This window comes from Calliopsis andreniformis, chromosome 6, assembly GCF_051401765.1.
Source record: "Calliopsis andreniformis isolate RMS-2024a chromosome 6, iyCalAndr_principal, whole genome shotgun sequence".
Classification (NCBI taxonomy): Eukaryota; Metazoa; Arthropoda; class Insecta; order Hymenoptera; family Andrenidae; genus Calliopsis; species Calliopsis andreniformis.
The window spans coordinates 21,624,057-21,695,393 of NC_135067.1; the positions used below are offsets into that span (position 1 = coordinate 21,624,057).

The following is a 71,337-nucleotide window of genomic DNA, read 5'->3' on the forward strand; positions in this document are numbered from 1 at the left end:
GATGTCATTCTGCTTCGCTAATCGGACGCAGGAAGCCACGCCGGACCGTGGCGTCGATTGCGCTCGCGCGCTCCTGCGCCAGCGTGACACACCGAGATTGCTCTTGTGACAGTGTGTGGGTGCGTGTGCACGCGGACCGAGCTGACGAGCTGCCACCGCGAGACCTTCGAACCGGGACACTCGTCGCGACCAACTATCCACTCTCCGAACTGTTTCGGTTTTTACGTTGGACCGATCCGACTGACTGCCATCGACGTCTGTCATCGTCGACATCATTCAGGCCTCGCGACTCCGTTTTTCACTAGATTATCATTCGAGACCTCCACGGTGCTAGCTCTACTGTGCCCTGTAGCCACGCGGAGAGGGTGCCTTTCTTCGGTAAGAGTCAGGAACGCCAAGGGGTAGAAGAAGATTCGGCGATAAGAGTAGGCAGGGCTGGGGTGAGATTCGAGCATCGGTTGGAGGCACGGCAAGTATCCGTCGGATGCGAAAGCAGGAAGAGAAACGACTCGAACATAGGGTCGGCGTAACGGCAGAAGTGGAGGCAGAGGGGGAGGAGGGGGAGGAGGAGGAGCTGGTGCCCGGTGTGTGGAGGGGGTGGAGGTGATCGTCTGGTGATGATGATCGGTGGCGGCGTCGCGACCCCTCCTGGTACTGCCAAGTCGGCGGCTGCGATCGACAGCGAAATGGTGCAGGTCGACGGCATTGGCAGTGGTAGTGTCAGTGGCAGTGCTAGTGGTAGTGGTAGCCCTGCGACAGGCGCGACTACTGCGCGTCTCACCGCCAGCAATAACGCCAGCAACAATAATAACGGGGACGTTGCGAACAATAATAACAATAACAACAATAATAACGAGGTACACCAAGTGGTGAACTGCAGCACCGGCTCCACGACGACCGCCGACAAGTTCTGCTGCCACGACGACGATGCGCCCGTCAGCACTGGCGTCGCCAGACCCTGGGAGCCACCCTCGCCGACCTTCTCGCAGACCAGGTCGCATCTCCTCCAGGTCCATCCACCGCATCCTCATCAGCATCCAGCTGCGCACCATCATCAACAGATGACCGTGCCGCCAGTGTCTTTGATCGACGGTAAGTTCACTTCCACATCTGTCTCCCTTTGCCGCCTGTTTTCGTCTTCTACATATTGCCTATCCTTTTCTTAGATTTCCAGCAATCTTTGCGTATCATGGTCTAAGTAGTCTCTAGATCTAATAACGACTGCGTCAAAGTTCAAAATGTTAATCTCTTGTTCCCCTTAAGTCCATCGTGTAACTTGGTTGAAGGATAGATACAGAAGAAACGGGTAGCTTTAGATAAACGTCTGTCAGTGTCGCTGCCGCGAGATAAAAGGCGCTCTCAATCGAGTTTCGCGATTAACCGACAGTGACGTTGCTCGAAACGAAAGCAGAGGAAACAAAGACGAGGCAATTATGCCAGGGATCGGTGACACGTCGATCGGTCGACTATCGCGTCTCCTGCTCTCTTCATTAGCGAAACTGCGTGTCCCTTCGCGATTAATGGATTCTCGTGGAACACTTGTATACACTGTCGCGATAATCGAGAGCGAGGGGTAATCGATGAAACACCCGCGTCAGGCTTTGGTTTCCCATTCGGCCTAAAAGTTTCCATGAAACGCAAACAAACCGCGACGAACTGGTTTTTAGAGCCCGGCAAAATGGCTACAATTAAATTTAATTGGAGAGCCGCGTTTCGCGCCACAATCGACAAGGCGGTTCGCGTTTTTGTACGCTTCCATCCGCTTGTACTTTGTAAGCTGTCGTTCCCTTGAGACGCGACCGTGCGTTGCGCAAAAAACGGTAGAACTGATTGCACGTTGTCGATTGTTTCTTTCGCGTGCAACGCCGTTTGATCCGTTTTTTCTTTGAATATTAACGCGACGACTCCTAACGATGAAATGGTGATTTTTATTCTTTTTACTCCTGCCGCGATTAAAGAAAAGGTAAGATAAATCGCGTTAAATGAGCGTAACAACGCCGTTTCATGGTTCTCCAGGTGTAGAAGTGAGCGTCAACTGGTTTGGGTAGGCAGACGGACTTAAGGGATGATACGATCTTCCCCTGTCCTCGATCGTATCTCCTTCGGGGCCCTTTACAGCGTTAATGCGCGAGAAATCACGAGTAATTCTGCGTTAAACTTATACTCGTCACGCGTCAATTAAGTGCCCGCGAAAGCACACGCACACTCCGGGTATAACGCGTCTCCTCGTGTTCCCTTGAAACAGCCGAGATAGTGGGTCCAGGACGAGTATATTCTCGGAGATAAAGATCGTGCGGGACACGACTGACGACAGTGTCGTCGCGATAGTTAAGTCATCGAGTCGCAGGAAACTCAGGCATCGACGAAAATTGCCTCGGGTGCATGCTCCGACATTTCCACGACGTGAAACGCATGCAACGCGTGCAACGCGTGCAACGCGTGCAACGAGGCTGGAACGAGCGACGAGCGGAGCAGCGCGATATAAATGGGAGAGATAGAATTTTCGTTCGGCTGATACGTGGGCCATTCCCGATGTTCACCGTGCGTTATCGTCGCTGGACCGAGTCGTTTTCACCTGGACGAACGTTAATTGAGGCGAGTCGAAACGTCAAACTCTCGTCATAAGGTGTATGGTGCGCGTGAACGCCCACGGAGTCGTTTTAGCGGCGATACACCCTGTGTCCCGATGCAGAACGTGACAACGGGACGAAACAGGACGAAACAGGACTCTAAACAGACCGTCGACCCTCCCACGGACGCCCAGAGAATCCGCTGATAAGGGCCCGTGGCGAGCAATCAACGGCCCAAGAATGCCCATCGAGTAGATGCCCGTAACGCGTCCAACTACTGGTATATTCAGAGATCCTTTACGTGGTTTACACTTGCCAGATGAAACGGCGCTCAGCTACCAGCCATACTCGTTCAGAACCGGTTTCAATGCGTCGCCAACAGTACGTCTTTTCGCGACGAGCTGCTACTCTCGTTGAACCTTTCAATATCTGTCTGTACTATTTGGCACGCTCGACTTCTGTTCTCCACGGAGTCCTCCGCCATATCACCTCGATATGGGTCCCGAGGACTCGGTTTAATGTCCTCCTCGTCCTCTAATGTAAGGCCCTGTTTAAGAGGAATTGATCTGTGGTTAGGATGACGTCTTCGTGGAAGCTTGGCCATACTTAGAATCATTCTAAGTAGCTGCTAGAGCAAAATACGAGTGCTCAATATTAGATATACTACGCACCTTAAGATGTAACCAGCGAATAATAAACAATTTTTAATAAATTCGTCACAAGACCTTAAAAAGATATCTCGCTATTTTCTTCTCCTACATATAACACTAATTACACACTTAAACCTCTGGTCTATTTAATGGAAACACCTTGTATCTAGTTTTAACTCACCAATATCTTGTCTAACCAATTCCATCTTTCCGATTCCACTCGACTACTCCGCTATATTAAAACATTCGAGGCAAGACGCAAGACGATCCAAAGAGAGCACACAATAGAGAGCTCATAACCACAGGAAGGGTGAGAAGGACACGTAGTTTATGCACGACAGATAAGGACCGACAGGTCTTATGAAATGATCGGATATTCGCCGCCTCTATCCGGCAGATTTTACTGCCACACCCAGCAGGTATTTCGAGACAGGTATCGCGGGACGGTACAGAGTAGGCAGGTATCTTCATCCGTGTGCCACGGGAGCCACTTTGTTTCCCCTTGGCTGGTGTCTCTTTGAATCGGCGTGTTCTCTATTGTAGCGAGACGAGACACGAGGAGTTGTGGAGCGTCGGCCACTAATTAGAATCTTCGCAGTGGCTGGCAACCGGCGATACATCAGCTTGTTAAACGGGGATAACAGTCGCGTGGATACACGAGCGCGTAAATATTACGCGACGCCGTGGAACCGTTTAAGCTAATTAAACGGGGCCAATATTTAACGAAAGTATGCGCAGCTAATTGGATTTCGTGTCCATTCGTCTCGAGCCGCGCGATTTATTCCCAGCTACTCGAGAATAACCTAAGTATCTCGTTTCTATCCCGGCTGAATTTATAGCCACACCCTGCTCGCGCGTTTCGAGACAGGTACCGGATCGTCCTGCTCGCTGCAGCTCGATTCCACCGTTCACTGGATTTTCGGCCGCTCGAGGACGGAGGTGCTCGTGCCATTGATCGACGGCAACGATCCTGCAGGCAACGAGCAATACTCCTTTATCATCGCGAGATCTCGTTCGACTGGGGATCCGAGCGATTTTCATTCACCGATCGACCGATCCACGCAGCCAAGGTGGAATCGCGTTTCCAGCCTTTTTTATACCGATTATCTGTATCTATTGCCTCGCGCCAACGATCGGTCTTTTCCACGGGGCGATTTCGAGTATACGAAAGAATATAGAGCCCGATGGTAGGAACTCGTTCAGAACCGGTTCTAGGGGCTCGCGTCGATGCAACGACACGGCGCATTTCTTTCTGTGCATCGGCTACTTTCGTTTTCACGACATCCCCGATAGCTTTGACACGAAACGAGCGCGGAATGCGCGTCGACGCGCCTTCCAGAACAGGCAGAACGCGTAGGCTTCGGCTGGCCTCGCGAAACGATCCAACGGATGCCTCTCATCTGCGGCAAAGTGCTCGCTCGGACGACCCGCGTCCCTCCTCTCGTATCTCTGCTCGCCTGAAATTGTGCCCGACATGTTCGAGTAGCCATACGCAGCTTCCAAAAGGAAATCGTCTCCCCTCGTGTCTCCGCGTGTGAAAATACGCCGCGAGGAATAATTAAGCGATTACCTAGTCAGATAACGCTGTCTCGTTGATAATATGATCCTCGACAGCCTGTACAGGATGTCGACGAAGCGTAGGTACAAATGTCGTTAAGTGCGTAGAACTTATGGGCGGAAATAAAAAACGAAGCTTAATTACCATAGGTTATCGGAAATTAATTATTCTTCGGATAATTAGGTTTTCTTGGTAACGAGCTTGTCTTCAGCTGCGTGATGCAAGATGACAGTAAAATGTGACGTTTGAGTTTAAGCGAACGGAGGGAATCGTGTCTGATTATGCTGGCCGGTACTCGGATCGGGTGAAGTTAATTTTATTCGTAACAGGACTTATCATTAAGATACTCTGAATTGCTCATTTTGTTATAGTATCAGAACTCTCTGCATTTCTCTTCGTTAGTTTCCATAATTAGTCGTTATACGATGTTTCCTCCTTCATGGATACTGCTTTGAAATAACACAAATTTGGATTTCAACCATTGATTATAGAAGGTAGGACTTCGAATATTGAAATACTTACAAGAAGCTGATCCATAAAATGCCTGAAATTGGTTCTAAAATCCTACTAAACTGGCTCGAAACGAGTCGGGGAGTGGTCATTAAAAGAAACCAGTGTCTAATAAAACATTCACAATTTCGGAGAAAGAAAACGATTAACAATGTCCCTCGAGCCACTGAAACACACTTATCTAAACGACATAGCCGTAGTCAGCTCGTTTTACACACCAACTGTCCAACAGAATCGAAGGCAAAACAAAAGAACGTATGTACACCCCGTTGTATTAAGAATGAACACACATGAGTAGGGCAGTGCTCGCGTTATATCCAGAAGGCTGTCGTTAAAATCACGAGCGTGTAGATAAACGGCGAGAGTCGAATCTAAGTCAGGCAAGACTGACGATTTATTTCTCAATCCGTGAACGTCGCGATAAATCTCGAGGAGTCTGTAACGGGCTTAGTTACTTTGTCCAATAACAGCGTCGTGTATCGAGAAAGAGAAACGACTGTGCGGCAAGTAACGAGCGGCGGGGAGCCGCGTAAAATCCATCCGGATCGACGATTGGCAATTCGGTCAGGCCATAAAAGACTAATTAATTAAACGGTCGCTATGTAAAGGAGTGGACGCGTACGCGCGTTCACGGCGCTCGTAACCAGTCGAAACAACGCGTTACAAATGAGCAGGGGCCGGCCGTTTCTATTTACTCCGTTCGGAATTTAATTTCCCGTTCACGGGTCCGTGGAACGACGATCGTCGTCGATCCGGTCGCGCCTGGATCACGCTCGCGGCACGATCGCGGCACGATCGCGGCACGATCGCTCGCCGCGTACGGTTCTTTAATATCGTCGTTCGATCGTAAATTATCGTCGTCGCGGGATCGTACGAAACGTCGTTAAGATTATCCGGCCGTAAAATCATGGACTGTCCGGGAACCGGACGCTAATTACAATTATTCGAGGTGGAAATTAATTCGCGATACACGGCCGCGTACGAGCCTGGTCGCGTGATTATTTCGCGCAATTACGAATTCACGGCCGCTATGAAAAGCTGCTCGTCGCGAAAGAGAAAAAGAAGAGCCGATCGTCCCGTGAACGCGACCTGTTGCCTGACACCCTTTTCGATCGGCTCCTCTCGTGTCTAACCCCCTACCTCGGCCCGCTTCTTCCCACCCCTTCGAGGAGAGATACGATCGGTGTTCGAGACTTAAAAGTAAGGCTCGAAAAATGGATCGCTCCCAATACAGCGTGACCCGTTCGATCGTAAATCGTGCCTCGGCTCTCTCGGCTCTCCCAGCCGAGTGGCACGAAACGAAAACGTCGCCGAGATTAGCAGCCTATAAAATCACGAGGAAGTCGCGAACCGCTCCGAACTGTCCTTCGAGGAATTACGAGGGCCTCCGCACCTCTGCCTGATTAATCGCCGCGATTTCAACCGGCAGATTCCCTGTCCCCTGCCCCCTCCCCACCGACCGACTCCCAAAGATCGCATCGACGAGATCCCGCGACGCCACGCTGCTTCGAGTAATTTAAATTAATTCGCCCGATTACCGCGGCACGTCCGCGCGACTGCTCCTCGACACGCTCATTATGCCCCATATTGTTAACGAACCGTTCGACCAATCCCCCACGATTTTATTCGGGAATTCACCACAAATAGACCTTGCTCAGGAACCGATTAGAGATTTCAATTTGCCCGCCTGCGGTGCGCGATGAAAAACCCTGGAGACCGTGGAATCTCTTATCCAGCGATCAAAGGGGCTTGGTCCTTCGGGAGCAACTTCTCGAGAGATCGAGACGACCTGATTATGGTACAAGGACAAAGGCACAGGAGTAATTGGTTCCGTTGTTGCGCTTTCAGGTGTGAGCTTGCAAAATTGCACCGCGGGTCCATTCGCGAGCGGCAACGGAGGTGGAGCAAGCCGTCAACGACTGCTGGAGCTGTCGCATGGGTTGGGAGCTCTCAGGCACTACAACGACCTGGCCAATCATGTGCTGTCGTTGAACCAGCAAGGCGCAGTCGTCACAAAACTTTTGGGTAAGTTATACGTACTTTCAAGTATGTACTAAAAATCCTGCGCAGTACTGAGTAGCGAAATATACTGCGTGGTACCGTTGGGAACAGATAAGTTTGTACCTGAGAAATAGCAGAAAGTGAGGAAGAGACTTCTTCCTTAGCTTCGATTGCAGAAAATACTCAACCGTAATAGTTTCTTCGAGTGATATTAGATAACAATTCAGCTGACAGATGATATAGTTCCTATCTGGTATCTAAGCAGAGGAAACAGATTGAAGCTAATCTGCTCCCAATTGTATCTCGCTCGTGCTCCTTTCGCAAAGTGTTTCTGCAAAAGCTGTTTCTGTATTGGATAATGATCTCCCCGTCGATGTCTCATCGCGAGACGACCGTCCGCGTGACTAGGTACACGTGAACCGATGCGTGACGTCGATCCACAACCGCCTCGCTTCCTCGGCAAACTCCAAGAAAGGTTGACTGTGCATTCGCTTAATAATAGACGTTGAAAATCCTCGTGCATTCGAACAGCGATCGTTTTAAGATCGAAGCCAGCGAAGCAAGCCGACATGCGCGAAATCAGTCACTCGGCCGTTCGTGCTCTCCTCGAAACTAAACAGAGTCGACTCGAAATGGAAGAGCAAACAGTGGACGGTGGTAGTCGAGGCTCGCGGCTATCGATTGCTATTATTTCCCTGGACGTCGAGCAATTATTTGCCGGTAATTGCCTCTGTGCCCCTTCGTTAGACGCGAGGATAGCATCTGACGCTCCGCAACACGGAAGCAACCTATTCGCTCGCGATCTCTTCTAAATGTCTACAAAACAACAAAATTACCGTATTCCCTGAAATCTCGGGCCCATTATTCTTGCCAGCGACGCAAAAAAAAGTCCTCGACCCGTGGAATTCGTGTAATTCCGCCCTTCGGAGATAGGAATCGTTTGCCCGATCGACACGGCCACGTTTCGAGCGTAATAACGCGAGCGAACCGGAAGCTAGGCTGCTGACACGGGCATGACGCGAAATGAAATCGCGGCGAACAGTGCCGTTCGCTGCCAGAGGCACCGACGTCCGAGTTACAGAGCTGAGATATCGGTTAGCCGACGCTGTCAATCACGCTCGCGAGTTAAAAGACTAGACAAACCCGTTTGCGCCACATTTTCTAACGATTTTCGATTCTTCTTGCGCGACATGTGCACACGCGGTGACGTTAATCGCTCGATTTTCACAACGAGTGTAGAAGTATTGGATTGGCTGAATTTTAAAAGAGATAACCATGAAATGGCTCGTATCGGCGCGAGGAAAAGTAAGGTATAACGAGCGTTACGAAGAAATGGCGCTTTTTCGAGCTCGTTAGCCGCTCGGGATTAACCTGTAACAGCTGTTTCTTTTGCACGTTAAAGTCTGCCTCGGCTTGATCCCGTCGTCTTCGAATAATTTGTCAGGAATTGCCCTGATCGTTAAATGCTTGGCCTTCCGTGTTCGCCAGGTGAAACGTATTCTCGAAGAATTTATTGAATGTTCTTGTGGAAAACTTGTAGAACGCAATAACTTTAAGCGGGAGACTCAAGTAGGTAACAATTGCTAGTGAGGACTTGTTCAACGATCATGCTCGGTACTTAAGGCCACTCCTATAAATTATCTAGTTCTAGTTAGCAACTGCTGAATGAAGAACTCTCACAAGTCTTCTCAATCCCTAATCAGTGAGATTGTATCAACTTAAAGCGATAACCAAAGTGGATACATCCATGGAACGCATCTTCCTTTCCAGCGACTTGATATCCACAGCTTCTAGGTACTGGAAAGACCACAATTCTTTGAGACCCTCTACATTTGGTGATATTAGCGACTCTTAGCTGTATCTACCACATTTGACAGAGGAACAGGGCTCCAATCCATCGCGTCTTCGAAAGTCCCTCGGCGAGCAGGGCTCTGTCAACAGCACGCGTGGGTAAATTCAGTTTAGCCTCGCAGGTGCGAAACGATTCACGGAAAATGTGATCGGTGAGCCTCGATGGTTGCGGACAGGAGCCAGGCTCGTTCGAAGAAGAGGAAGAGGAACGCAGAACGTGGCCGAGGGGAGCAATAAAAAATGGAGGCGAGCCACCGAGCATCGGTGGAACGCTGATTTCTCTCTTTCTCGGCTGGCTGCTACCTTGGTCCTCGTTAACTTTACGAGCCGCTCGTAAAAATACCGTTCGGCCTGCTCTCCGGGCTCGTCGGTAATGTCTTCATCTCCACCGGATACGGACTCCTTAGGCGTCTCCAGGTGAATATAATGTACCATAATCGACCGGCCAATTACTTAACAGCGGCAAACAATTAATCCCCTGGCTCCTACGTGGTCCCCAGGCTCCGCCGCGGCCGACCCTCTCGGCTAGCGCTCGAATCTCTCCCTACGATCGTCGAACACGCTCTCCTTAGTCAACGTTCAGCAGTGTGCAAGCTTAGTATACAGACAAACGAAGACAGTCACACCCAAGTGTTTCAAGATCGACACCTGAGAGAAGTCATTTCAGCGCCTCCATCAAAAGCCTGAAGCTCAAATCTGAAAATAGAGATACTGCCGAGTGATTGTATGAGTGCAGCAACAGTGAACAATAAATTGCTCTGAAGTTACGAGAAGAATGCAACGCGGAACAGGCGATATCGTCTAATTTCTCCGGCAGTGTGGTGCCCCGATAATTAATTCGCCCGCTCCACTATCGGTCTTCTTATCCGCGCGCAACAAGATCGATCGGCGCGATCGTCGCCGATGGAAATACCAAGGCTGGCGGAGGAACGCGTGGAACGCGCAGGAACGACCATCGCGGTACACTTTTGCTGATAACGAGGGAACTGCAACGAAAGCCGCTCGCCTCTTCGTGATTATGCTCATTTTCCATTATAAGCCAATGATGGACAGCGTCTCTCTCGACAATGCTTCTGGCCGTGCGCGATACAAATAACCATCCCGCGATTCTGACAGCAACCAGGCCTGACGCTCGTCTCTGGAGCGAGTAGCCAGTAGGCAGAGGAGTCGTGGCTCTTGATGCGGTTTGTTTCATGAAACAGGCCTCTCTCGAAAATTTTCTGTACTCGACGCGCACACGTACAAGTTGAGAGCGAGATGGAGAAAAGGATGGATGAAAAGTAGAGAGAGAGAGAAGCACGTACAAAGAGGAAAAAATGAGACAAGAGGCAAGGAATTTTGCTGGAGGCATGGATACCTATTAGGTGGATACATCGTTTATACTCGGCACGCACTTCACCCGTGGGAGCGCACGCGATATCCTGCCAGCTTTAGCCGTCATTATTCTTATTAATAATAGTACGTAACGACCGATAATTGCTCAAGTCTGCCTGCGCCTCTGGTTTCCATTACCTTGCCGTTTCGAGGACTCTCCCGCGGACGTTTGCAGCCGCGAGAGACATCGCCAACCACCGACCTTTAGCACGACACGATTCTAAGACGCATATTGCGCACGTACCTGGCCTTTATCTGGCTTGCAGCCTCTATTTAGAGAACGCGTTTCGCTATTGTCAGCTACCATCTTTTGCGTGTACGCTGGATAAATGAGTGACAAGAATTTTTTATTTGCTGAGCCCTTCAACTGATACCTGAACCATCTTGTTTGTTCTCGTAAACGACAACTGAGCAGTAATATTAGTCACTTAAAGCTGGTACCTTCTTATAAAGGTATAGAAATGCTATGCTACTTGCAACTGGCAATTTTGTCTGGATCCGAAAGACTACCATCTCCTGTCATGTCCAAGGAAGCGTAAAATGTTGTTTTATTTCGTAATTGAGAATAATCCATTCATGACCGCTGAGAATCCTTTTGCACGTGTGTCAGAACCTTGATATGCCTACTTAGGTACTTTTTACTGAGCAAATGCGAACCAGTTAGTAGAAAAGAAGTAAATAAAGCTCTTTGTTAGTAAAGCTCTCAGTTGCGAATGCAGACTAATTCTCACTGACAGATTCTACCTTTCCATTACGCTGAATCGCTCAATAAACTTGGCAGATTCCGACCTAACGAGTGCTCGAGTATATTGTATGACATTTTATCAGTCCTCGTAATTATGCATTCACGTAACACCTGTGCGTCTCTAAGCGTTTAAACCGTCAGGTTTGCCATAGCCATTGTCGCTAATGATAGCACAGGACGTTCTGTAATTACTCGTGTCTGGCTGCGCCTCCGGTCTGCATTATGCAGTCAGACGCAGTCACTTCGAATGGCAGCTTTCCCCTGGGAACCGCGGCTCGTGGAAGCTAGTTCATACAGCGAAGTAGTAAAATCAATGACGGCACGAGCGGGTTGTAAAAGAAACGACAAAGCTAAGGTTCACTGAAGTTTCCAGCCGATCGCAATTGCAGGTATCGTTGATAGCTGGCATCGAGACCTCTCAAGTAGAACGCACCGACGAATAGTTTATAGTTTTAAGTTTCTACTCATCTTACTACCTTCCATGCGACTTTGTGCGTGAAGACGGAAAATAGAAATGATATGTAGTACGTGTGAATTACTGGTAGCTTATGCCGACCTTCCTGGGACGGTATAGAACCGAAGAACTTTCTTCTCCAACGACAGTCAGTGACTAGCCCTTGTTTTATAATAACTAACAAGAATTTGATTTTACCATTCAGTTGAGCCATCAACACTCTGAAGAAAATGTGCGTAGTAAATTAGTATATTATTTAATAAAATAGTGACAGCTTTTCTGTTTTGGAGTATTTGATTTTTTAAGAATTGCGTAGAGGGCAAAGAAAGAATAGATAACGAGTGGAGAAGCAAAGTTCCATGTATGTCGTGAATGAATTATTGGAGAGAAGAAAAGAAAAGAAAAGAAGTTGGTTAAATTTATGGAAGGTCTTGGCTTTCAACGCTAGCTCCAGAAGCGATTAGCTAATCGGAGCGAGCCCGAGGCGCTGCTCCTGTGACGAATGACTCGAGCAGAGAGGTGAGAAACGTAACGAAGCAGCATGGCAGCCTGTACACGTATCGGAAACGTTACATGGGCGTCTATTCCCCGATCGGCTCATATTAGATATCTCTGATTATCGCAGGCTATCGCATTCCGGTATCGTTTCACGCGCTAAGCTTCTAATGACTGCGTCGTGGGCCCGCCCAGACACGATAGGATTAGTATCCGATATCGAGAACGTATGCTCGCCGAGACTTCAACGAAGGATGAGATGTATCGTGCTGGTACCTCCATTTTGTCAACACGAACCGTGCTCCTCCCTCGAGACCTGTCTTCTTCCCTTGGAGAACAGAGATCCTACTATACGAGCTCTCTTCGACACTTTACGATAGATATCCGTAAGGTGACTGAAGCATTTTGCATTTAAATATCATCGATTCTTGACGAAGGCAGCTCCCTCGATTTCGAAGTGTTCTCGATACAGACGCAGAAGCGATTCGACTCGCGTCCTTCGAACGTATTTATGAACACAGTTCGACTGTGAATATTATGGACACCCTTGGACGTGGTCATTAGTTAGAGATGGCCAATGGTCGCGTGATTTTCCGAAATTATGCGGGTTCGGTTGGTTCTCGGACGCGGCACGAGGCACATAAACGCGGCTTGGAGTTCGCATTTACGAGCGATTTTATCGTGAACCAGGAACATTACCCAAAGTATCGCGTCCTTGAAGCTCGTTCTAACGTGTTCCAGGTACGCTACGACCGCCAGGTTTAATCGGTGGCAGCAAGCCAAAAGTCGCGACGCCAGCCGTCGTCGCTAAAATCGAGCAGTACAAGAGGGAAAACCCGACCATCTTTGCCTGGGAGATTCGGGAGAGGCTCATCTCCGAAGGTGAGTACGTCGTAAAATTAGTAACTTCATCTGAAGTTAGTAGATTTTACATAATGAAACAAAGAATGAGAAGAGTTAGAGGTAGACTTGTAACACTCTGTAAAAATTGAGTATGTTTTCTTCAACGAACACAGCGATTCAGAAAACGTAGAAAGAGAAATCATTTGGAAGTAGCTACTTTTGGTAAAAACAGTGGATACATTGCTGATTTCGTCCACTTGTGATTATCGCAAATTTCTGTGTAGGCTTCTCGTTCAATTATATGCAAAGTAATAGTTATATGAGAGCAGTGTATTTGCAATTGCAAGGTAGAATCAAGAGACTCTTTCACAGCCTTGTCCACCAGCACGATTTAATCTTTTCAAAGTGAACTTCGGTGGCGACCGGATCTCGCCTTATGTTCCTTTGTGCAATCAACGTTTTGTTCCCTTTTGACTTTTAATTATCCCAATTTGTTTCTGTGTACTTCCTAACCTGAGAACTTTCACATTTAAACGCGGACCGATTTACATGAAAATTAAAAGCAGTCGAGAACGCAGAAAGGACCGGAAGAGTATCATGGTCGGCGATTTCAAAAGAACGGAATTCTGGCAACGTTCTCAAGCCATTCATTTACTATGAACAATATGGCAGGCGAAATATGCTTTTAAGGAATTGAAATGGAAATTCCCATTTGTTATATTCTAAGTGGGTGTCACGGAAAAGGTTAATATGTGAAAGATAACAAGAGTGCCACATATTAATCACGAGGAATCACGTACTTGTAATAAATTCTCTTCAATCTACTTTAATATTTCACGTGGAATGAGTGAAGCTTGACTCACCACCACCGATGGCTCCCATAACATCCTAGCACCACTTCGCCACTGAACTCCTTTCAGCTTCACACCTCTCTTTTCTACTCCAACTGCAATCAAAATCAGACACTTCTTTAACAAAGTCTCTTCTCAGTCCTTTAGTACATTCTACCACCAATGCCCTCCAAAAATCTTCACTCATCAATTCCCAACCCAAACGCAGAAGAAAATCAGAACGAAGAGAAGCTACAGAAAGAAGTCGTTCCAGAAGAAGCACCCTCTGCTTTCAGGCGTCTGCAGCAACGCGACAGCCCCTTCTGTCAGCAGCATCAACCGAATTCTGCGGAATCGCGCGGCGGAGCGTGCTGCCGCGGAATTCGCGAGAGCAGCTGGGTACGGACTGTACGCCGCTGGGCCCCATCCGTACTTCAACAGCGCCCATCAGCACCCGACGACGAGTCACCACTTGCCCGCAGGCTGGCCAGCACCTGGGGCGGCGGGTCACCCGTGGATGCTGCCACCGTTGGCTACTGGAATCTCTGGGGCGGCTTCCGCTCTGCTGCTGCCTCCGTCCTTGAGCCCAGGAGCCGCCGCGGCCGCAGCTGCAGCCGCCTCCGCGTCGGCCGCTGGCACCGCGGACCACTCCTTGCACGCCGACGCGATCGCGAGAGGATACTTGCAAGGTGAACACTCAATCCCTCTGCTAACGTGGTACAAGGGACGTCTAGCGTCTTTTCACTGATTTTCAGAGTTTAAGAGTCGTTAAGACTCGACTGTGAGTGTTTAACTTAGGTGCAGATGACCGACACGAAGCCCTGTGATTTTTATTGCTCTTCCATGTTGAAAATACAGGTAACGATGTCACTGAAAGAGCACAGGTACTTAAGGCAAGTTGTGTCGCTCGTCTGTATCAAATCTTAAGGTGGAATTCATACGCATCTGACGCTGCTAGTGGATTTAATAGTCAAGTGCACGTAATGCTTCTCTGAAGTGGCTTTTGAGTACATGCTGTGTCCTTCTGGAAGAAACTTCGCAAATTATCCCTTACATCCTTCGTAGACTGCTTCCCTAGTTGAAACTCACTTGCTCCCGCCTGTATTTCTATCCAGTTAATTCGGCTCCGCATGCAACTCGCGAGTCATGAAACGAGAAAGAGGATGCGTCATCATTTAGTGAGGGGCTATCAAGCCTTAGCGTACGAGTTCCATTAGATTACCGCACAGTCTTCCGTGATTGTCGTGAATAGTCTGAAGCGTAATTGTTTATCGCCACGGCATTATGCGTCACGTTGCACCACGAGCAGCGATTAGCTGCACGCGTTCTTTGCCCGTGTGTTCGAGATGCAACGGGTCGACAAGCGTGAGCAGATACCGCAGCGGAGGAAGGTAGTAGAAAAAGGTGGATATTGGTCTGTACAGACGGTGACGGAGACGATGGGAGCCTGGACGGTTCGGAGCAGCCGAAATTTCGACGAAATCGCACGACGTTCAGCCCGGAACAGCTCGAGGAGCTCGAGAAGGAGTTCGAGAGATCTCACTATCCTTGCGTGTCTACTCGCGAACGGCTAGCCTCGAAGACCTCTCTTTCGGAGGCTCGTGTGCAGGTGAGGATCAATTCCATCCCAAGATATCTTTGTCGGAGGGTTGGCGCGCTGGTTTCGCAGGGCATGTTCTCGATCGTAGTTTTTCTCCCATTCGTTTTTTCCTCTGTTCAGCGTCGCCTTTGCTCGGAGGAACTCGCCAGCGAAATTCCCGAAAAGAGGGCGGCGCGACGCGACGCCGAGGAGAATAGGCCCTGCATCGCGTGCGCGTAACCCCCCGAACCTTAGAACCTTGATCACGAGCCTTCTAACGACCTAACTCGTGACTCTTAGGTTTGGTTTTCCAACAGACGGGCAAAGTGGCGTCGTCATCAGCGCATGAACCTCTTAAAGCGTTCGCCACCGCCACCTCCGCCGCCTCCGCCGCCACCGCCGCAGCAGCAGCAGCCGCAGCCGCAGCCGCAACCGCATTCCGCATCCGGTATGGAAATAAACCGTGCGTCGGGTTGCTCAATCGCCGGAATGGGAGGAGAAAGTAGCGCGTTTAGGGCGGTCGTCACCAATTCCTCGTCCAGAGACACGACAGATAGGAACGACAGGATCGACAGGGTTGAACCTATCGCGAAGCAGCCCGAGAGGAAGCCTAGCGCCTTCAGGATGATCAGTCAGCTGGTCGGGGAGGACACGCCGAGTATATTAAGGCCCTCCAGCCCAGCGTACGAGCAAAGGCACTCGAACGTGGGCCCAGTCGTGGCCTCAGAGCCGACGAACAAAGGAGACTTTGAGCGCACCGAGGATGAGGAAGAGGACGAGGAGATAGACGTGCAAGACTCGGACCAGGACGTTCCCTCGTCGCCTACCGTTGCCTGGCGGGATCACTGGACGGACCAGCAACCCTTGGAGCTGACCAAGCACGATCGCTGAACTCTCGGTTCACTGTGCTTTTCGATGAACAGAATCGTGGACTCTCCATTAAGTGAAATTCGAAGGAACATTGTGCTTCAACGCTGTGCAAGTGTCCGACTCTCGAACGGTGTAGAGTCTCTCGGGCATCGAACTCGGCTCGATCCTGAAATTCGGGAGAGGACTGTAAACCCAACGAACTGAAATCTCATCGAAGGACGACAGCCCTCGTGCCCGTCCGCTTAATGTCTCCTACATATTTCTTATCGACGACAGCTCCCGTCCACAACAACTCTAGCACCTATACAGCTGCATCGCTACGATTACGGTCCCTTTATTACGGTTAAGATTACGCTAAGTGCTACCGAAGATCGTCGCGTGACATTTAAGCGCAATAACATCGCAAGTGTCGCCGCGACGTTCGTTTACTGCTGGCCCGAGCCGCCAGAGGATTTAGATAGGTAATTAATTAGTTGGCCGATGACACGTATCGCGCGGCGATCGTCGGCGCTGCGCATCTATAATTTACTCGCGGCGACGCTTCCGTTTCCTCGGTCGCGGGGCCCGCGAATCCAGCTCGAAGGTCGAGCGCTCGAATCCATTCGGAACTAGTCCTAGCGAATCATTATGCTGCGGATAATGTATTGCCTAGGCACCGCCGTAGATAGACAGTAGAGAGAAGACGATAATCCTGTAACGAACTCTGTTAAAGTGACTTTTATTTAAATGAATTCGTTTGTAAATACCCAGACGGCTTGAAAAATGCTCTTTTACAATCCACTACCATCTGATCACGGTTCCAAACGACTCAATCTTCTATCTGACCCTCCTGTCATGTCCCGATAACCATCCTGCTTCGACTCCCTTCCCGATCTCCGCAGAATCTCGCGAGTCCACGTCCACTGGGGCGATTTTCCCAGAAGTAATTCGTAATTTTGTGGGAAGAGAGGTGGGAACGAGGGGAGGGAGGCTCATCGACGATTAACTCGAATCTACGGTTTCGTCGGGCTCGCAAATAAGGAATCCGCGCGTGAAACTGGTTTCTCGAGCGACACTGCTCGGGCACGGGTGGAATCGGTTGTTGGCGGAGAGCACGAAAACACCGGATCCACCGACATTTCGCATATCGTGGCCCCCGTCACTGGTTAACGCGACTACCAAATTTATAACCGCGCCCGGCCCGACCATGTGCACACGGCGGAGCGGCTGGCCGCGAGGGGAAGGGGGCCGCGCGCAGACAGGCAGGACGAGGAGGCGAGCGTGAAACGAGAAAAACGATTCGGTCGCGTTGTAATTGAAACAAACTTGCCAAATACGTATCTCCCGCATTCCCTTCTCCTCCCGAGGCCTTCGTCGAGTATCAGCCCCGACACTTCGAGCTTATAGTCTACCGTTCCTGATCCAGTAGCGGCCAGTAGTCTGCGATCGACGAGTCGATAGTCTCTCACGGATTTGAATGTTCAATTTCAAGCATCGTCTTGTTGAAACAAAAGCGTCCCCGGAGGGAGGCGACGGGAGAGATTCATCGGATGGAGATTACCGAGGGATCGTATCCTCGGCGGTGAAATCGCCGCACAATAGAGCAGAAAAGAGGAAAGGGGGGCGAGAGGGGGGCGAAAGGGGAGCGAGAGGGGAGCGAGAGGGGGGCTGTATAAAGGGAGTGGATAGGCCGCGCGCGGAGAACGGGACAGAGGAGAGGGATCGACGTTATTGTAATGCGAACAAACTTGCCAAAGGCATTAACACCGGTGGTGGGTGAGGATCGTTCGGCACTCCCACCGTAAAAGAAAGAACAAGGGATCTGAACGAGCAGCCGAGCACACGCGGGAAACGGGGTGGATAAGGGAGAAACCGAGGAAAGGAGGAGGCGAGAGCGGAAGGAGAGAGAGGAAGAGGAGAGGCGAGGGGGGCGAAGCATGGCGAACAGAAGGAGGGATCGTCGGACACAGTCAGGCAGGCAGTCAGCCAGGAGAAACGAGAACGTAACAATTACTATCTGAGACCGATCGGTGCGGTAAGATTAACGATCTTACTCGTACCGGGCACGTCGGGGCCCGTCTCAGCCGCGATTGCTCATGGGAAGAGCGAGGGGCCAACGTTAAAGTCACCTCCTCCTTGGCTCAATGAGATATTGCCTGGCGAGCGTAGCGCACCTTCCCCTGCACGGTAAATCGCGCGCGCTTCCCTTCCTCTTCGTCTTTTTCGCCTTCCACGATACGCCTGTACCTTCTTTTCCCAGAGAAATATCCCCGATAATCCCTACACCCCGTCACGGTCCTTCTCTGACAACGGCGAGCCATCACCTAGAGCAGCCTCTTTTTTCAGGGGATCGAGGCTCGATAACTCGGAGAATACTAGCCTTCACTTACGTTTCCCAGCGACTGTCAGCGGGTTTCAAGTAGCAGGGCGATATCAGGTGAACCAGAACGTATCATCCGTTCTCCTTAAACAGCGATGAGTAATAGATTCCCTCTTCTCCAACCTTCTAAGATCGACTCCTTCCCTCGTATCCCAATTCCAGCATCTCGTCTGAGGGGTCGTTATTCACAGTTTTTACACAGGACTCGAGGAATTACACGGGGGCGGTGTTATCGGAGCGTATTTCCCCGTGAAACCACCCCGATAACGAAGACTTTGAAGATCCCACCGAAAACTCGCTCCTCTGCGTCGCGCGAGCCTCCTAGCACCGAGGAACGAAACGAAGCGGCGAGTGGAGGAGGGGCGAGGTGACGGGAAGGAAAGGGTGGCACGGTCCCCAGCAATAATACGCGAGAAATCGTGAATTAGTGAGCGTCTTTTTGAGCGAGAGAGAGCGAATGGAGGAAAGGAGTGCCCGATGATTTCTCGCCCAATTAGAGTCGACCGGGCTATAAACTTCTCCGCGGATAAGATAGGACCTCGGTTTTCTGTGTTCTGTCCGTGGTGGAACGGGGAGGGAGCACGGTAATGTCCCGCTTCAGCCCGGAAGCCTTCCAGGTCGCATATTGGTCGGGAATCCGTGTTCGAGCGAGAAAAAGACAGGCCCCCCTGTCTGACAGAGAAACGACGAGACGGGGGTGGCAGGGGGGAGAACGAGGGAGAAGAGTGTACCTGAGCATTGGGACGGAGCTAATTGGCTCGTCCACTGACCATTGAAACCGCCGTCCCGGTATCGTCTTCGATCCACGGAGCACATATACGTGCCAACGTTTCAGGACGATCAATTAAACGGAAATGGCCGAGAGATATCCCTCGAGAAACAGACGTTCTCGCACGTCCCGCAGACCCGCTGGTTTCAGCCAGCGCCCGCCACGACCAACACTCCCTCCATGGGACAACGACTTTTTCTTCCTTAGAGATCCGGGGAACGCTCTTTTTCACCCGCGAAAACCGACTCCTCGACGATTTAATTGAACGAATGGGTTCGCTCGGAAGGCGAGGTTCCTTGTCGGGACAGGAGGCACGATTCGAGTCAACACCTCTCCGATGACGATGTTTCGCGTACACTTGAGGAATAAGACACCACTTATAGGTACATAGGTTTCTCTTTTAGATTCATTTCCCAAATCACTGTGATTTACTCGCGTTCGGTGGGTCCTCGGTGGGTCCTCGGGAAGGAAAGAAATTCAGCCCGAGGTACAGTGGATCGATTAGATTTCTGTCGCCGTCGTTTCCAGCGGAAACCGCGAATCGTTGTCTCGGAGTATTCGGTCGATGATGTAGCGTTTCCCGCGGCAAGCATAAAACGAGCGCAATTACCCGTTCGTAAAGCACCCTTCCCCACATAAATTCCGTCCGCATTACCGGCATGTACGATTTTATTTTACGTAATCAGTTGGTCCCCGAGGGAATATGCTCCCAGGACATAACACACATTCTGCCGAGCTCTCTCCCTCTGTCTCTCCCTCTCTCCGTCTCTGTTTCCCTCTTCGTCCCTCCGTGGCGAGGCTCGCGTGCAACCTGCGTGTACGTGGCTCGCTCGGCCCGTGTTTGCGTGTGCACGTAGGGCCGGCGAGCGAAGTAATGGCGCAGAAGCCAACTCCTACTACTCTTGCGGCCTGAAATGAGTCGACTAGGATGGTGTCGACGTGATGTACAGCGACAGGGTTGATAGCGTTACAAGAGCTACTAACCCTCCTCCCTTGCCGACCCCTCTGCCCTGCCCCTCCGCCCCTCTGTTCCCTCCTTCGCAACCACCACCGTCTTCACCTCCGTCTTCACCTCCTCCTTCACCACTTTCGCCTCTTTCTGCTTCTCCGGCTCGACGTGTTCGGACGCATCAGCGTGTAAAGCACGCTCTCCCGGTCAGACCGGACCTCTTCCTCTTCGTCTCCCACCTTCGACCCCTCTCGCCCTTATACCTCCTTCCCTCTCGCTCGATCATGTTCTTGCTCTCTTTCGCTCTTCATTCGACACCTTGGCTTCCCCTTCTCTCCGGCTACCACCCTCTTCTTTATCTCTCACTCTCCTCTCTCCTCTCTGTGTCTTCCCATCTCGCGCACCCGTGTCGTCGTTTACGTAGGTATACGGAGATTTGTATAGGAGCAGAGTCGCGAGCAGAAAGAGCGAGAAAGCTATCGGGGGACCACTAACTTATTATCGGGAACCGCCATTAGCATGTTTATAGAAGCGAGCGGTCGACACGCATGAGGCCCTGCCGCAGCCGGGACTGGGCCGCGGCGTGCCGGTCCAGGCCCGATTCTTTTGTATTTCTGATCAATTAGACGGTGTCCCGTGTCCAGCGGCGGAACACCTTCTGGGGATACGCCTAGCCCTGGAATGTCTCCTTCCCTCGCCTCGGTTTTCGTCCCGCGATCGTTATCGCCTCGATTTCAGCGCCTGGCATACAAATGATTGCGTTATCAGCCGGCACGCTCGAACGTGCTCGGCCAGAAAGCATCGGCAACGGAGTATCGAGACGTGTGGAACATAGTTGTCGCGAAAACCGCTTTGCGCGAAATTGGTGCGAGTTCGTCAACCGAACGCGACTGAAGGCCTTTTCTGCCAGAGATACTAGGAGGCCAGTAACCGATACGCCAACGAGACCCACACTTGCCGAGGATCGAAATGAAATACACGAATCGTTGGGAAAAGGATGGGAAACGGTTGGACGCGTTCTAGATAGTAGAATCGCTTGGAAAGGCCCTAAATTAAAGCGACGGTTACTCAATGGAACAGCCATGGAACCGTTTCTGGCGCACGAATAGGGAATTACGTTTTCGAACGAAACTCTTCGATCCCGTCGGCGATAGTGTCGGTTGCCTAATGACAGCGATACCATCTTCGAGCTAAACCGATTCCCGATAGAATTCCGCTTTTACCTGCCGCTTTTACCCGCTCGATCCTACGCGCGGAATCACGAGTCCCATTCTCGTTCGTGTTCTACGCTCTACAACAGCCCGAGACATTGTTTCACCGAGACGTCTCGTCCTGACGTTTATGAATATGCCCCACGCTTCGCGGACTCGTCGACAAGCAAATTACTTGAAAGTAGCATTCGCAATCTAGTCCCCGTTGCACGGAAGTTTCTCGGTCTCCTGAAACAAGCTCGTTCCGTGCAGATCATTTGCATCGTGACGGAACGATTTTAGCCGCAAACCGTGACTTCGGAGGCATCCAGCGCCGTTCGCAACAAAAGACGAAAAACGCATTGTGCGGCAGAGTTAATTGCCGAGCCTTTTCACAACGCTGCAACAACAGGGACAATACCAATCCCTGTTTAGGATGAATAAAAAATTAGCCAGGGGCTTGAAACAGAACTCAGTTGTAGTTCTTGCTTCTCGAAGAGAATGGTTCAATTAGATAGACTGGGAACGCACAATGAGGCATAGGTGAGCAGAATGCTTCTGAAACGGTGTAGGAAATAGGAAAACTACCTGGAATGGTTTCGAGAAGTAGGCTGAAGTGTGCTAAGTTTGCTATTCAAACCCTACTATACTTCGCTCATTTCATTCTGACCATGGAATAATTTTTCATATAAAAGAAATTTCTGTTTCCATTGACTGAGTCACTAACGTATTTCTGATGAATTTTCCATACTTTCGTACGTCTAATTACGTAGGTATATTCATAAAAATTGTAATACATAAAATGAAGCTACCACATGATAAAATTTCTCGCTGCAAAAAGTTAAAAACTGAATTTAAATAGCTCAGGAAAAGATCATTAAAACCCCACACAAGTAATTAAGGGTAAATACTTTTTATGCGTGAAGAAGAACCAGAAGGAAGTCCAAAGAAAGACAATTATTCTTTTACGGAAATATGCCCTCCTTTCTTCGAAGCAAGGCGTAAAATGAGATCTGATAATTCCTCCAGATCGAGCCGCAATAAGTTCGCTATCATTCACCCTTCCCATTGTCTTTCGCCTACGGTAGGTGGTTTCGAAGCGTCGAGGCAAGGATGTATTCACGAGCGTTCCCGCAATTAGTTCGACATAGTCGCTGCGATCCGAGCGGATACAAATGCTCCTATGCATTATTCGGCGCACGGCCGATGCAAATCGTGGCGATCCCTCACGCGGGGTGTCGCGATTGCACGATGCGATCTACCGCACGGCCTGTCGTCTGATCGATTGCTGTCATATGTACGCGCGCTCGATGGATTACGGCGCGATCGCGTTCGTGACGCGAAACCGAAAATTCTGGGAGCTAGAGCTCGCGCTAGAGCTCGCGCTAGAGCTCGCGCTGGAAGGCGCGTCGGCAGCTCGAAGCTTATCGTGAACCGCGCGACACGGCGCGGCTGCCAAGATCGGTTCGCGCGATTCCCTCGTTCGACGCTCTCGCCCGAATCGCTGTCGTCTCCGTTCAGATTCATCACGCAATCCTTGTCGAAGATCACTATCTGGTGAGCGAGCCGGTGATCTTGGACTACCGTTAATCCCAGGATCGAGGCGTTCGAAGCGCGAGGAAACAAGGGGCCCAGCCCGGCTGGAAATTAAAGCTTTCGACTGGCAAAGACGGAAGAAAGACCCAATTATAGCGAGGCACGCAGTAAAGTGGCTATTAGAGATTGAGACGCGCGTCGGTCGATTTACGAATCCGTCGAGTCATCCGAATTCGATCCCACTGTGCTGAGACCGTCCCTCGGCCAAGAGACTAGAACCTAAGAGACTACAACTATGGGGCAGAGGCGCTACAGGCGATCGACCAGTCGAGATTCTTTCAGTCGAGCAAAGGAAACCGCGATGAAGCAGCGTCGAAATACGATGAGCGAGTGAAGAGCGATCGAGTCGACGCAGATCATCACTGATTCGTATTTACCCTGAGGAAGATCGAGGCGGGACGGATAGGTGAGGAAAGCGCGTCGGAGAGCCGGCTGGCTGATACCCGATGTAAAATCAAAGCAGTGGCTTTTTGCTCGTGTCGGTGGTCGCGGTAGTCGGCATCGCGACGTCGAAGCTGCTCCCGCATCGCGTTCCCCGCCGATCCGCCGATCCGCCTCTCTCTCTCTCTCTGCTCCCTCGCGGAGAGTTGTGTAGTCACCGTGGAGCCATTATCCCACCAGCAAGTGGGTTTATTAGGAACGCAGCGGGGGTGGCCTCCGGGTAAGATCGGCACCAACAGCAACAACACCGTGAATCGGTCAGCCTCGTTACCGCTATCCTCCTCTTTTTTTCTATCCAACCTCCCCTGTCTCACCCTCTGCTCGGTCCATTATTACGAACAATTATTAATGGCCGACGGGCTTTTGCCTCGCCTCGTCAGTCCAGCGATCGAGAGGCCGAAGTGAGAAGCTGTCGGCTGCTACCGGTCAGCCTAGACGCCTCGGCCAATTTGTTCGCCAGCCCGCCGAGACACGGCAGCCTTTAAACTTTCGCAATTCACTGCCGGCTATTTCAGCCTGGATCTACCAGCGCCTCGTTGGACATCCACGCGGGACATTTCCAGGGCGATCCGACTAACGATACGGTCCCGGCCTCTCCTGCGGGCCTATTACCTGCCGGCTCACGATTTTCGGTGGATTCTGACGCTGCGAGGTGAATGACGCCCATGAAAATAGTTTACGACTTGGGGTTATGGGAATGGTCGACTGGGAGCTTCCAAACCGCAAAATCTGATTCGGTATCTATTAGTCTTGTATTTAAATTGGTCTCTTTAGAGAGAGGAGGGTATTAATACACTCTGCTGTTGCTATTTTTTGACGTAGCATGTTCACGTTCACTGTATCGAAAATTCTTAGAATAGGTGCAGAATTCTGTTCGTGTCGATTGATGAAGCAACTCGCTAAATTCCTATCGAACGAAGAAAGTATTTTCGTGTTCGCGCCTAATGCAACGCGGAATGTCGAGACAATCGATCGAGAAGAAAGGAGTTGCTACCGCCAGGCCAGTTGCTACCGCGGTCGTGCTTTCGCCGTGGGGCCAGTCAGCGCGGTGACTATTCAAATATAAGAGATCGATCTTTTGACGCAATCGAACCGGCCGATTCGCGTCACCGTCCAGCGAGCTAACATCGTTACACGGTGTCGTGTCCCCTGAGACGTCCGAGGGGGGGACAAAGGGGCGATTATCGCGTGCTTTTGAAACCGGCCACGTCCACTGAATGGAAACAATCGGTCGACGCTAGCTAAAGTCTCTGTGAGCGTCGCTCCCGGCGAGCCTGATGTTTCAACTTTTCTCTGCCACGCCAGCCGGAATCTTGGACACCGAGTTATATCGACAGGCCGATACGTGTCGACACGAGCGGCGAGCTCGTTGGCGAGCGAGAAGAAACGGTAGCGGCGCGGGAGCACGAAAGCTGAGAGCGGGCAGGGAAAGAGAGGCAGGCCGAGTCAGGCGGAGAAGCAGACAGCGATAGTCGGTGGTTCTGCCGCGGCGCGGACTCGTCGAACGCTCCTCAAGTCTGGTTGATCGTTATTAGTCGGTAGAACATGGACAAGACCGACCAATGCAACACCGAAAACAAGAAGAAGAGGAGCTGAGGACGGAAAGGGAGGCAGAAGCGAGCAGAAAGGCGAGAAACCGAAAGAGAAGACGGAAGAAAAAAAGAGAAGGGCGAGAGGGAGAAGGAACGAGGCTGGGCCGAGGAGGAGAGGAAGGCATTGTTCGATGGTTGGATCCTGTGGAACCCTCCCGCTGCGCAAGTTATTTGCCACGATTCTCCTTCATGATTTTTACTCTAATTTGTAACGACAGGAACGGAGCACGCGAGCCGCATTCCTACTATCTCGATCCTTCTCCCTGCCCTGCCGACGACCGACCCTCCTTCTCCCTCTTCCCTCACTCTGACCGGATCGGGAGCATCGGTTCGAGAACAACCTCTGCCTACTATTCTCGGCCCGTCCATCGGGGGCCCCGGGAACAGCGAAACGGCCCACAATAGCCTCCCTATGATTTCGGTAGCGGTGTTTTTTGTCAGCGGCAAACAAGAGGCTGCCATGGTTAGCCTTGATCGATGGCTGAACTTAGCTGAGTAAGCCTCCGTTTAATTAATTCTTTAATTACTTTCCCCCGGACGGTGGGAAGAGAGGGGTCCATCGAGCCGATTCCAGATCACCGATACGGATATACCCCATCACACGGTAGCGGTCGCCGTGATATGCTATCTCCACGTCTCAGGCTCGCTACCGACTCCTCAGCTCCCTCGAAAATTCTACGTCTACGTGTATCCTGCCAGAACTATGCTCAGCGGCCGACAACAGCCTCCTAAGTATAAAAATGACTGAAACGATGTGCCTTCGGCTAATGAGGAAAGCTATCCTCTCACCCAACGGGTGAGTCATTAGTCTCCGATGTATTAAACAATAATTCCATGTCTATGAAGCAAAATATCGTAAGTCAAATTCTCAAAAGATAGGATCTCGTGCCTGAAGACGTTGCGGCTGAGCAATACCTGTGGACCGAATTAAAATAGTATCTATCACAGGTGATGTAGGTAATAGCAAGGTGACTAAAACCAATGACAATGAGAACGCACGCGTCGCGTATTCGGGTAGCCAGGCTACGCGATATTTACCACAACACGGGGACACCCGTAGCATTCGTTATGCATGGTGTGTTCATCCGTCAAGGTGGTTAGCACGCAGGGGGCCCGTGCGGCGCGAAGAAAAGGGCCACGTCGTAAAATTCGGCAGGGTAGTCGATCATTGTTCTCGAGGCTCGGGCCATTGCACCTCTCCCCTTTCTCCCCATCCCGCTGTCTACCCACCCCTTCCCTCGGGTAGCAGGTCGTTTCTTTCGAGCACGTTTTCACTCGTTCCTTTTAATAGCAGAAATTACTTATTCAGCATCCTCGCGGACAGACCGATCTCGCGAAACGATCCCTGGCAAAGTGGCGGCGAAACGACAGCATTAGCGGACCACTAACGATAATAGAGCGGTGAACGAGGGATTAAGGAATATTGAGTGTCGCAACCGTGGCGCGCACGCAGGATAATAAGTGCGAGAAAAAGCGATCGCGGAGCGATGTTCTGCTGATCCTTCCGGGTAAACGCATTGCATACCATCGCACGCACAGTTCTGCTTTTTATGGCAGACTACCGTGCCTCTGAACGATCGGACCGCTTCCGTTCGCCTTTTCGAGAATGCCCGGATGCAACGCCTTTGGAACGGTACCCTTCGACGTGCAACTGCATCTCCACGATCGGTGCACTGAGTCTTTCGATAATATGCTTCGACTACGATGAAAGTGCTACGACGATTTGCTCGATTAGTAATGAAGTACGACTTGAAGCTCGTGAAAGAACGATAACACAAAGAGTCGATTGAGTTTAGGGAAGACACCTATACAAGATAGTTGACATCAGGATAAACACTATAGCGCAATTGTGCTGTCTGCAATTGAAGGGGTTGTCAAGCAAACGTGGGTTCCACGTTAAACGAGGAATTATTTATGAGGTACAGTTTCCACTTACTCAATGATATCAGTACGGCCCCTTAGTGGAATTATGGGATCACGAAATACGCGTGGTGTATTATTCCACAGAAGGAATCATGAGTTTCTGTGAAAGTGATTACACGTATGTACAACTAATCGTATCGTCAATCGTCTGATATGTAAAATGAGGGTGTCCTCGATGTTTCCCCCTTACTCAAGACCACAGACTTCAGGCACAGTCAACTCTGAAACGATATCGACATATCCCCCAATTCTCCCTGCAGAGCAGGCGCAAAAGAAATACCTCACACCCTGCCTCGTGGAATAACTTCTTATTTATCTGGATGATTACCATTCGCTTGCAGAGTTAACCCAATAAATTCGCGAACAATCTGCATACACCATCTGTTCCGACTACTATCGCCTCCGCTTCAAGGATCGAACTCGATAGAAGATAATGCTGATAGCCGAGCGTAAAAATGCATCCTCAAGGCGAGCTACGGTAACCCCGTAAACAAGACTCGAAATGATCTCGTGGCGAGCGTCGTAAGTATCGTCAGCACAGTCGGGTGACGAGGAGGACACGAGGAGGACACGAGGCGATCAGGTATTCACGCAGGAAGGCTCGCGGCACGGGCTCGGAACCCTAGCTCGCACGGGGCGCGCAATAACGTACCAGCAAACGTGACATTCGTTTCTCTTAATCACGCTGGCTTTCAACAGGCCAACGGGGGCTGGCAAGGAAAATCATCGTGGACTGCGAAGCGCCTGGAAATTCAGCACGAGAGGTGTGCGAGCTGTTCACGTTTACGGCGAGGGCCGCGCGTGTTGGCGCTGGCTCTCGGGGGCTAAGGAGGCGTTAAGAGGGGCAGCGTCGTAAAATAAGTCGGCGACGTGCTAGATACCGGCTCAACGGCGCATCGTAAAATCAGTCGGTGTCGGTGCAACGGCATAATTCTTCGGGCCCGAGCTCGACCCAGCGAGTTTCGCGAGCGTTTAACCACGGAGAGGAACGGTCGCTCCCAGCTCGGATGTGTAATTGTTCCGAGCAGATGTTCCCATTGACGAGGCTGTTGCGGTTCGAGCCGGCGACAAAAGTCGAATATCTTGCGTAAACGCGAAAACCGCGTCCTTTCTGTCGTCCATTTCGATCCAATTCCTCGCTTCCTCGAACGCCGTTTCTCTTCCGCTCGCAATATAATAAAGACACGCATTTCGAAACTGCCCTTTCACTTTCGGCTTAATTTCAACCTTTCGTTTTATCCCTGTGTTGCAAACTTCATCGACGGATAGAGAAGACACGCGATCTCCCGCTCTGAAGCAGAGAGGACACGCGGGGAGGAACGCGGAGTCGTAAAATTAGGCGAGCAACGCGCGATCGGGATAAGGCATTACACGAAGCCTCGTAAAATTAGCTGCTATCGCTCGACAGATAATTTCTTGCCGACGACAAATTGTACGCGATCCAATCAGCGAGCTGCCGCGAGAAACAAGGTAGCCTTTTGAGTATGAAGCGGAGCAACTTCATCAGCTATGCATCTAAAGCTTGAAACGCCTGTCCCTGTTTTTGCCCGGGTCTATCCCCTGCTTCGAGGTTCGGAGAAATCGGCGAGGGAAAGAGACGAGGAGAAGGGAGAGCATCGAGCGTAAAAGTTAATCGAATGTTGAACCGCGGCCGTTTGGCGACTTTAAAGAGCTGCGCTGAGATGAACGGAATGACATTTAAATACGATCGAATTCCAGGGAATCCGGCAGCTCGGGCGTCATAGAGGGCCTGCCAGAAAACGAATCATATTTCACGGTTCCAAAGGAGGGAACGCGACGGGTCCATCGGACCGCGGTAGGAGAGGACGCAGATGTCCGTGAAAAGGTAACGAAGGAAGCGACAGTTTTGATAATCGGTGTGCGCGTTCCGTATAATGCCGACAAGAAGCGTAGCCGCCATCGTGTGCAGAAGATACGACACGACGCTTCTGCCCCCCGACTCGGGCTCATCGTCTCGATCTTCCCTTATCCGAGCGGGATCTAACTTCTATCGGTGGTCATCGCCGCGAGAGCCCACTTGTGTTTTCGAGTCGGCCCTCCCCGCGACGGGAGTGCACGAGCCTCAATGAAACTCCTCCGTTCGAAAGAACGACCGGGAAGAAAGGGATCCAGACGCCCCCGAGAAAATTGAAACGGACTGCTCTGTTGGATCGCCTCCCGAACCAGAGGAATTAAATAGCTACGGCAACGGAGCTCGGCATAGGCTGACAAGCGTCGATCGTCACGCGAGAATCCTTTAGAACAGCAGTTTCAGAAGCGAATCCTTCGGTGAGTAGAACTCGAGTCAGGTATCTATTGAAACACTCATCGGGAGGGCTACTGGAATGCAATCATATATACCAGTGAAAATTTGGACTGTTTTAACGCTGGGAAGACTGGATGTAATGAATCCATCCCCTCTGGTATAGTAGAAACTGGATAAATTATTTACAACAAGATTGCTTTCCTCCGCAGTTCAGTGAAAAGATAATAAAGTGGTGCTCGAAGGAACGAAAGTTGAAGTAACACACGTAAAGTCCATGAATCTTTAATTGAATGTTCTAGTAAATACTTAAATAATTGATTGCGACGGTTCCCTATTCCTTGTAAAGATCTCTTTCATCGTGGAAACAGAATACTGTCTACTTTCCAAATTCTTCCTCACCCCTACCATGAATTTCCCCCCTTTCCTTTTTCCAGAAATAGGAATGTAATGGAGTTAAGGAAGAGCTCGGTCCGCGAAATTTCGAGGCAAATCGGCGGGGCTGCTGGCATGCACGATGACGGGATCGTCGATGCTTGAAAGGAGAAGAGAAGGCAGGCACCGCCGAAGCCGCTTCTCTCCTCTTGCCTCCTTTGCCGGTCGGTGCTCGCCCCATCAGCCTTCAGCGTTCGCGTTCGCTTCGAGCTTGCGTGCCAGTCAGCATTGGCAAGTAATTTCTTGCACGCAATTGCCCGCTACTGGAATTGCCTGGTAGGCGACCTCAGTCCGTCAGTCATTTACTTTTTAAATCGAACCTGCCTACCTACCTCTACCTACCTGGCTGACTGGCTGCCTGACTGGCTGCCTGACTGGCTGCCTGACGGTCTGCCTCGCTCGTACACGCGTGTGCTCGGCCACCGCACGATTTCCCAACGTTAAAGCCAATCTCGTGATAAGCATCTTCCTCTTTCGCCAGCTTTCCTTTGACTCCCCGGAAACGCTCGAACCCCCGCTGGGATCGCGGCGGCTCGAGGGTGGAGGGAAGTCGTGTCAAATGTTCGAGCGCGTCCGCGGATTCGCGCGTTCACGTTGATCACTCGGATCCTATTAGCCAAAGCTGATATCGCGTTACGTGCGGCTGGCACGCGTTAATTGGCGAAACGTTCCGTGCGATTTTCCAGAGGAAAAGCGAGGGAACGGGAGGTGGGTTACGCCGCGCTGCCACCTCTTACTTGTGGCTACGAAAGAAGGAATTATCGAGTGAATCGAAGGTACCAATGACGAATAATTGTACGTTCGGCGGCGGTCGTTGCGTTTGCATTCATGCACGACAAGCCGACTGTCCAGGAAGAGGGAATCGAGGAGCAACACGAGTATATCTTAATCGTCTCTTGTTGTTGGCTTTCTAGACCGAGATCGTGGCGGCCTCGTGGGAACCTTCTATATCTCGCGCACAAAAGAGGATGCTGCCTCGCCCGCGAACATTCCTGACCGTCAACCTCCTCTGACCTCGAATTCAATCGGAACGACCCTGCAGTAAAAAGCAGCGGTCATGAAAATCTTCGTTTCAGTACTTGAAGATGCTCAGAAGACTGATAAGTGCGTGGGTGACGCTCGAGAATCGACGTGGAAGCTCGAGTGCGATTCTATGTCTAATAAATCGATCATCGCCGCCCCAGAAACTCCCAGTCGTGCAGGCCAAATCGTGGATAAAATCTGCGTGTACGTATGAGAAATTGGCCCTACATGATCCGCACTTAAACCGTGTTCGGCGTTCATCCACACCCCCAAGGGAAAACTCAACCCTTCACTGAATACAGGATAGGCGTAACGACCGCTCCAGATCTCCTCCTGTGATACATACACTGGCTCTTTTTGCCCACACGTCAAATCGACGTAACCTGATTTCCCCGCTAATTTGATTTCCCTGGAAATCCTGGGGACCTCGGGGGAACGTTAAATTCTGGGATATCAGATTACGAAGCTGAGCTTTTTAACTGGGGAAGGAGAGAGTGAACCCGTTTAAAAACACTTGCTGAGATTTGATTTACCTTCTTTTATCGTTGAATGAGAATATCCCATTGTATAGGACGTACATAATCCCTAATCCATAAGAAACATTATTGATCATGTGTAATACATTTAATATGGTTTCAGAATAGCGTAAGGAATTCTGTCGAACAGCGATATCAATCGTCAGACTAATTAATCGCCTCAAGAACAAGAAGCTTGGAAGAAGAAGTCGAAAGTTCTTGTAGAACGACAGTGTCCGCTGTTCGAGATGTGATAAGAAGAAAAATGTCTAAGGCAACGCAGTCTCTGGTTAGGGAATCATTTGTCACGGTCTAATGTCTCTGTGAACGAGTTGCTTATCGCGTGACACTACGCCGCGACCATTTTATTGCTTCTGCGTATTTGATCGCGGGATGGCGCCACGAACTGTATCAACAAATTACTTTTTAATAGTAAGTCATGAATTCCACACGCTACTATTCGTAAATGCAAAGCGCGTCTGATTTGTCAAGTAATTAATTTGTAACGTAGATAGTATTCTAAGGAGGAGCAAAGATTGCTTATGTTGACGCGGCATTTTTAGAAGCCCACGTGCAGAGTAGAGTTGTGCTAACAATTTAAAATACTTCATTTTCATAGATATAAAAGGTTATCATGTTGAATGAACGTAGAACTTCTGTTTTCTCGAGTGAAACTATCGATACTGTAGCACTCAGGATTCACAAGTTTTGAAATTATTGTGTCCTCCTTGAAAAGGGAATTAAGGAATATCTTGAAAAATATGAAGGTATGACGAAATTCGTCAAAGACGTCAAAGAATCGCTACTTTGAAACACTTCAGGTTACACTATGGGCAAATGGCACAATTTTAACTAAATAATAAACATTACCAAAACCAGGATGTACCGCAAAAAACAACCTTGAAAGGTTATCATAAGATAAGAACGAAACGGCTCATACAGATATGAATTTTACTAGCGATCGTGACCGTGGATCCATAAAAAGGGAATAAAACATGAGAATCGCGAATAAATTATAGTTGATCAAGGATGCACTGATATGTTTTGCTCTCCAACATGAGGGATATTTCTCTCGATAGAATCCTTTCGAAAAGAAGAAAATACCTTCCCAATAAGAAGAACAATAGAACCATCGCGACAAGTGTCGTATAACTGATAACGTCACGAATGCACTGGAACTGGTCGATAATCGGTAAATCCCCAGCGTGATAAGCATCTCTCGAATCTACGAGAAACGTCGCAGTATCAGCCAGTATCAGTTTTTATTGACATCGATACGGAGGTTGGCTAGCGATAAGGCATTCGGTCAACTCTCGCTAGACAAGGCTGCTCGCGGTCGACACGGTTCCCGCTTCTGTCCATCGTGTTTACGTCGATCAACACGAGCGTGGAGCAATGCGACCGCCACGATCCATCGATTCGACCAGTGGAAATAGGAATGCGACCGGTGGCCAAGTGAAATCTCGACGGTGATAGACCACGTTTTACGACGCGACCGAGGACTCGTAAAAATTCTTGATCCGTAGTGTCATCACGGGTTTAAATACAGTTCGTCATCGATCCGCTTTGCTACTTTGTTTGCTGTGAATCGCGTAACACGGACGCTCGGAGCGACTGGACTCCTTGGAATCGCGATATTTCCATCGAAACTGTTGTCATCAATCGCCACGCGTGACCCCGACTAGTTACGAGATAGAACTCCAATACAGCATGAGACTCTCGTGGATCGTCGCGCTGACAGTGGCGCTTGTTTTGCTTCTGACTGTGGACACGACCGTCGCCGAGTCCTCGCCGAAAGGACAGAAGCGATTCGTACCATTCGAGAACGACAAAGTCGCGGCTGGATCTATTATCAACGTTCCTATCCAATGCCCGCCGGACAGGGTGAAGATAGGAAACCGATGCAGAGCTGTTTTTTAAGTAAGTATCATGCACTTCGTGAATGCATTCTATTTTAAGCTGCATTTGGAGTAAAATAAAGTTTCATGAAAGTAGAGAGATTTTAAAGAAAGATTGTTGTCACGTTTGATGCGTAGTAACAGTTCTGATAACTTGTATGAAATTATCAGTTGCTTAAGTATAATGAAAATATTAAAAATAAAAGACTATGTAAGTTAATGAAATTATAACTCAATTTTCTAATGTTTTTGTTACTTCTGTTCCAGACATGAGTATTCTAATTAATTATTCCTGCTATAGCGATATATCGCTATTAGGGATACCTACGGTTAGTCTTAAAGAACCTACACAAGGTATATACTTCTTCTCGAAGAGCGTCGTCGGTAAAGAAGTTGATGGAATAACTTATCCAATGAGCAAAATAATTTTACAATTATGAGTTCGATGAAAGGTAGATATAAATATAAATTAGGAGTAAACGATTTACACAGAACTGATATAAAACGATAAAAATAAACGCTCCTTATAAGATAACCTTAGATAACAAAAAGACCGATCTGCGCGATAATATCTGTAACAGGAAATTGCTTTATCGTGTGCTCGTAACTTATCGAAAGTTTCAACAAATAAAGAAATGTTTTGAAAATGTAAATAAATGGCCACCTTTATTTTAGTATATTATGCATTCTGTGTACCCCTCTCTGGTATATTTGGAAATAAGTACATGTTAAAAGAAAGTATTGTCATCAGTTAAACATGTTGGGATCTAGCTTGACGTGTACGGATAAGTACGCTACAATAGGTAAATCATTTTTACCAAGAAAACGTGTACGAATTAACCATTAATGAATCACATAAGTTAATTTTAAACCTGTTTTTTATTCAAAGAATTCGACGGTCATTAACCACCTTTTAATCTTAATTGACGTAAAAGTGTTTTACCCAAGTATCAAATCAAAACCGCAGAATGCGTCAGTGAGATATAAATCAAACCGCAAATTAGCGCGAACAAAACAGAAGGGAGAAGGGCAAACACGCTAAAAGGAGGAAACATTGCTGGGGTGTTCATTGTCCTTTGAGTTTTTCGGTGCTCTGCTTCGTGGCAGAGTCTAACAAGAAGCTGCAAAGTTTAATTCGAAATCATTCGCAAGTTTTATGCGCATGATGACACCGCTGCGCTTTCTCATTTTCGCCTTTATTTTGATGGTTCTAATCGCTGGAGGAAATTCGAAGCCCCTGACGTTACCACAAAGAAAACGCTCCTGCCCACCAGGATACAAACCGATTCCGAAACTGGGATGCAAGAAAGTTATAGTGACCTGAAGAAGTCTAATGGTAAACAATTATTGATCGAGAGAAGTCTTGCGTGTTAATTACTTCAAACTTATTCTAATACAGATAACTTATTTCTCGTTACAGTGATCCTTAAATATGGAGCTGTTATAAGCTATTCTTTAAGAGATAATCTAAGAAAGATTCGTCTACTCAATGGAAAAAGCATTAGCTCCCTGATGCCTTTATTTATTGTGTGATTTACCTGTTTATAATTATAGATGTCTAGTGTTTCATAAATGTAAAATAAATTATATTTTGTAGAATGAATTCATGATAGTTTATTTAAATAAACCGCGTATCTTATGCAATGAGCATATCGATCTATCGAAATTGTCATACTGCATGGAAAATGGCTGCCTGCAGGGCTTGAGCTAGTGGCCACAAAATATGTGTCTTTTTCTCGAAAAGCTGATCTAACGTTCTAAAAGAATCTCGTGAAAATATGGAAATAATTGAATACTATTAGCAAATAAGTTTATAAACTGTATCAATGATGTTGATATTTTGCAGGATACATAACCTATTATTATCCTCTTTGAATAGTTTACGTGCGATATATTAAAACAGCCAATGCAGTAACTACTATTTCTCTCTATCAAAATAGTACTCTACAAATGCAGTTTACAATATACTACTTAATGAAATAGAAGACTTTCTAAAAGTTCATTTGAATCACTATTGGACATTAATATATTTCTGCTATATTCTAGAATATGGTACGAAAAATGCAGTGCATAATAGCATACTCTACACTATAATTACACGTAGAGGCTCTGTCATAGTGTTTAGAGAATGTCTACCATTCATAAGAGTATGATTCATGAAATGCTTTATGAAGTTAAGAGTAAAATGAGAGCAACAAGTGTAGAACAGTTTGGAAACAATTGGAATGGCCATTAAACAATTTTCTTGAGGGTACAGCCAATTACAGTACTAATTCCTAGATCTTCATCCATTACTATTAAATCAGAAGTATTGATAAACCAAGAAACCTCACAAAGTAGTCCCTCGCTCACATCCTGAATACTTTCACAATCAGAATTGCACAAGCAGCGTACGTGAACTCACGTCCATCCAACTCGATGGCGTGTCCAACTTTTTCAATAAACTGCCACCTTGAAGTTTAGCCTCATGCAGAGCAATCCGAGACTAGTTTAATTTCCCATGCAAATTGATACACCCACGCCCCGCTGTTAAACCCGTAATCGCGTGCAAAAATCTCCTCAACGAGCATCTAACTCGAGCATTAGAGTACCGACAGATCCAGCAGATCCACCATCCCGTCACTACACACAAAATCGTTGCGCAAGTTCATTATCACCGTCCCATTGTTGTGGCACAATAAACTAAATATTTCGGTGAACAGTAAAGGAAAATTTATCTAGGTGCAAGGTTGATAAGACCAACGCGTTCACACTTTTGTCGTGATAAGGTCGGAATGGCCGCCGCAAAAACGACCGCGACAGTGGTAGCACACGTCGAGTTGTGTATATCTATTGCGATTCGTACGTGAGCCAGGCTCGCGTGTGGTTGCGTGTGTGTGACCAGAAATACGCGTCGGGACGTATTCGCTTCGGCAGTCGATCGCGACGCGAGCAGAGGAACCTGCTCAGGTGTGCGTTCTCGCGCTTTTCCCTGTGCAACAAGTGCAATGCGAACCGCGGAACCGAACGTCTCATAAACACGTGCCATCGACGTTTCCTTCTCGTTCCTGCGAGCCGCTGCTCTCAATACCTGTGCGTACGATCACCCAGGACCACGCCACAGGGCTCGACAACTTTCCACAGTTACTTCTGCATTTCTTTCACGTTACAGTGGATATCGAAGAGGAGTCGACACGCCAACCCTGTTGTGCGAACATGTCGCGCCATTGGCGAATATTCATTCCCACGACCATTGGAGTGATATTAATTGTTGGATTAGCGGTAGCTCAAGACGCCTTCTCCAGCAACCCCAGCAATATCGTATTCCCTGGACCAACCACCTCACGAAATGAAAAATCTGAATCTACCCCGGCGAGCAAGCACGAAAACAGCGAACTGTCGGTAAATCGATGTTGGTTTCGATAACACTGATCCAAATATGTGATAATCTGACGTTCCACAGTCTCTAAAGAACAGGTTCCTTCTCAAGCCCGAATGCCGTAACACTCCCACGTTTTCTCTAGATAAATAGTGTAATTACGTTATACCGTGTCGCGGAGATCGCAAAGAGGCACAATGCGCCGTGACGAAACTCGAAGACCGATCACCGTTCGCGCGCGAAATATTTTTAATTGTTTCGCAACCGTGCTAAAATCGTGCACAATTGCGCGTCCCGAGAAAATCGTCGTATCGTTCGCGTTGGCAAATTACGTAGAAGTCAGTCATCCGTGTCGGTTTTGTCAGTCCCTCCCCACTCGCGAGCAACAACTGAAAAAACAGGTGGCAATTCGCTCTGCGGAGGTAGACACCTATAGGATCAATGAGATCGCGGTTGCTTTTTACGTAGACTTGGATGACGTCGAAGGCCGAATAACACTAATGTCAAGGATGCACCGAGACCGAGGTAGCAACCTCGCTATGCACGATACGATTAAAATGCTCGTCACAGTGTCCAGAGTTTGTTCTATAGGTAATTGATTACACGTCAGTCGGCGTTTGTGCAGATTCTTCGCCGATTACTCCGCGTCCGTTTATTATCGTCGACCCAACTAATCATAAAGATTGCTAATTGGATACTTCAGGAAAAGTAGTATCAATAACGTCGTAAAGAATCGCAAAATGAGTTAGTGAACATGGAGAAGATAGGTTTACGAGAACCGAGCATAGCGATTAAAAGGAGAGAGAAATTGAGGTTACGATTAATAAAACCTGCGTAGCGCGCGAGTTGCAAGGTGAGGCCTATTCACCTGACAAGGTCGGAGCAACCTTTATTTCACTAAGTTTACGTTCCGCCTGTCATAATGCAGTTATCGCTTCTCGAGTACACAGTCACAATGTGGTAACGCGATCGTAGAATCACGGTTGGGCGCCAGCTATTACGCACGACCTTTCAAAGCCGTTGAAATCTCCAGGAACGTGGAGTAACAGTTCTTTGAAAGTACAACGTCTCGGGGAACACATTTCTCGGTTATGCTAATTACAGCGCGAGTAATCTGTCGATTAAAATGCTCAGCGTACCGCTATCGATTTTCCCTGCAACTGTAGAAACATCTCAGCTGACGCTCGGCAGATCTGAACGTTGTTTGTCCAAAGTGGGACGTCAACGATGATGAGGAAACGACTCAATCGGGTTTTATCGAGGAAAGTACATTAACACCGACGACGAGCTTCTTAGAAGTCGATTCGTCGTTTGCTCGTTTTTCGGGTGTCTGTGCAAGATAGTGGCTTGTTGAGAACCTGTTCCAAGTCGAAGGGCGCACGTTTCAGATCCGGAGGAACGAGTCTGCATCGGTCCTGCTGAGTTAGGAGTCTCCTGACAGAAAAACACTTTTAGCGTTCTAAATATAGACTCCACGAAAGTGCAGATTTTTTACGGTTTCCCGGATGGTTGACCTGCAATCTGTTTGATAATCGCTTTAGTCACAAGAGTATCCGCGATCGAAGACGATGACTCACTTCGTCATTTACCGATACCGGGAATACCCTGATAATTATGTGGATAGATGTACCGTTTGAACATGTTTTCGACTAATGATATCTGATCGCGTTCCTCCCGATCGTTTTGCAATTCAGATATCAGCGGAAAACCCAGGCCTCGTTTCCCGAATTTTTTGAAACTTTGAAACGAATGGTACACAACTAAATGCTCGTCTACAGATCCTCGCATAATTGAATAGCTCGCGATATGCATGACAAAACGTTGGAATGCTTAAACAAAACAGACTCAAAAGTCACTGATTAACGTGTTCTTTTTCTTAGGAAAAATTGTCTGCAACCGAAGGCTGAATACGAAGCAGGACTGGTTAACCGAGATATTAACGTGTACGGATGTAGAGATAAGTTTTTCTCACGAACACATATTTATTGTTCGTAGACTTGCTCCCGTAATCCACAATATCCGACACAACTGGAATCTAAACTTTATCGATTTATCATCGTAGATTAGATTGTAATTGTATCAAGATAAAGTTATTACATATTTAGAACACCCAAGAACGATCCAGAATTTTCTACTGATCGTGATACCTATACCAAGAATGTCCTTTTGTTTTTTCAGAAAACGCTGCAACTAGCCAAGAAAATCAGTTCCTTCGATTCAATCGACGAGTTCCTGAGCATCACCCAAGGTTTTCAATTACGGACAGGTTTCACATTTGGCAGTGAGTTCTAAAATATTACTTATTATCACACGAGATTCTCATTAAGAATTTATAGGAATTAATATCAGTAAGGAAAACCGGTTGGTTCCTAAGAGTCTAAGTTGAAAAAACATCGATAACTGCACAAGTACATATACCTTGTAAATTATACTTTATTTAACGTAAGGAGAGACTAAATTTTGTTACTTTCTAACGAAGTAAAAATTGTAACATTGTGTAATACTGTGAGACAAAGAGAATTGTGCAGTACTAGCTGCTTATAAATTCTTCGATGTTTAATGAACAAATCATTGAAAATAAATCAACTGCAACCACAGTAAATATTGCTCGTGTAGGTAAACGAATTAAACGAAACGGTGTCGCTTGGTGATTTCATTGTTCAAACATCGTATGATCGCCCAATAAATTTTATGCGCGAAGATTAAAACTAAAGCGTAAAAAATTATACTCAACAAAATAGAACTTCAAAATATGAAATCATAAAAAAATTTGACTCTAATATTCAATCACTGCTCTCTACTTTACAAGTATAAAACCAGCAAATATCATAGAACAACCGATAAAAATTAATTTTTACCAAAAATTTGCTAAATTCTGAAGAAATCTCGCAAAATTTATCACAGAAAAAGTGATAATAAATCATAACAAATAGCTATCTCAATAAAAAAACATAAGATATATGTATTCTATTCTAAACTTTGGTGTTTTCAAATTCATCCAAAAGATTTACTCTACACTTATTGTTACTCTCATATATGATCAAATGGATCTGATAATTAAAAACGAAGACTTTCTTATTCATATCTTCTCGATCAGTAGCTTTTGCGCGTGGTTTACTATATACGAGCTTATTTTTTACGTATTTTGGAGCAAATGTCGGTGTACAGGAATCTTTAAGTTCCAGTTCTAAACTTAAATTTTGCAAAAATTCCTTACGATCCTGGAAAAAGTCAACAGGTTTGAGGAAACCACCGAATTTGTTTGTATTCGGTACTAGCCTATTACTGATTTCGTTAATTTCCTCTAAACTGGGCAATCTGACTTTAGGCTGGAAAAAACGGATCGGTGTTTTTTTATTTTCTTGAGGTTCCTCCAAAACTGGTTGATCGGCCAAAGTAGAATAGGCGATTTGCAATTTGCACGAACGTCTCCAAGTGTGAACTTTCGATGTTGCCGAGAAGTAAGCGTTCCGCGCATCTATAAGCGAAATGAACAGGTATTTTTATTAGATCATTAGAGAGGGTACCTAACTTGTTTCTTTAAGCTGAAAGTTGCAAATGAGCCCTTGCCTTCCTTCCAAAATTTCCGCGAAAATTCTATTTCACCGTTTGCTTCGACGTACTTAACCGAGCTTGTCTCAACGATAACAGGCCCATCTCCTTGACCGCACTCTCTCTTGATAACTTTGATAGTTGGTGCCATTTCCTCTTCCAATTTTATCCTATTAATGCTTTGCTCGATCTCCTCTATGTTGGTGGACGAGATCTCAAGCTTGAAAAGATTGTTGAGATCACCCTCGCTCAAATCGTATGTCATATCCTCATCCGTCATCGTAATTCCCTTCGTATCGATATCGTTCTGATTAATATCTTTAACGACGTCACCCGTTGAGGACGATTCTTGAAGTGTTGTAATCTTGTTTTTTCCGCTATTATTCTTATCAATACCTGCTTTTAAGGATTCGTCTGTAGTACAGCTGTAATAGGAGCGGAACTTTTTCCTGCATAAAAATTCGAGATTACGATTGTAGGATTTGCTTTCTTCATAAAGGAAAAATGGAACCTTGGCAACCCTGTGATCGTTCTACATCCTCACCGATTTCGTTGTCTCTTTTTGTATTCGATACCAGTGCTCGGTACAATGTCCACGAATATGTGCCTACTGGTCACTTTGTGCGTCTCCATAAAGGCTGTCACGTTTCTTCTGCCTTTAATCTGTCTACCGAACCAATCGAGGACCACGTTCTCTGAAAGGCGGCTTTCTAACCCAGAAGCAAGGCCATCGACCAGTGCAAAATAATTGTTCGTGAATGAAATAGCTTGTACGCGTTCGTCCATCGTTCACCTAGAATCTAAAAGAACGAAGAACGTTTACGACGGAAAGTTTCCACCGTTTTCCTACAATGAGCACGATATACCACAGAAACCACAATACGAAGATAATCGGATATAGTAACGTTCCTTGAAACTATTCGAAAAATAATAGATGAATCTATTTTATAAATTAGAAAAAATAAAAGAACTTTAAATTTTTGAAAATTTAAAAATTTTAAAATTTGAAAATTCGAAAATTTAAAAATTCGAATATTTGAAAATTTAAAAATTCGAAAATTTTTAAATTTTAAAATTCGAAAATACGAAAATTCGGAATTTCGAAAATTTTAAAAACTCGATGCAAAATTCGAAACTATTACCGAACATCTTCCGAAAACCAACATCGTAGGACGAGAGGGAAGTGGGTGAAGAGAAGGTCGTCTAATTCTACGGAGTTTTAGAAACGTTTCACAACCAACAATTCGGTTTCAGATCCAATAGAAGAGACCGAAGAACGATCAAACGCAGAGAAAGCGATTCCAGCTAAATGTATGCCGGAATTACAACCAGTTTCTCTGAATCTAGAGTCCGATCCATCCACCATGTATTTTCCCTCTTGTACGCGTATCAAGAGATGTGGTGGTTGTTGCAGCCACTCGCTGCTCTCCTGCCAACCGATTGCTTCAGAATTTCGAAATTTTGAAGTAAGTTAAGAAGTAAATTTGTCACTGATAATGGCCACTCCCCAAAGGAATTAAAAATGACGAATCATTAAAGGTGGCGGTTATGTCGGTGACTAACACCGATGGATTCAGCTATAGGGGAAAACGCATCGTGCCGCTGGAGGAGCACACGAAATGTGTGTGTGACTGCAGAATTAAGGCGGAGGTAATTTGAGGACAGTCGATAATTGGGATCTTCCTTCTTAAACCGGTACAAGTCGGTTTGTGACCTATGTACCGCGCCTCGCCAACACTTTCGCGATGCAATGCACTTTCCTTGCGTGAACGAAATCATTCAAGCATTTAGGAACTTTTGGTATTACAAAATTCTTCCTTTTTTCAATCATTTGTCCTGATCTTTTTTAGCACTGCACCGAAAAACAGTCGTACGTGAAAGACGAGTGCAGATGCAGGTGCAACAACATCGACGAGGAAGATAAGTGCCGCAAGAACAATGAGACGAAGATCTGGAATCCAGAGCTTTGTACCTGCCTTTGCAGAGACGAACAAGAATGCTCCACAGGGTTCTACTTCGACCAAAACGCGTGCAGGTGTGAGCGGAAAGAATAGGGGGACTACTAAGGAAATAGGCGACTGTCTTCTCTCACTGCACGTTGCACTCTCGCATATCTTGTAAGCTGCACGCGGTGCACTGAATCTTTTCTTGGTTTTTTACAAACGTTTCACTTTTTATGCTTCATGCGCAAACTAATGATGTTTTTCTTGATTAACTCTTCTAAATGTAGACTGCATACTAACTATTACACTTATGACACTATGTTACCACTTTAAAGTATTTTAATATTTCTTCATTTCTATCTTTCTTTACTTTTAAACTATCCAGGACTGTCAGACGTTTAAAACATTTGAAGCATGCGTTGCCTTCTTCAGGTTTATGGTTTTACGGGATCTATCCTGTGGTTTTTTTCAATATATGCTTCTTTCTATAATTTTGTAAGTTGAGGAGTGGTTTAAGATATTTAAAATTTGGAAATATCTTGTAGATGTCGACAAGTGCCATTATCTAAGACGTGGATACAACTCACAAAAGGTACAGACTACAGATTTGGACAAACACAAAAACCAGATAATGTACCCCCTGTAATAATTGCATTAGATGCAGCAGACCCTAGAAGAAAACCTAAAGAGGATCCAGAATACAAATAAAGAAACTTCTAAATTAAATCATAAGACTTGCGAGATAGCTAGTTCAGAGGACATGCTTATAGCTCAACCCTCCACCTTTGTGCCATTTTATTATTACACAAAATGTATGATTACATAGTATTTGTTATATAGTATTAATTTGATATCAGAAAATATAAAGTCAGTATATTTTTGCATATCAAAACTTTGTGATATAAGGCAATATAATTATTTAAAATATAGCATTTATATTACTTTCTATTGAATTTATCTCAGAATGATTGTAATCAAAGACAATCTACACTTATAGATAAATTATATGTGGCATTAAACATTACAATACTGGAAACGTAAGTGAATTTTTTGTTTATATTAATTTATATGAATTAGTTTGCTCTTATAATCGTTTGCTCTAAAACAATCTGTATTTCATCTATTGTTAAACCTTATTAAAAATGATAGTCTAGGATATATAACCTCATTTTTATTTACCATATAAATTTTTTAAAATAAAAAATTTGAAATAGAAATCAATTAAGTATGCTAGAAGAACAATTAATGATATATGTAAACTGAGATTAGGAGATATTTGAAATCAGTTGAATAAAACATTGACTTACTAGTTGGAGACGCATAATCGACACTCGTCCACTCTTTCGCTATTACAGGTTAAAACGATTGTTCTATTATAAAGAAACACTATACTAATTTTTCATATACACTGCTGTTAACATGGATTTGCACTTTTTAAAAAATACCACTTGAAAAAGCTTAAAATACCAATTATAGTTTTGAAATACACATAGCGACAAATGGCGCCAAAAATATTAAAACTACTGGAAGTACGAAGCAAAGCAACGCGAGCGCACATGATACATTTACACAATGAACGGCAAACTTCGATGTTACCAAGCATTTATAAACGAATATTTTGTTTAAAAATGTACTGAAGGACGCAGTACAGAAAATTATATTTCTTATTGAAGTAGAGCAAACGATAGCTGAGCAAACTATAAAATTATTAACATAGAAATTTGTGTAACGTTTTGAGTTACCTGTTTGACTGTCTTTGAAATCGTAGAAACGTGAAAATCTTATTTGGCACTCCAAACCACGAAAGGTCACAATAACGACTGCCACACGAAATTTGAAATTTCAGGGTGTTATCACGGTCACAGTATTTAAAACAATATTTACGAAAAAACTTTGCCCTCGAGTCTGGCTCTAAATACAAAAAACCTTACCAACAACCGAGCACTGTATATGCGACTCCAGCGCTACCTAGTGACTCACAGTGAAATAAAATAACTTTACAGAAGACCGCTAGATGTCGCGATATAAACCATTTCACGATTAAGCTTATTCAACCATTGCGTATTTGATTCGACCATTTTATGTATCGTATACTTACACACAATTGTACTTCTACTTTGCTCTTTCGAACTGCAAGTTTACTATGCCAATATTCACTGTGCTGAAAATACAACTGTACATATTTCGCATCATACATGAGAAGTTAAAATATTATTCCTCCTGATATATACATATGACCTATCAATTTTTATTGGAAAATCGTATACAGTTATTCAGTCTAATTAAACTCTCGAGCAATTACAGACAGGACTAGACGACTTTCCTAGCACACTATTTCAGGTCTAGAGACTCAGCAATCTTATTTTTCCGTAGACAGATCGCAGCCTCGACTTTCATCTCACAACTTCCCCATACCGAAGCCTAGAAAATAAGCCGAGCCATTAGAAGAGTTCTATTACTCGACTCCTGAACTCGACTTAGCATTAGAAATCTCCCTAAGCGAGTATCGCACGCGAAACATAATCCCGAACGAGCCTCGAATCGTCGAAACCGTCGTGCATCATGTATTTTATCGTGATCGAGCGAAGAGATAACGAGATCGTCGCGGAGAAAGGGTACGCGTATAAAGTTGCGTGCGCTGGCATCGCTCAGAGAGAGAGAGGGACGGGCGGCGGAGCGGGCGAGAGGTCGTTTTTTTTGCGCCACCCGTTATAATTGCCGGGGCCTTGTCACTTTTGCCGCAGTGAAGTATCTCGTCGGGACGTCGCCCCGTGACTCGGCCCTGCCCTTTGCTGCGACACGCGGCGGCTTCCTCAAAGAGATCGGTTCTGTTGAAGTCGCGGAGGAAGCGGAGCAGGAGAAGCGCTGGCGGTCGTGGACAGAGGAAACAAAGACGACGGGCGACTTCCGAGGCGATGTTCGCGGTGCTCGCGTCACGGAATTGTCGTCGGTCGTGGCACGTGAGCGGCTGAATTTGCGGAGCGCAAACACGTGCGGAGATAAACGCGTCATCCGTTAGTTGCTGCTCTCTGCGAAATGGATCGAGCCGCGGACAGCTCCAGAAACGCTGTGGGCTCCTCTAAAAATGAGATTTCCTATATGCAACTGTTGCGTATGCGAAATCCCAGCTTAAAAATATTCCTACGAATGATGGAAGGATTGCGAACGATACCGTTGGAAAGTGGCAGAGTTGTCGCGAACCGGTTGCTAAGGGACGCCAAAAATAACTCGGCCCGCGGAGGATTAATGTAATTACGCGAGTCGTAGAATCGAGTCGATGCGCGTCGATGGACGCTCGAAGGTAGAGATCGTAATATTGATAGATAATTATATACGGCTAGGTGTCGAAAGCACCCACGAAGCGTTCGATGCAATTAAATCGCGTACGCTCTGCACGAATTCAATTTTTTGTCGAGTCGCGATGGACTCCGAGCTTAATTGCGTTCGGTAGCGAGGAAGATTTAAAATTCAAAAGGGAACAGTAGTGGGTCCAGAAAAAACCGGTACTTCGCCTACGTATTTTACGCCACTTTCTTGCGTGTACGCACGCGTGTATTACTGTCTCGCTTCATCACGCTCCTCCTCAAGGACTCCGTCGGAAGACCCGTCGTAGCCCGCCTGGCAGAGAGGCTCCGCGATCGTAACACGGTAGCCAACACGGTGGTAGGCTTAAATCATATTAAAGCGCGTCCAGGCACCGGGAACCGTAAGCCTGGATTACTGCTACAAATCGTCCCGTACGGGGGAATTCCATGCACCGAGTAATTCGATCGTCCCTAAAGGTCTTGCTAATCACGGGGAGGACCTGCTCTCGCTAGCTCCAGACATCGATTACAGTTTTCTTTTTGCGGTTGCCCTCGCCAAATACCCCCGATCCTCCCTCCATCATCGACCTCCGCCGTCTGTTAGATTTCTGTTACAGCATCCCGTCCTCTTCTTTACCATTCTACGCATCTAAAATATAACACTTTGTATTTTTTGAACGCGACCGCATCTAATCAATCGCGCCATTCTTCCCCGTCCATCGATAGCCGAGGACAACGAGAGGGACGAACTGTGTATGATAAAGTGGTCTCTGGAAAGTTACGAAACAACGTGGACAGCGACAGTAGAAAATGGCGTGGGTCGTGGCGGTCTGAGACCAGGTGGAACGTGTTTATACAAGATACGGCCTGATAAGACACCGTAACGCTCGCCAGAGAGATTCCCCACGAAAGACACGGAGTGACCAATGCCTAAACGGACCGAGTGAATGCGAACGTATCTCTGAACCTATGAATGTGATCCTAGGTGCGTTTGGAAATTCAAATTGGTCTGAAATTCGGGGTGGACGGCAAGGTCGAATATCAAACGCCGCAAAGGTCAGAAAAACAGTTTCTCTGCGGCCTTATCGGTCGAGATTTAAGACTGCTGGCTGATACATCGGTCACGATTTTATTGCTTCCATATACGAATGAGTCCATTGGGAGGCTAGACGTTCATAGTCAACGCTTATGAGATTGGCTAGCCATTCGTGGACAGTTAGTGTGATTTGTCCTCGTCTAGAATTCAATCCGTGATTCGTGACGAAAAGAATGCACGCGTTGCTTTTATATTAATATTTCTTTGCACGCTCCGAGCCGTGGTATAAGACGTGACAGCGTCAGGCTTTATTAAGAACCGCAATCGTGATTTCTCGAAATTCACGGGACTTCCACGTGAGCCCTTGTGGGCTTTTTAAATAAATAGGATAGAAGATGCAGCTTTAAAAACCGTGAATTTCAATCCAATCCTCAGTATCCTTTGTGGTCAGCATCATTTCCCACCGTAACCTTCTCTCTATGCGCTACCACCATCTTGAAGTACCCACGCAATTTGCATCCTTAGTTGAAAAAAGACTGTAGGCTGGGGTAGGCCGAGGCTCACAAGAACAACACGAGCATTCGCGGCTGTACCATCAATTTTCCCTTCGCGCAGGAGAAATAGTCCATCCCACTTTGCCTTCCTTCTCCTCCATCATCTTCCTTGTTTCTGTCTCTTTGCAGAGGACCAGTAGCACTACTGTATCGCCTCTCCTTCCTGTTACTCTTCGTCTCCCTTTTATGTTCCCTGCTGCACTTTCACCTCCCGTTGCAGCGATTGAATGTTGACTTCGCTGCGCCACGCTCTGCCCAAGCTGTTTGTCCCAAATAATGCGCACGTATTTTTAGAGATCAATCAAGAACAAAAGTGATTGCGCTTGGACCAAGATTGAGCTGCAATTGTTTTCGAATAGGAGCAGATTAACAAATAGATGAGCACTGATGACTTCTAATCTACACGATTCACTTCTTTTCTAGACCGTCACCAAGCAAATCCCATGGTGCTGGACCACAGATTTTATTTGGAAAGTTTATTCTTCTTCGCGTACCTGTATCGTTACTTACGTATCCAATCAGTGGCAAGTATCACGTTGGAACATAAATTGACAACGAAATTGGTAACGCAATTTACGCTGCAAGGGTATCGGGCTTTTCTGATCTACACACGCGATACGAGGCCACTTACATGGAATTGAGGAGCGAATAAAATGAGAAAAAAAGAAGTAAAGCCTTGATCGAGATCTTTGTATTTGAGATTATTACGCGATTCTTTTCTACTTATAAAGAAGAATATACAACTTTCATATAGGAGTCGCGCAGAAGAGAAAAAACGAATAAGACACGAGCACACGGAAAAGAAGACCTCAACCGCAATCGTTCTCAATTTAAACCTGTTCGACAGAAGAAAAGGTAATTATGGAACGGTCGTGTTATTTGCCTCCCCCTTTTTCCACTAGCGACGAACGCGTAAGAGCGTTGTCTACATGAGTGAAGTATTTATCCTTTGATACTGGAAGAGTGCCACTTAATACGCAATTACATTGATACAGATACCACGCACCTTAAGGTTTTGTTTTTCACGTATTACAAGTGAAGGTGAGTGCCGACAAAGGGAAGGATAAAAAGCAGGCCCCTTGATTGCGTAAAAATTCATTTAAAACCGCAAGAACGAGAGACATCCTGCACGAGCAAGATAATTATATAGATCCATGGACATATATGTATCTCCCTTACTTAACATATTTTTGAAGAAAAAATACTCCCACGTTCAAGATTGTTCAGGGTTACTCAATGAACAGATCCCAAAAGAAAAACGAAAGATGCTAACCCAGGATGGACGAGCATTCCATCGAAATAGTCGCGTTTACTATTTAGGGGTCGGCTAGAGGACGTTATCCCAGGTATCTCAGGGTTTGTTTATGTGTTCCAGTTCCGGTTCTTTGGGTCACCTTGCCGTCAGCGGAGTTTCAATTTCGACCTCTGCGAGCCGATGTTCCATGTTATGGCTCTATTCAATTACGGTGGAACCTATATTACAGGAAGCACCGTTATACAAGCACTTTACTACCTGAGCACTCAACTATCCTTAGCTTTCAGGATATGCAGCCCTTCCAGTTTCAATTACGGAGATTTTGCTGAAGAATTTTAGTATAATAATACCTCAATTATTCAGCTTAAGACCAATTTTGAAATCAAAGTACTCCCTCGATTCCCAATTTTTTCTCCTCGTTGGTTTGTCCTGAAATCATGGCTCTCGTTCAGCACGACCGAGGTTTTACCATATTTCCCTATACCCTGTCCAAGAATAGGAAGAACTTCCAAGAAACGCAAGACAGTAAAACGTTTCCTTTCCTTCACAGAATAACCCTTGGTGCGCAGCAAACCGCGAAAGGGTTCATTTCACGAGGAACCGATTCCAATTTTGGAGTTCGAAGCGAAAGGGCTACAGTCGTTTGGGCGTTCTGCCGATGCCAGAAGATAGCTTGCTTCTGTTTTACGCACCAGCGCCGATGACGTTAATGGGCCCCGCAGAATTACGAGTGCGCTCTGCTCAAGGATGAATCCGTGACGAAGGGGAGCCTCGCCAGTGGAAACGCTGCGTTCGCAACTCGATAAGCGGAGCCAGCTCCGCAGGCAAAGTCGATCCTCTCCTCGCGACGCTATCTGCGAGTCTATCCACTCGGCGTACAGCTTCATCGAACTTTCTTCGCCCGAGCCACTATCCATATCAGGAGGGCTCGTGATGTCGTGGTGCATGGGCCAGTAGCGGCGCACGAGAAACGCGCGTAACGAGCCACCAATTAACTCCTTCCTCATATCGGGGCCGCTTTACACAACGCTTAACACCGATAGCGTCGTCATGCCAGGAAAGACGAGCAACCGAAGGAATCTGGTCCGGCGCACGCCACGTTATAGGACCGCTAACCCTAACATGGCATCCCTGTGAAATTGATTCCCATTCACTGCAACGAGCCTCTCCGCGATAAGATTGCAAAGGGGAGAGTGGATTCTATGGAGAGCGTCCGATTTCTAACTGGGCAGCACCTCTGTAATGCAGCTCAGGAAAACTACCTACCGGACGTTCCAGTTTACTGTCAGTTAACGACGATCTCATGCGCAACCGATACCCACTGAAACAGCAGCACTAAATATTTATGGCGAATCATGAGAGACGTTTCAAAAGGAGATGCAAATCGCATGGAACGGTGCGATGCACTGTGCGCTATCGGAACCACGATTTTACTCGGCTTCCGTTTCCTTTTGGAAGGATTTCGATTTCACGATGACTATGTTCGCGCGTCGAAATCGAACGCGAAGGTGCAGTCTCAGAGTGCGAAATGGGTCCTGAAAACCTTCCCCCGACGTCAAATCCGTGGAAAAAGAAGAAGCAGGACCTTTGGGGACGAGAATGATCCAAGAGATCGAGAGTTTTGTGGATCCGGATCCGAGGGTCGAATTCGATCCTGCATCTCGCGTGTCGAGACACGCTTCGCTGTCTCTTCTCTCTCGCCGAGCATCTCTGGATCTCCTGTCCCCTTTCCCTCCGATCATCCTGCCTGCCTTTTCCCTCCAACTCTCTTCCCTCGCTGCTCTCGCTCGCTCTCTGACTCACTTACTCGGTGGAAACAAAAGGAGCAACTGGTGTGGGCAGACTGGAGAGAGACAGAAATAACGAACTGGAGAGAAGAGGAGGGAGAGATGAATCCCTCCCCCCTTCCACTCTCGCCCTACCCTTTCTGCTGTTCGCCGGTGATGGAGGGGAATCGTTGAGCGGCGGGTTCGACGGGGAGACGCGGACGGGGCGAGGATAGAGGGATAGAGGGTGGAAAAGAGAAGGAGAGAAGGAGGGGGAAGGAGGAAGGAAAGAGAGACGCAACAAAAGTAGCCGTGACGCCGGGCAAAGCGAGCAAAGCGAGCGAACAGCCGTGGAGGAAAAAGACGAAAAAAGCGGCCCTTCGCGGCAACGCAGAAGGGAGCGAAGGGAGGGAAGCACGAAGAAGAGACCGGCCAAACGAAGAGGGGACCCCAGGGATGTAAGGTGGAGGCTTTCGTGCCTCATGCGTGCTCGCCGTGGATTAGATCGATCGCTCAATTGAATTGGATATTAAGAAACTAGTCGTCAGCCCCCAGCTCGCCTCCAATAAATGGGAATCAGCTGGGAGCGGTGAAAGGGAATTTGGAAAGGCGATTGGGGAAATGAAAGAGAGACAGCGAGACAGACTTTTCACATTGGGAAATTGAAGTCTAAAGATGTGGATTTTAGAGGAGTCTGTTCTGTTTAATTATTTTCTTTTTCTTACGGGTGAGAGGGTTCGTGATTGAGTTACCCAATGGAAAAGCGCGATAAAGCAGGAAAACTGATTAACCGCGAGGTTCGTTTTGCTTCTGTACGAGACGACAACCAAGAACCGCAATATGTGCCTACGCAGACTTCCGAGTAATCCGATCGACCAGCTGCATCGAGTCTCCAAGTTCGACTTTACGAGACGAGATCCTGCTACTCGCGATTGGAAAAGTCCGAGTAATTAACCCGGCGTTAAGTGGTTGATCTCCGACGCCATCGACAGGGCACTAAAACGACTGAAAAATAGAATTCAGTTGGCGAACCGGTGGAAGAGCAGGAGCAAGAAGTATCGAAGCAGCGTGGCTGGCGAGGGCGAAACGCGAGCAGCGGATGAATCGGGACAATTGTAAACGTGCCTCGCGAGAGCCGATATTCGGTCGCTACGTCCCTGGACCGTGGCAGAGGAGATAAAGGAGGTGGAAGAGGAAAGAAGAGAGGAAGAAAAAAGGTAGAACTGGCAAAAGGGGCAAAACCACGCGCACTCCTGCCTCTCTTTCTCTCCTCCGGGTCTTTGGTTAGTGCCTGGCCGTCTATACCGTATAGAGCGTAGTAACGTACAGCACGACGGGGCCCAGCAGCGCGGCGCGCTTCGACTTTCCAGCGTGCACGTGCACGTGTGTCGAGGGGCATAATGCGCGCTGGGCCCGTCCTGTGTGCGGCTGTGTACCTGCGCGTGTACCACTTTACCATCGTCCTCCGTGGCTCGGGCAGACCGAGGCACCGAGACAACCTGGTAATCGCTGGATGTCAAGGTCCTCCCTCCGCCGGTAGCCGAATCTCCTTCGGCAACGCCGAAGCGTACTCGCCGATCCGTGCCAATTATTCGCCTCGTCCAGCCCGAGGATGCGAGCCTCGGAATCCAACTGGCAGGGAGATCAAACTTTAGTCTCGAGACTATGAATAATATATTCTGAAGGGTCGTCGAAAGCTAGAGACTTATTACGAGAAACGTAAAATACGTGTAATTGGTGCGACACGCGAGAGGAATTATTCAAAGAAGCGGTAATTAGCGAAGAGCATCGTTAAACGCCCACCATTCGAGCCGTTTTGTCCCTGGCAGGTCGAACTCCTTGTTACGCAACGACGAGCTAAAAGCAAAAGATGAGAACGTGTTATCCTGACGTCAGAGGAGCACCGATATCTCGACGATGGCCGCCAAATGTTTGCCAACGAGGGCTTCGTCCAAAGAAGCCCCGGTACAAATGGATAAGGATGTCGTTCTGTCGAACGCTCGTGTTAATCGAATATCCATTCCGCCTCCCGCGGTTACTCGACTTCGTTTCGATAAAACTTGTGGCCTAATGGAGCGATCATTGCACGGCATGAAAAATTTTCCTCGAACACGAAGCGTCATGGACAGCAACAGGTGGATCGAAAAGGACTTCGCGAATGAAATCAATTTCGCGAGGTGGTCGTTTTATGCGCTTTCCACGAAATTAATATGAAGCTTGGAGTTTTGGTGGGGCGGGAAGGTGGAGGGTGGGTGGCGGGACGCTCGAAACGGGTTGATTTAAATTGCCTAATTGTAAGTTCCTCCCGTTCGTCGTCCTCTGGGTGGAGCCGATCGGTAGTTGTGTTCTCCGCGGTAGCCGTTGCGCGTAATAGCATTCGGAAGGAAGACAGGAGAAAAAAGAGCGGAGGAACGAGAGACGAAAGAGAAACACGAAGAACAAGAGAGAGAAACGGTCCGAGAGGCAGAGAAAAAAGAGATCGACGCATCAAGAGGACGAGAGGCTTACAAGGGGTATACATCAGAACAGATTAAAATCGTCGAATCTTCCTCCATCTAGGGCCTCGCCCATCGAAATTGCAACCACCGCTCGACCGCGTTTGCTCGCGATTTCCCCATCCCCTGTGGGCCTTTTTTTTCTCTTAACCTCAACGCAGTACGCTGCTCGGCCGAGACCCGCAAGAAACGAGCATCAAATTAACCCGACACTTAAATAAATACTCTCGCGCATCATCGTTTATAACCGCCATCGTGGAAACTGATATACGCCATCCATTATAGCGCCGTTAACTCGACGTTACAAAATTTCTCGATTCCCGCTGTAAAGCGGTTCCAGCGCCCCTCGTTACCCTCTTTCGCGTACCAATAAAGAAACCAGAGGGGAACTTTCCGTATTCGATGGCTCGGCGAGGCTCGTGACGCGTGAACGCAAGGAATCCGCGTAGTAAAGTTTACGTTATTACGTCCCTTATCGCCTTTCGCTCCTCTTACATTTAGATGTCGCGATCGCCCCGTGTCCCGGTGATCGTCGTCCTTTGTTCAGCACAGGATTCGCGCACCTTATTCGACGCTATCGCGAACAGGATTCCGATCGCGTCGAGATCGCGTACTCTCCTCCTCGATTTCCATCGTTCGCTCGATTTTATCGGCGACCCCTGCCCGATAAACGGTCTCGTCGAATTTGGCAGCCGAAGGCGGACGAACTGGCTCGAAAGCTGAAAGAGCCGTGGCTCGTTCGATTCAATGTACACGGGCCCCAAAAAAATTCTCCAGGTGTCGTAAAACCTTCGGGGACACTTTAATAGCTCGGCCGTATGCGACGGGGGATCCTTGGCGTCTCGCATTTGTGATTTACACGTCGTAAAGGCTACGAGCAAGACGCGGCTTGTCCGTGCGTGTACGACCGTCTCTCGCGACCAGATTTGGCGCGACTGATTGTGTGCTTACGCGTTACATACACCCGTACCCTCGTCGATGCTGTTCGACCTGTTCGCGTCGTAGGCGAGCAGTGTGCAAAGCAGCTGACGTCACTGGTGTCGTGCCCTTGCGGAAAGGTCGCCAGAACTCGAAGGAAGCTATTCGAGGAAGGGTGAACCCTCCTTGGACTCGGCCTTTCTGCCCAGGCCCGCGCCGATTTTTTCTTTCCCTCGTCTTTCTTTTGTCACGAGAAAAATATAATATCGTAGAGCGAGATTGAAGCCAGCGTCACGGCGCTAGTAATTGATCTTCGACAGGTCGGAGTAGCCTGACGCCTCCGTCGCACGGAAACGCGAGCAAATAATAAAGGTTTCGAGGGTGGATGCTCGCAAAAGGAGCGAAAAGGAGCGAAAAGAAGCGGCGGCCTATCGAACCGCTCAAATCACGCAGGAAAGATTTATCGACCCACGGATTTGCATTTTAAATACGCGAAGTGGCGCTGGATGTTAAGCCGCTCGAAAAGAATATTCCCTGCCCTCGTCTCCGCCACCATTATCCCTTCCCCTTCTCTTCCCTTTTCCCCTCATTTTCTCCGAGGGCTGAGAGGAACCGAGACTACCAGAGAAACTCAGGACCGTAACCATCGTCAATGTTGTGTGAATCGATAAGGAAACCCCAGGCTGAAGTTCGAAGGCAAAATTCGATGCTGCACGGCATCTATTTCTGTCAAGATTCGAGTTGGTTTATCACGGACCAGTAATCCCGCCGACAGCTGACAGGCAGTTAAGATTCATTAAATGCCGTGTTGGCAGCGATTCAACGGTCGTGAAGAAAAAAATAAATTTCTCGGGAGACAAGAGGCGCAGCGCTCCAGGAGAACAGATGTGTCGCGCAGAGGCAAAGGTACTTTGATCTGGTCCATGAGTTCAAAGAATTGCATTAACCGCAAACTGTAACCAGCCATAGTCGCGGTACCGGTGGTAAAGGAAGTGTACTGTATATAACCGCTTCTCTTCAGCTTCAAGTATGTAACGGTTCATTTGCAATAATAATAGAGCATAAAAAGAGGGCGGAAAATAAACGAGAAGCCATCGATGGAACAAAACAGAGATTGACGAGCAAAAACGAAACCTTGAAATCTCGGCTGCCGAAACAGAGCTGGCAAAAAGCGAGCACGACACAGAGGTGTAATGCTCCAAAAATCTGGATACTCGGACTTCCTTTTTCTGCCCTTCTTCCATTCCTTGCATCCTCTGACGTTTTTCTCCGCCGAATCTTCCTTCTCGCGATCACTTTTTCCCGGCTTCGCCGAGGCGTAATTTCGGCGAAATACACCGGACGAACACGAGATTTCCAAGGGGGGACGGAAAATTGATTCGATCCGCACGCCATCGCTGCCAATTCATCCAGGCGAGTATCGCTTATGCCTGCTGTGTTGTACTTCCAAGCGGTAGCGTAACGACAGAAAACGGGATCCCCATCAATTACGCGGTTTTTGTTGCAATCCGCTTCACTGGAACATCTGATTGCACTTACGCTACGCTCAGCGGAACGTCCAAGTTATTCTATATGTTTAACTGTAGTTCAGATAACAAAGGCATCGGAGTAGTGCGCGGTGGATATAACAAGGTGTTGCGCACGGCTTAGCCGCGAGGATTTTATTGATCACGATCACGAGAAAAACGTAATCGGATTCCCCTAGCAACAACAGCGTTGTCCGAGGTAAACCTGGAAGTCGGCGCTCAGCGCACAGAGGGTGTCGAATGACAAGACGAGGTGATAATAATCTCCACGTGGATGATCTAGCCGCGTCATGGTGCGGATCGAAGCCTCGCGAGCGACGCGTCATCTTCCCGCGATTCAAAGCCTTCGTCAAATGTTTCAATGGCCCTGCCTTTTTTCGCAGCTAACGCCTTGGCTTTTTATCTATTTTCTCCGATCACTCGCCGACGCGATTCCACCTTGATGTCCTCCGTTCATTTTTCCACATTTTTCTCATGCGCCAAAAAACATCCTCATCGCGGCGTTACTGCGGATAATGGGTAGTGTCATTAGACGATTGCTATCTCGGCTCGCTATCCTGCGAAAGGAAACGACACGGGCCGACTGACGCGACTGGTCGTACAGGAAGATCCACGATTAAAGTCTTTGCGCCAGGAGGAAGTGGCTGTTTTTTGTGGCTATCAAAGGCGATGAATAGAAGACAGACAAGTCTTGTCCTAGTCGCTGCACCAGAGGGAAGATGCCATGGGAAAGCTTGTCACCGACTGAGTGACCTGTGCGATTCCTCTTCCCCTATTTATACAAACAATCTCTTACAAAGACCTAACATGTTCACCACGAAGATTATCGCCGCTCCAAACTTGTTTTCTCCGTAACGAGCAAAGCGGACGATAACGAGTACCGACCACTGCCGTCGAATCTGTTCGGTGCTCCGTGTCCATCCCCCGGTTTGACAAGCAACGTTGTTTCAGCTCGCATGATAAATGTCTCCGCTATTAAAATGGCCTTGCCCGGCGAAGAAGCGTTCGTGTAACGAGGGGACAGGGGCGAAGCCTGGATCGTGACTAAAAATGGCGATGCAGGTCGAGCCTTTAGCCGAGGGCAGATCGAGATCGAAACCCGCAGGATGATCAGCTGCGCTCGTTTTCACGGCCATCCAGATAAATCTGGCCAGCGAGCGCAGCACTCGCATAGATTATTTTCTCAGTGTCGATGCGCTATCGTCGCGGTGCATCGAAAAAAAAATTCCGTCGCGGCTCCCTGCGATTGTTCCACCGTTGTTCGCAGTCGTGTTACAAATTGAATCTGCCATGTGTCTCGGCTGAAGGTATCTTCAGGCTCTTCCACGTGCTTTTGTTTTCTTCCTCCCCTGATTTAGACAACAAAGGATAATTTGTCGGAAGAGTTCCTGCTCGAATCCCAAATTACTAATCTACATGCGCGCATTGTACCTACCTAACAAAGTCTGCAATTTGTAAACAATCCCGATTCACTTCTCGTGACACTGAGCCGTACACGCAACAATACTCCGCGATAAACCCCGCAATTACCTCTGATTGCCGATGCCAACGAGAGAGACAGGGAGGATGCAGCCCGAGGCTGACGTACGTAGGTTTAATGCGCGCTGCAACTCGGCCGATGGAACACAGGTGCATGGAGCCTCCCATGCGTTATTAAGCTCCCCATGGAAAACATTTTTCACTTGGCGCTGAAATAACAAGAGCACAAGTGGACCCGCGGTTATGTATATGCACGCGTATCCATTCGCGATGAAGGTCGGCACCGTTTTTTGTGGCCTCCTCGGCTCAACGATCCCCGCAAAAATACATTGCAATTTCTTCGGGAAATTATGGATGTCTTTTATGATATGAATATAATGCTGGAAGCCATATAACCCGATGCCGCCATATATCCCTGTTAATGTACGAGCTAAGTCGCTAAATTAAGGGAAAGACTTTAATGACGTCCCTTTAATCACGTCGGAAACATTACGATGAAACGTTAGACTGACTTCTTTAATATTTTAATTATCCTCGAGGATTTCTCGTAACGAACTCGCCGCGAACGGTCGCGTTTTCTTGATTACGCGCAGCTCCCATAATTTACAATCAAGATGTCGACTGTAAACCAGCACTTTACAATTGCTCTGTTAAACTAGTAGATCCTGGCATCTAGTGGATCCTGTTTTATGTCAGTAATCCCTTTCCGCAGCTCTCTTTATTTCTTACAGGAGACCACTAACAATCGTCGCAGTGATCTACGAGATGTTTCGGAATACCAGTCAGATTATGGGTTCCAGCGACATGTTCCATTTCTGAGAATCAGAGCGCACGGATTATTTCTGTTACGAGACATACGATCAATTGAAAGGTCAGTTGATGATTTCTTGCTCGAGTTCCAACGCGTTGTACGCCAATCGCTGGCTCTCCCCTTCGAGTCAGTCCGCGAATTACTGCACGCCCCGCGAACCTAGGTTTCTGCACCACGGACGGGCAATTTCTGCAACAAAAGTCACTGCCTGGCAATTACGGTTTCCTTCTCGAGGCCTTCTAGGCACTGCTCTCGACTGCTCTCGACTGCTCTCCTCTCGTCTTCGTGTTCCCGCGGCCGTGCGAACACCGAGGCTGTTCCTACCTCCGGAAGCTCGTCCACCAAATGCTTTCTTTTATTACCAGTTGACGGGTTTACGAGCTTTATGTAATATCTTCGGCGACGCGATCAGCAGGTTTTATACTCGTGCGGCACCTTTCATGGAACCGTCAAAAATTTTGATTGTCAGCCAGTCGATGAAGTTCAGGCGAAATGTTCCTCGGCTTTCATCGAGCGCGAATCGCTTCGGGATGCAATGGGCTTTTTATTACTGGAGGTGGCAACTTTGTAGCTCTTCAAGGTTACACAAGAACATCGGACACACGACGATGCAGGTCATTTCTCGGCTGTTGACCCGACGACGCGCTGCTACACGGAAAGAAATCGTTTTCGAACAGCGTATTGGTAAGTATGGGCTACAAAGTGGCTATGCATCGCGGCAGGCGGTCGAAGTTTCGTGAACCCCCTAGCTCGCGTTGAAAATGCTTGTGTAAGCCTTAATGGATGAGGGAGTTTTAACTTACACTTTAACTTGAGCTCTCTTGAACGTGAGTTTAGAACAAAGAGCCTTTTGTAGATAAGATTTCCTCGCCTTCGTTAAGCTAGGTTTTCTGTAGAAAAATTCAGAGCTCCTGCCTGCTGTAACGGCGATAGTTTCTGTTTTATTGCATAATATACACGCCCACGCGTGACAGTTGTTTATGCCGGAACCGATGGGCGCGTCGAGTGTATAAGGACCACAGACGTTAATGCAGCGCAACAATGTAGAAGTAACATGGACACCACTTTGGAGGACAGGGTTCAGGATAGATATACGATCCCTCAGAAGCATGGTTCGTTGGAAGATCTTATACCTAAGAATTTCCGTATTGCTACCCGTCCAATCCGGTTTTGGAACCTAAACAGCTCTAGGGAGTGGAAGAAAAACGACTTGGGGACCGTTGATGAGAATGAGGAAAGACGGGTTGCGTGGAACCCAACATAGTTGAGATCGAGACTCGCCCTTCGAGGGCGACCAAATCACTCAAAATTAGGAGCCCGTTTCCAACTCTGTAAGCCACCATTTGGGTGCTCGGGTTTCTCACGAAAATTATATAGGAAGAAGTATTGGAAACCGGCGTGCAACAATTAAACCTAATTGTCTCGGACACTATTTTCCTTTCCAACTCTTTCTCGCGAGAGAAGAGTTTGCGAAGACAAAGAAACGAATTTACTCGAGAGCAAAGGCACAACAAATTGTAATGAGGAAATTCTCGGAATTTGGTGAGGAATTGTTTCTTCGAACGCAATCAGTAAGTCTCGAAAGAAACTACAATTGCTCTTGACTGTGCTGCAACGAGTCAAGGTGCAATTTTGCATTAATAAAACCTGGAGTAAAGACTTCGGGGAAAGCGAAACCTCTCCGCTTCTTGACGCCATTTTATACTTCCTGACCTGGCAATTTTCCCTTTTTTCAACTCCTCGTAATTGACCAATTTCTCCACGCCCGTAGTGGACTCAAAACTTTCGACTCGTCCAGCAAATGCGCTGTACTGCGCTCAGTAGGAGCGCACGGAATTTTTCTGCAGAACTGCCTATAATTGAGGCATAGTGCGAAATCGTTTAAATTACTTTTCCCCTTCGACGAGCTCTATAATGGATTCGAGCACCAAAGGGGTCGATGTCCCTTTCGTAAACAGATCGCTTACGCTCAAGGACGTTAGTACAGTGGGCGCTGCATTCGCACACGATTATCCCTCCTAGGCAATGCCACTAATATTTCTGCAACCAGCCCCGCGAAATAACATCAATTGATTTTAGAGCTGCCCTAACAACACGATGATCGCTGCTATTAAAGTTCTGTAATGTCCCATCAAAAGTTCATGTCGCAGGACGTTGCAAAGGAAAACCTCGTTTTATGGTCGTTTCCTCGGTTAATATTGCAGGACATTAAACGTTGGAGTAAAATAATGACTCACTAAATCTGTATTGTTCTCGGTACTTTATACGTACGCATTTCAAATGGTAAGTTTACTGCAGACACTGCTATTAACAGTCGTTAACACGTTGTCTACAGATTGCCAGATAATAGTTAGTACCTACCTAAATGAAAGGTATACGATAAAAATATGGAACTTATTTTGTTAATAATTTTCTAAGTTCTCCAATGAAAAGATATTAAGAGAAGAAAAGAGACTCTTTTGAAGAATTGACTTCCACAAATTTGCATACAATTTTGAAAAAGACTAAATTGCATCCGTACTTCTGTAAGTGGTCTGTTTATCAAGATAGCACAGAACGATACAAACGCTTTTCATACTCGATATTCAGCCCTTGACGGAAGCTGTAGCATCATTGAAGATGCTCCACACGAGGAAAGTAATGTTGGGTTTGTCAATAGCTGCATAATTTCCGTAGGAGGAACCGCGATCTCTTAATGAAAGTTCATACAACCGGTTCCCCGTCCAGTTTCGTACGCAAAACCACGCCAGCTATCATTTCCCGCTCTACCGAATTTGCCGAGTATTTTTAAATTGCTCGCGCGAATCCGAAACAGGTGTGGTATTCGTGCAACTAAACAAAGCCTATATCTACGCTCTAAATTACATCCCTCACGCAGAACCTAATTGAAAAAAAGAAGAAAACGTTGGATTCAATTGGATTCCCCTGTCAGATTATACCCCGCCTTCAATTCTGTTTGCGCTCGGCCATGAATATAGGATGAATCTACCGGTATCTATCTCGACGATCCTAGCAGTATCAACCTTCCATTTGCGAGAAACCTGTGAACTACATACGAACGTGTTGCGCGAAGTCACGGCAATTTTCCTCGGTCACGGAGCTCCAGCCACGAATTACCACGAACGTTATTTCCTCCTTATCCATGCTGGCTAGAGCCCTGGCGATGCTGCCATGAAACGGGATCAACCGGAGCGTCGGTAACCAATCAGTGATTTTTCGTCATCGTTACCCGGTTGTATCACCTTTCCTCGGGGCAAGTGGAGCACGTACTCTTGTTCCCCCTGGTGCTGTCCTCCACGGTTTCCTTTCATTGGCCTCTTATCTGCGAACGACGGTGAATCACCGCGGCCAACACGATGCCGAAGAGAGAAAGAAACGGTTGCCGAGCGAAGAAGTGGGGCGAGGAAGGAGGGAAGGTCCATGGTGATGCTTAGCGCGAGCGTGTGTGCGCGTGAGTGCGCGAGCGCGCGCGTTGGTGGTGGTGGTCATGAAATAACCGAGGTACAACGAGAAGCTGAGTGAAGAGGGGGCCAGCGGGGGCCAGAACGAGAGGGCCAGAGGGGCAGAGGGGGAGGAGAGAAGAGGGAGGGAATGGTGGAGCGAGTGAGAATGAGGGAGAGGGAAGAAGAGAGAAACACGGGCATGGTGTTGACCGGGCTTTGAACCCTGATCCCACTGGAGTACTACGCCGTAGTACGGCCTCCGTCCGGATTGGTTGGTCCACTCTTCTCGGTTTACCACACTATCAACCCTACTGCTCTCTCCCCTTCACCCTCTGTTTCGTGCTGCCGCATCGGCAACAATCCACCAACCCTTCCCTCTCGATACATACTCTCTGACCCTGCGCCTTTGTACGTAGCGAAGGCAAGCCAAGGATATCGCATAGATCACCTAGCTACACGGCCGCCTTCGAGGTATGTACTCCCTTTGTGGATGGCTGCAAATGTTTACAAACAGTTCGCCTACGCCCGAGGAATCTTAACCAGCCATCGTTGGAATTAACGGTAGACGCATAGGTACGAGCCTGTTACGGGGGATAGATAACACGATCCTCTGATCGGAGATTAATTCTGGACTTTCCTGTCTTCGGCTGCAAGAAAATTGGATTGCCGTGACTTTCACGGAAGGCCAGGAGTACCTATGTAATAGCGAATGAAAAATTGGAGCGCTCCATTGACCGAAAATCAGCGCAGTGAAAATATCAGCAGTCGTAAAAAAGCGAAAGGTGGAAAAGATTACGGGGAATAAAAGATTTGCGCGACGTGTCAGGAGGATGCGAGGCGAGAGAGGGCTTGAAAAAGGGTACGGGCGCCGTGTGTATTTTACGAAAAGACGCGGCCAGGCTCCTTGTCTTGCGCGTCCGCGAGGAGTTGGAACCACAGGCAACTACCGCTTTGCCCTCACTTGAAGAAGCCGACGACGGTAGGGGATGGGATGATCTTCGGCGATGGTGGGGCAAGAAAGATGAGCAGGGTAGGAAGGTAGGGAAGGTGGAGGACCGTTGCACTGACCGGGCTTTGAACCCGCTATGTGGTAAACAACAGGTACGTTGCACCCGTGGCGCAATTTGTAAGAGGCGAACCCGAAGAAGACTTCTTCTCCTTCAGGAAGCCGTCGTCCGAAAATAATACCACTTCGAGACCACTTTGAGTAACGGCCCACCTCCCCTACTACGGCTCCGATTCATTTCTTCGTTTTGTCGGTAAATCGAAGGAAAGTCCGAGTATCGCGTCTGTAATTCAGAACTGCACGAAATCGTGACGGTGCAACACCCAGTGATTACGACAAAAAACCACATGAAATTGTGGTACATTGACTTTGGCTCGGTCGACGTGTCAAACAATTCTTCCCTGTTTGTTCAATAGCTTCGGGGATGGTATTGATACGGTTTCCCGCTTTTTGTCACGCGCCGCTTGTATTTTCTAACGAGGAAGTGGGCTATCGGTCCTAATCGCGGGCAAATGGTATCGGGATGGCACAGCGTCGTCAACTTCCGCTTAATGAAGCCAGCTGGAGCCACGCGATCGAATCACAACGCTCCTTTTATGAGATTCCGTAACGTTTCCCGTTATCCGTGCGATAATTATGAATTGTCTTACGCTACGGTCGATGAATATTTTAACCACTGTACAGTTCATGCGTTGCTCCTCGAAGCACCGCGCGATTTTCAATACTCGGGACGTGGAGTCGACATCGACTGCGAAGTAGGACAACTTCGTGAAGTACAAGTTCTGGAGGAATGAAACAAAGACAAGAGTGGGGATCTCTTTGGTAACGCCATGCTATTCAAGTATGCTGGCCTTTCCTGTGCCCAAAATACCGCTTGAATTGGTTATTTCGACACGCTGCTTGAAAATACATCTACGCCAGTTTACGCAATTTTATGTAAATTCGAATCTGGGTTTGTTGTCAATCGATATCTCTACCAATGGGCCTAGTTACCGACATTCCCAGTTCCCTCTTCGACCACTAACTGTCGCTAGCGTCGCAAACTTACCGAGAAACCCTTCTAGTTAGCACCGGAGCTTCTTTCTTTTTTAACTTCAAACAACGAGCTGGCTATATCAGCTCCACTTTCCTTTACAATGGACGTAAATTATGACTCGATGCATTTTCGAGGAAATTTTATGATCACAAAAGAATTTCCGGAATACTAAACAATGTTCCTTTCTACCAATTTGTTTAAAGACACAATTATATTGAAGCTATAAATATTCCAAAGACCATTGTTCAACTTTACATACATTCATTCTCACGGTAATAATTACATAATAAAATCGAGGTCGTTTCCGGTTTTCATCGCCCGGGATTTCTTAGACACGAGGTATAATTGTATGAACATAACGGTGATTAATATCCTTCTTGTCGCAAATTGTCATTCTAGTTATGAATACGATTTGTACCAGCTACTCCGTTAACAAATGATAAACGAGTTTTAATGCAAATACAAAGTACTTCCTGTGTTCTATATTTCCATTTTGTTTTATCTGTCCCATACAAATTTCGCGATAATGACTGCAGAAATCCCGCAAAGACTGAAGGATTTATAAAAAAGAAATTAGAAAAGCTCTTGAAAAACTAGCAATTACATATACACATGTATTTTCAGTATTTCTTAAATGGTGTACTTTTTCTTTCGTATTATTGTTACTTTTTGAGTTTTATATGAAATTTGTATAAGAATTCATGGCATTCCAATGATCGTATTGGACCAGCCTACGGGCAAACGGGCCACTCTCATTCAAGAATGAACGTCGAAATGTGAGCGTATCGTCTAAAAATACTGGCGGTGGACTGAGGTGCGCCTAGCAACAGAGATTGCATAGAAGCATAACTATAGTGAACGTGCGTGTTTATACATCGAGGCACAACGAGGACACGCGTTACGGAAAAAAGGAGCCTCTCTAAACGTGCTGGGTTGCTTTTAAACGATGTTCAAGATTTTAAATCAGTATCTAACTTACCTCTCTTGGATTTTTTAATCGCATGCAATAATTTTTCAATCTTTTTCCCGAAGATTCTAAAGTAGATAAGTTTTATGATGCGAGTAAAATATTATTATCGGTCTTTTTGAAAGTTACTCATAGATATTCAAATATTTCAAGTCATACTGGACTTTTTATTGTATCGATAAGCTGGTCTGAAAATCATAGTTTTGAAAAATAGGGATCAATAGTTTTTTTTCGATTTTCATAGATAGGGATAAAATTTTCCTAATGATATTTACACAAGAGCATATTATGCGACAGAAAACAGAAGACGTTTTATGCGTACTTCTCCAGGCTCAAGGTCCGGGAGAGCGTGTGCCGATAAACATTCAAAAGAGCACAGATTGCGGAGGGACACGTGCATCTGTGCTTGAAGGAGAATTACTTCAAAACAGGGCCACGTGGACCTCTACATCAAAACGAGGTTCCTGCCACGTACTTTTTTCCTTTTTAATCCTTACGATAATTCTCTTATCCGTTTACACTAAATTCTTGAATAATTCATCTCTGACCTCGAATTCGCACTCACACACGATTCAATAATTTAAATTGAACTTAAATGCTATTGTTTAGATCAACGGTCAACGATTTCGACGTTTTCGACAAAATCTGACTTTAGTTTCGTCAAATTTCGCGCGTCACTATCAGAACCTGCGTGTACGTATTTTGGATTTGAACCGTATGATTTTGTAATTGCAAATTTGGTCGAGTGAATCGAGGACATTGCTTGCATTTCGTCTTCATAATTGCTGACTTCAAATTTACATAATATTTGGCATAATAAATCGCGACAAATACAATTATACTTCGCGAATTGTAAATTATACGTGAACTGGTTCCCTTCCTTATCAAAGACAAAGCTTTTCGCTGTCGCTGCTCCCTTATTAATGATTCAATTTTTCAGGATAACAGCTTCATCGCACAGCAAATACTGCGTTGCCGTGTGAAAGGAAGAGAAAAGGGGAGTAAAATCGAAGTACGACTTACCGAAAATAAATACACGGGAATCCAGGAACACCTGCTTGCGTCTCCGCAAATCCTCACGGTACAGGCTCTCAAAGTTTCTGTTGCACCTGCACCTGTCTGAATTTTTCTCAACGAACAAATTCTCTATGCTGTGTTCATCTGACGATAAGGAGATTGCACTGGGATTCAAGGAGTTCTAGGACGGACGTATTGTGTGCAGCTGTAACAAGGAGACGAAACATATTCAGGTCTGGATTAAACTCGATTAAGGTGAAAACAATGTAGAGTGACTGAAACATGTAAACAAAAAGAAAGGAGTATATGTGATGGTATACCGTACACGAAAGTCTTTCCCTACTACTCTACTAGCCTAGGAAAACATTTTCTTCAATCTACTAATTACGTACTACGACTAATGCATGAACAAGAACATATGCATGGAGAGAACATGGATATCGGACACCAGGGACACAAAAAAAAAAAAGATAGACTTTTTTTTATAGATAATTCTTTTTTTTTTTTTTTTTAATAAACATAGGCATTCACTTATGTAGGTTAGTTCTTTTAGACTCTCTTACGATTACGGTTTATATAATATATGTTGTCGTTACACATATAATTCTTACGCGAATACCAACTGAAAGTGAGGCACTGGGTACTTCAGCTCTCCCTTTTATCTTTTTTTTTTCCTCTGCAGCATCCACCCGCGCAAACAAACACCATGCACACGTGCCCAAGCATATGCAAAACCGTTCACACACTTAACCGGGATCCTTACGTCACGTTTGGAACGCACATATATATCTACTTATTACAAATAAGAAATACACGCTAAGTTATGTTTACTGAGATCATACTAATACATCACAGGGTTACATAGACATACGATTATTTTCTCTCATTTTTTCTACTATTTCTTGTTTTTTCTTCGTTCGTTTCCTGGCGGCAGACTATTCGCGCGTGTCGCGATCTTTCAAAATCTGACGAGATTCCGCACAGTCGTTCTATTTTTTCCCTGAAACTATTCGTTACTGGCAGGACAAGTAATTCTGAGGAGTCTGCCGTGAACTAACGATTTTTTTTAATCGTAAGTCCTGACAATGCGCGCTCAAGGAATCAGAATTAAGTAATAATTTAACGAAAACTGTAAGAAGAGTAAAATTTACTGCACATCGCACGAAATTTTGATTACTTATCGCGACGCTGTTACTCGCGTCTAATCGCTGCCATTGAAACTTGGAATACAATGCGATCGGTATGAAAAAAGTGCCGAAAACGACCATTTAGAATTCAACGAATCGATCCTTCCCACTCGTAGCGTATTTCGACCGAGTGACGACTACGAAAAAATAGCTTTGTAACCACCAGTCGTATTTTTGAACTATAATCTCAAAGAGGGGGAACAAATGAGCGAAAGAAAGTAAGTGTACCAGGAGCAAGGTGTGAGATTAAGAAAGTTGAAGGGTGAGTGGGGGGGTGGCTTTAACCAAATTATGAACAAGAACTTGTAATAAACAGCTACCATTATAAAATCAATATACCATTTAAAGATATACAATTACATTTACATTAATGTTACGTTTCTCTTGCGTAAATTCATCCACGATGAAGAAAGTGGCAAAGGAAGTTTTGGTTCGTTCCAAACTCTAGCATTGTTAATACGTGTATACGCATATTCGTTGTGTGATGTGTGTATGTGTATATTTTGAACTTCGTATTTTTGTTAACACGACATATATGTAAAATTTTATATATATATATATATGAAAGAATAATTCAGACACAAATGCACTCTTGCATAATTTAAAGAACCGTTTAAAGACCTCCAAATTTGTACTCCAAAATAATATACAATCGTGTTAATTGCGTGAATTTCGACCTAAATAATACCTGCACGAAAGATAAAGATTTTTCAGCTTATGTCGTGGAATACTTTTAACGGTCTTTAATATGCTGTATCATCATCAACCGTCCAGAGGTCTGATCGTATAAAAATAATTAAAAGACCGAAGAGTCTATCGCGATAATTTGTACAACAAAATGCAAATTCATTGACGAAGCTAAATGAAGATTGCAACGCGCGTTCTCCAGATGAACGCTGATAGCGATAGATCACCTTTCGTTGTAAAAACTATTCCGATCGTAATTTGATTTGCAATCTTCGAGAAGCTTAGTACTTTAGCGTACTCTACAACTTAACGCGACTTGGGTAATGAGATGAAAAAGGAGAGGGGTGGGGGGAAAAGGGCCCGAGAATATAATAAATGTTCCTTCTTCGAAGGGACCTACGTAAGAGGAAAAAATTCGCGGAGTGATTTGGCATCGGCTGTACTTTCTTAAAATCGTACAGGAGATCAATGCTTAAACATGGGTAACCAGCTACGTATCTAAATCATCGTATATTTCTCTCTCCGTTTATTGTCCTCGAGACTGGTCTCCTTTTCGAACATGATTGTTGTAAAAAAATATATTTCATCAAACCTTTGTCCTTTGAATGTGCGTATTTCGCGGTCGTTTCAAGGACTTAGTCAGTCGAAGCCACCGCGAAATTTGTCTTATCCAATTTGCTTTTTTGTCAATGTGTTCGCTCTTAGAACGTTCCACGGGTTTCCATCGAGCGAAATGGTCGATGGAAACCCACAGAGTCTTTAGCAAAAGAACCAGCCTCTGTTTTCTAAAGATATTCTGGACCAGGCTCAAGTGGATCAACATTCGACAAGAAACGCAATGCACACTTTCCACTTATTACCTAGATCGCTTAAAATCTACAATGTATACTAAAAATATTCATAGAATTTTCTGTCTCCTTCATACTCGCGTCTAAAGTGTACGTGTGCAACGACCTCATCCACTCGTAAATCCTCTCTTGCATCATGCCACAAAATCGAACGAATATATATTATATTACATTAATTAATTTTGTGAAATCATTATTTTCTGTCTTCATCAATAATATATATATAATATATATATATACCCTAATCATTACTCTGTCTCTAGCCTACTACAAATAAAGAAAAGATAACGACACGATGAATTACATGTACATATTATAAAAAAAAGAGAAAAGAAAAAAGTAGAAAATAGCAACAACCTTCGGAAAATCTGATCTTCCTCTGTCTCTCCAGTCCTTCGTCCGTGTGTAGTCGTCTTTGTCGCGTTGTTGCTATTTTGCGGATTCCCGCGGCATGACTGCGGGAAAATTCCGTGTCTGTCTAATAATAATATTTATATGTATACCAAGGAACGAAAAACGGTGATACTTCGTGTCTTTTCTCCCCACCGTTTTCGCTTACATTCATGGCGGATAAATCTACGTGAATGGCACAGCCAACGGACCTCGCGCCTCCTGCCAGAGCTTCTGCCTTTCTCGTTCCTCCTGGCAGCGATGTGCTTGCTTGCTCCTTGCTCTGTGTTTCCGGCCCTTCCCTTTCTCTTTTTCTCTCTTGTGCGCGCACGCGCTCACGCTCGCGTGAAACACGCACGCACGAAGATGGAAGAAGACAGCGAGGCTGAAGGAGGAAGCTGGAAGGCTCTTTAGCTGCGTATCTGGCCCGCGTTGCGGCCGATCTTCTCCGGCGGCTCTATCATGCTCTTCGCGCTACCGTTTAGGCTACGTTTACGACTCTTCATGAAGTCTGAAAACAGAAAACAACCAACACGTATAATACATTATCCCGTTCTTTAATAGACGCGAGAAGTATCTTCGAATTAGTCAACCTCATTTCTTGTCTTACTTAAACGACTTTCAATATAAAATACAGGTTTTTCCAATGGGTCTTCCTAAGCGCGGGTTTCTCCTCTTCTTTCCAATTTCAAGAGCCCAATATTTTTAAATTTGGAAATTTCAAAAATTTGAAAATTTGAAAATTTGAATATTTGGAAATTTGAAAATTTGAATATTTGGAAATTTGAAAATTTGAAAATTTGAATATTTAAAAGTTTGAAAATACAAAAATTTAGAATTATCCGCGCTTGAAAAAAAGGTAGTAGTGATAAGAGACTTAAGTTCACTACAATATGAAAACCAGTTATTTCCAATATCTCACACATGCAAAGTAGTAAAAATCGTTCCGCAAATCGACTTCACTTTTTATTGCATGCAGCTCGGAGTTTCGCTTCGTGCAAGGTTACACATTGCCAGTGCATGAATACGCGATAACCTTTCAAATATATTGCCTCATCGTCTCTGTTAATTGTATATCGGTGGCAGATAAGATATACGCAAATCTCGGTGGAGCTTGTGTGAAATTGAGGCGCGCCAGATGAAAGGCAGCAGGCGAAAGACAAGCGTGCATAATGCGAAAAGTTTGGAATAATAACACACATGCAATTTTATTTCTTCCAGCGCGCAAATGTTGTTTGCGAACCTTTAATGACTCACGATATAGGAAGCTTGCACAAAAACACGGCCCGCGCCAGGCTGATACTCGTGATCATGAGTCACGTCGCGACGCTTTAAGCCTCCAACCACAAAAACCCACACCCCCTTCTCGTCCCTTCCCCCATGCAACATTTGGCGAATTTCCACGGGAAAACTCGACGCATCTGTTCGATTTCCCGGGATTATCCCGAACGACCTTTTCAAAGCTCGGTCGGCACGGCACGCGACAGAAATTATGGAGATCGGGAGGACAGCTGTGTCAATGGTCGCGACCCCTCTACTGATCTCGCGACGTTAATCGGCTACGTGAAAATTAATAACTGCAGCGAACAAATAAATTACTTCCAAACAGGCAATCGTTTCTGCCAAAGTCTTTTTCATCGATTCCTACTCTTGATAGCCTGCAATTAGTCTTCAAAATTTCTCATACAGGGTGTTTCAAAGCGCGAATAATTGTGCAAACTATTCTCAACTGTGCTTGCAGTATAAAACAATAGGACTACGTTGAATCTCGATATGCTCCGAATTCTAGCCGTATCGATCCATTATCCCACCCTCTGCTCCCTCTCACATCCATCCCTCGAAATTTCGCGCGATTTTGTGAGGCGCAAAGCAATTGTCGCGTGCAAATTTAAATGGCTGGACGCACGCATGCGGGTCGAAACGGTCGCGTCGAGATCGTGATTTAAAATAGCAATCGAGTGTCACTTCGCTTGGGGCCATGCACCCCAGTTTGTCAGGGATGCACGATTGTGAGCACAGCTGATACCCCCATACGCGCGACGCGCAGGAGGCGCACACGCACGAAGGTCGCGCGCGCGGACAAAGGCTCGATGAGCGAGGGGTGTGTGGAAAGAGAAAGGGAACGGGGGTGTGCACACACGGGGGCAGCAACCCCATATGGACGGTACAGCTGACCGCGTGGCTCATTAATAACGTACGTTAGAAAAATCGGTCGGCGCCCCTATCTCGCTCGGCGAAAACGAACGTTACATGCACGCTCATTCCCCTGTATAATGCTCGAAATGCAGGAGGAGGGTGGAACTCATCGGGACGGTTCCGTATCGGGGGATCAAAGCGCGTTGCGTTTCGTGCGTATCGATCCGGTTAATCGAACAGCGAGAGCGTATCGTTCTCGATATTATCGTTAAATAATAACGGACTTTGTCACGCGTCGCACGCGACTGCTAAAAGCTGAGGTGAATCACCATCGAAGGTAAGACCAATTTACTCATAATCCTACGGAGCAATTAAGTATCTCTAGGTCGAGATTCTACTTTGGGCTGTGAAGAGACGAGGTTAACTTGATCGTTACCTGGCAATAATTTAAAATGAAGATAAACATTTCCCGTAACAAACTTAGAAAATTATTGAAACCTTAGGGACATCGAAAGAGTGACTCATGCGAGTGGTACTATTACTGATTTATGCTCCGAAGTTTAATTATTCCAGGCAAACAAGTTTGAATCGACTCGTTAGTCATAGGAAGTAATCAAGAAGATCGATCCCTATGATTCACCCTGTATAATGAACCCTTTAGAGAGCCTCGAGCAAGGGTGGCACCAAGTGCATCGATGACCCCATGCAAATGCCCTTATGTCAGCCTTCCCCTCCGTCTAAATTAAATTGGCTAACTGTTTTGTTAGTAAAAATCGATGACCCTGCTTTCTCCCTGATTTCGCACACCCCTATGCAACTCATCGGCAGGTTTACAGTCTCGAGTAGACGGTCTGTCGTCCAGACGTTGTTTTCCTTTTTTTTTCGGACGAGTTTCCATCGAATGCACGGCTCTGCCGCGGAGGGACACAACGTGGTGGCGCATAAACAAAAGAGCGACGCGTGCTAGTGTGTCGCGAAGTGTGTTTGGACGCGAGTTAGATGCATGGGTGCGAGGCAGATGAGGAGTCACGTCCAGAAATAGTCGCGTCGCGTGGGTGGTGTGCACAGCCGAATAATAAATAGGCGAAAAAAGGGGAATTAGACCGTGAGGTAGCAGAGTCGAACAAGATGGCCGTGTGCAAGATACAAACATAATACGGAAGGCCTCGCGTGAGGCGAGAAGGCGTCGAGGAAACTGCAATGTACAGGGTGTTCCAAAATATAAGACACCAGTCGATTTCTCCCGAAAAAGAAAGTCGAGAGTAAAGTAAACGCTACTCGCAATACCATACGTTATATATTTTGGCACACCTTGTACATATGTATCTACTCCTATTAA

At 46.8% G+C, this 71,337-nt stretch overlaps 4 protein-coding genes across 7 annotated transcripts in view; 2 read left to right on the plus strand and 2 right to left on the minus strand.

Annotated features, from left to right (window-relative positions):
- Positions 1 to 617: 617 nt before the first annotated feature.
- On the plus strand, positions 618 to 17,006 carry Eyg (eyegone). The gene is made up of 6 exons (XM_076379823.1): positions 618 to 1,092; positions 7,137 to 7,313; positions 12,950 to 13,090; positions 14,178 to 14,570; positions 15,306 to 15,490; positions 15,761 to 17,006. Exons 1-6 carry the CDS (start codon positions 618 to 620, stop codon positions 16,349 to 16,351), a joined length of 1,962 nt encoding a protein of 653 aa, XP_076235938.1. The 3' UTR covers positions 16,352 to 17,006.
- An 18,928-nt stretch (positions 17,007 to 35,934) lies between these two features.
- On the plus strand, positions 35,935 to 43,068 carry Pvf1 (PDGF- and VEGF-related factor 1). Of its 4 annotated transcripts, none has more exons than XM_076380492.1 (8): positions 35,935 to 36,355; positions 36,435 to 36,664; positions 38,820 to 38,922; positions 41,448 to 41,659; positions 41,733 to 41,843; positions 42,044 to 42,228; positions 42,682 to 42,728; positions 42,795 to 43,068. In XM_076380492.1, exons 2-8 carry the CDS (start codon positions 36,479 to 36,481, stop codon positions 42,842 to 42,844), a joined length of 894 nt encoding a protein of 297 aa, XP_076236607.1. In that variant the 5' UTR covers positions 35,935 to 36,355; positions 36,435 to 36,478; the 3' UTR covers positions 42,845 to 43,068. The 4 variants fall into 4 exon arrangements, 2 of the variants coding, with proteins under 2 accessions (XP_076236607.1, XP_076236606.1); XR_013002161.1 differs by having other exon boundaries at positions 35,939 to 36,355; positions 42,044 to 42,310; positions 42,795 to 42,867; XR_013002160.1 differs by having other exon boundaries at positions 35,940 to 36,355; positions 42,044 to 42,310; positions 42,682 to 42,822.
- Positions 38,938 to 41,061, minus strand: LOC143181043 (uncharacterized). The gene is made up of 9 exons (XM_076381231.1): positions 40,738 to 41,061; positions 40,212 to 40,642; positions 39,620 to 40,119; positions 39,433 to 39,574; positions 39,278 to 39,349; positions 39,177 to 39,227; positions 39,117 to 39,144; positions 39,060 to 39,072; positions 38,938 to 39,018 (listed from the first exon to the last, which is right to left on the minus strand). The coding sequence occupies exons 1-9, from the start codon at positions 40,977 to 40,979 to the stop codon at positions 38,938 to 38,940; spliced, it is 1,560 nt and encodes a 519-aa protein (XP_076237346.1). The 5' UTR covers positions 40,980 to 41,061.
- A 25,063-nt stretch (positions 43,069 to 68,131) lies between the features above and the next one.
- Dap (cyclin-dependent kinase inhibitor dacapo) overlaps positions 68,132 to 71,337 on the minus strand; it is a 5,064-nt gene continuing 1,858 nt past the window's right edge. Inside the window, exon 2 of the mRNA XM_076379824.1 lies at positions 68,132 to 68,373. Coding sequence (XP_076235939.1) covers positions 68,273 to 68,373 — 101 coding nt within the window. The 3' untranslated portion in view covers positions 68,132 to 68,272. The remainder of the gene's footprint in view (positions 68,374 to 71,337) is intronic.

Bases quoted from the DNA above. Each gene is read 5' to 3' on its own strand.
- Eyg (XM_076379823.1), top strand. From the start codon at position 618: ATGATGATCGGTGGCGGCGTCGCGACCCCTCCTGGTACTGCCAAGTCG. The intron at 1,093-7,136 runs GTAAGTTCACTT...TTGCGCTTTCAG, and splicing joins GCCAGTGTCTTTGATCGACG to GTGTGAGCTTGCAAAATTGC. The intron at 7,314-12,949 runs GTAAGTTATACG...AACGTGTTCCAG, and splicing joins AGTCGTCACAAAACTTTTGG to GTACGCTACGACCGCCAGGT.
- Pvf1 (XM_076380491.1), top strand. From the start codon at position 36,479: ATGTCGCGCCATTGGCGAATATTCATTCCCACGACCATTGGAGTGATA. The intron at 38,923-41,447 runs GTGAGTTCTAAA...ATTCGGTTTCAG, and splicing joins GACAGGTTTCACATTTGGCA to ATCCAATAGAAGAGACCGAA. The intron at 41,844-42,043 runs GTAATTTGAGGA...GATCTTTTTTAG, and splicing joins ACTGCAGAATTAAGGCGGAG to CACTGCACCGAAAAACAGTC.
- LOC143181043 (XM_076381231.1), bottom strand. From the start codon at position 40,979: ATGGACGAACGCGTACAAGCTATTTCATTCACGAACAATTATTTTGCA. The intron at 40,643-40,737 runs GTGAGGATGTAG...ATTTTTATGCAG, and splicing joins AAAAAGAGACAACGAAATCG to GAAAAAGTTCCGCTCCTATT. The intron at 40,120-40,211 runs GCAAGGGCTCAT...TTTCGCTTATAG, and splicing joins GCGGAAATTTTGGAAGGAAG to ATGCGCGGAACGCTTACTTC.